General features: G+C 35.9%; 3 protein-coding genes across 15 annotated transcripts; 1 reads left to right on the forward strand and 2 right to left on the reverse strand.

The window, feature by feature from the left end:
* Positions 1-622: 622 nt before the first annotated feature.
* LOC112719971 (pentatricopeptide repeat-containing protein At2g30100, chloroplastic) lies at positions 623-8,745 on the reverse strand. The gene is made up of 3 exons (XM_025770734.3): positions 7,892-8,745; positions 7,361-7,769; positions 623-1,636 (listed from the first exon to the last, which is right to left on the reverse strand). The coding sequence occupies exons 1-3, from the start codon at positions 8,251-8,253 to the stop codon at positions 863-865; spliced, it is 1,545 nt and encodes a 514-aa protein (XP_025626519.1). The 5' UTR covers positions 8,254-8,745; the 3' UTR covers positions 623-862.
* Positions 8,746-18,655: 9,910 nt separating this feature from the next.
* Positions 18,656-24,872, reverse strand: LOC112719973 (uncharacterized). 13 transcript variants are annotated; one of them, XM_072206340.1, is made up of 7 exons: positions 24,520-24,872; positions 23,690-23,779; positions 20,344-22,824; positions 20,043-20,241; positions 19,528-19,648; positions 19,348-19,435; positions 18,656-19,154 (listed from the first exon to the last, which is right to left on the reverse strand). In XM_072206340.1, the coding sequence occupies exon 3, from the start codon at positions 22,664-22,666 to the stop codon at positions 20,579-20,581; it is 2,088 nt and encodes a 695-aa protein (XP_072062441.1). In that variant the 5' UTR covers positions 22,667-22,824; positions 23,690-23,779; positions 24,520-24,872; the 3' UTR covers positions 18,656-19,154; positions 19,348-19,435; positions 19,528-19,648; positions 20,043-20,241; positions 20,344-20,578. The 13 variants fall into 13 exon arrangements, with proteins under 13 accessions (XP_072062441.1, XP_072062433.1, XP_072062443.1 ...); XM_072206332.1 differs by having other exon boundaries at positions 19,251-19,435; XM_072206342.1 differs by having other exon boundaries at positions 20,006-20,241.
* On the forward strand, positions 18,845-19,635 carry LOC112719975 (uncharacterized). Its single transcript, XM_072205827.1, has 2 exons — positions 18,845-19,165; positions 19,273-19,635. Exons 1-2 carry the CDS (start codon positions 18,845-18,847, stop codon positions 19,633-19,635), a joined length of 684 nt encoding a protein of 227 aa, XP_072061928.1.
* Positions 24,873-72,089: the final 47,217 nt, after the last annotated feature.

The following is a 72,089-nucleotide window of genomic DNA, read 5'->3' on the forward strand; positions in this document are numbered from 1 at the left end:
GGAACCCTAGATTTTAATTCCAAATCTTAATTTTTTTTAATTCTCTCTTTACCAAAAATAAAAAAAGAATTAAAAATCTAGCATCCCTGGCTTGTCCACTATACAAATTCAACAAAGCCCATTGGGGCTTGGGCCACAATTGAAAACTCAAAAACACACACACATACACACACTCAAATACACATGCAAGACCAAAAACCATATAACACATGGAACTATGGACACAAGTACACCATAGCAACCCCGAAAGTCTAAGAAACAAGGTATATCATTGTATGTCCAAAACAAAAAAAAAGATATATCATTGAAGAAAAAGAACAATTAAACAGGATAAATTTAAACTCTCTCCACAGGTTCAGTACAATTACACTAACCAACCAGTAACTACCCATAAATTTTAATATAATAAAATACAACAAACTAGTTGTGTGCAAAACACATGCTTGGTAATGACATTTCTGTTGCAATTTAAGTAATAAAAATAATCTTATTTCATATTTCAAAAATAAACAAAAGGACGTGAATATGATATGATTACAATGAACCCTAGCACGCAGAAGTTCAGTATAATTTTACCACCCTATTGAAAATTCTTATCTCTTAACATCATGTACCAAAAACATTAATAATACGAATTATCATTGAATCATCTATTGATTCACAAGAAATTGAAAGAGAATACTTAATATGCACAAACATAAATACATACATACTCATTACAACATTGCTATGCTGCTATATTGGTCCATTTGGCATTATAGGACTATACAAAATTATACAATGCTTTGTTGTATACACAAACAATTCTGCCTCCAAAACAAAAGGGGTTGGAGATTTATAACTGAATGAGCTCATTCTCTCTTTAGAGCATTTTCACAACCCAAAGCTTATATTTTCTTATATACAAATATACAAGGCATGGTCCTATAAGATTTGCATCGGAGAGGGACTTACATAGGTTTAGGTAGGTATCTAGATTCCCATTTTGGTGTATCCTTTTCCTTAGACCTTGAAGCACAGCTACCCTGTCTAAATATTCCGGAAATACTCCCAATTCAAGCATTTTCATGACTGTCTCAGCCGCCTCATTGAAATGGCCGCCTTTAATGTAGCCTCTTAACAACCACGACAGTGTTTTCTTCTTCTGAGGAGAACTTGCGACCTCCAACCGGGTCAGAAGCCTCCCTGTTGCTGTTGCCTCCTTCTGTGAGGCGCAAATGGCGAGAACAATGTCGTAGAGATCTCCGTCGGCCTCCTTGCCTACGAGCTTCATCTCCCATAGTTGCCTCTCTGCCTCGATTCCACGGCCGGCACAAATATACATGGCAAGGAGTCTCTCATGGATCACTCCCTGGAGTGATGAGCTGCCATCTTGAATCACCCAATTGGACAGGCGCACCCCATCAGCTAGAAGATCTGATTGATACTTCTCTGCAAGTTCAACATCTTCTAGGTCCAACTCAGATGCCAAACCAGCACGGACATAACTTTTCAGCTTTCGTAAAGCTTTGGCAAATTCATTCAGCTCCTTAACCACAGCAGTCATTGCAACAAGGTAACTGTACACTTCTGGCTTCAGGCCAGATTCCCTAAAATGAATCACTAATCTAACGGCACCTTTATAGTCACCTTCGACCTAGAAAAGAAAACATAGATTTGTAACTTATTCTTCTAATATACACTTTGAGAGATAGTTATGATATGAAAATGCCAAAAGTATCTGGAAAGAGTGAAAAACATTAAACAATGCTGATATACATTTTGGTTGCTGAAGTCTATAATGAAATCTGATGCATATCAAGCCACATATGTCACGGCTAAATATTAGGAATTATTAGAAAACAAATTCCTTTCAGTTTTTAGTTGATTTGGTGTATCCCGTTTTATTAGCTGTAAATATCTTGCATTACCATAATTAGGAAATCAGGTAGCTAATCGTTAGGTAGAGTACTGTATATATAATTGATATGCTATTCAATAAAACACAAGGCAATTTGGCATGGTATCAGAGCTAGGTTGGCTCTGATAATCATCACACAAAAGAAACCTCCGCCGCTGAAATGGCTGGAGTAGGTGTGACTCCTCCAAAAAGAGAGGATTCAAAAAAGGACGAAGATGGATCCAACAAAGGACCATCGCCTTATGATCTGAGCGTTAGCGACAATCCTGGAAACGTAATCACACAAGTGCAATTACGAGGAGAGAACTACGAAGAATGGGCTCGAGCTGTGAAGGTGTCGCTACGTGCTAGGAGAAAATGGGGGTTTCTAGATGGAACTCACAAGAAGCCACAAGAAGGGGCATCTGAAATGGAGGATTGGTGGACGGTTCAATCCATGCTTGTCTCATGGGTGATGAATACGATTGAGCCACGGCTGCGCTCCACCATCTCATACGCTGAAGATGCAAAGGATCTCTGGGAAGAAATCAAGGAGCGATTTTCCATCGTGAATGGTCCTAGAATTCAACAATTGAAAGCTGAACTTGCCGAGTGCAAACAACAAGGACTGGCTATGGTGGAATACTATGGAAAACTGAAGACTCTTTGGGATGAGTTGGCAAACCATGAACCAGTGCTTAGATGCTCTTGCGGAGGCTGCAAGTGTGACATTGGGTCACGATTAGATAAGAGAAGGGAAGAAGAAAAGGTGCATCAATTTCTAATGGGGTTAGAAGACGTAAGCTATGGCACAGTGCGATCTAATATTCTCGCAACGGATCCTCTACCTTCTCTCAACAGGGTGTATGCAACTTTGGTACAGGAAGAGAGAATGAAGATGATCAGCAGAACCAAGGAAGACAAAGGAAGCTTAATGGGACTGGCAGTACACACTGGGTACAAGCACAAAAGCCGAAATGAAATAAAGCCACTCGTATGTTCTCACTGCGGAAGAACAGGACACGAGATCAAGGGGTGCTTTCAACTGATTGGGTATCCGGAATGGTGGGGAGATCGATCTCGAGACGAAAAGGGAAGCAACACCAAGACCTCGCATAAGCAGGGAGGACGCTTGCGAGGGGGGGCTGTCATACGTGCCAACACAGCACAAGCCACAACAGAAAAATCAAGTAACCATGAAGAAGAAATAGGAGGAAGCGCAGTGACTGGACTTAGCCAAAAACAATGGCAGACGCTGTTAGAGATGCTAAATGGCAACAACGGAAGTAGAACTGAAAGCATGACTGGTAAGGAAGGATATGTTGTGTGGATTATAGATAGTGGAGCCTCTAACCATATGACAGGGAATTCAAGAGATCTAAGGGGTCTAGAGCGTATTGAAGGATGCACGGTGGGGCTACCAAACGGAGAAGAAGTTCTTGCTAATACAAAGGGAACGGTGACTCTTGATGGAGGACTTAAATTGACCAATGTTCTATATGTGCCAAAACTAAGATGCAATTTGATTTCAGTATCACAATTAACAAAGGATGCAAATTGTACTGTACTATTTACTCATGAGCTTTGTGCTATGCAGGACCTCATTTCGAGGATGCTGATTGGAGCGGGTGAACAAAGAGATGGGCTCTACATGTACCGTGGTGTTCGCAAATTCACAGCATGTCAAACCCAAGAGAAGAGTAGTATTGATCTTTGGCACAAGCGAATGGGACATCCTTCCTATAAAGTGGTACAAATGTTGCCGAATTTGAATGGTGGTTGTAAATCTGAAGAGAATAATAAATTATGTGAAGTTTGTGAAAAATCTAAACAAACACGAGATAAATTTCCATCAAGTGATTTTCATGCAACACATCCTTTTGATTTAATACATTGTGATTTATGGGGACCTTATCGTACCCCCTCTTCTTGCGGAGCATCTTATTTTTTAACAATTGTTGATGATTATTCAAGAGCAGTTTGGATCTATTTGTTGTGTGAAAAGCGGGAAGTGTCAAGTGTGATGATTAATTTCTTTGCTCTTATTGAAAGACAGTTTAATAAACAAGTCAAAGAAGTACGCAGTGATAATGGGACCGAGTTCATCTGTATGCGTCCATATTTTTTGCAGCATGGAATTGTTCATCAAACATCTTGCGCTGGGACACCCCAACAAAATGGAAGGGTGGAGAGAAAACATAGACATATCCTTAATGTAGCTCGTGCACTGAGATTTCAAGGATCTTTGCCCATTCGATTCTGGGGAGAATGTGTTTTATCTGCGGGACACTTGATCAACCTAACACCATCATCTGTTCTTAACGGGAAAACTCCTTTTGAAATGATACATGGAAAACCACCTGACTATAATCATCTTAGAGTTTTTGGCTCATTGTGTTATGCGCACAATCAACAAACCAAGGGTGATAAATTTGCCAGCCGAACTCGTACATGCACATTTGTGGGATACCCATTTGGAAAGAAAGGATGGAAACTTTATGATATGGAAAGAAATATTTTCTTTATATCTCGTGATGTCAAATTTGTAGAAACCGAGTTCCCGTTTGCGTGTTTGGCCCAAGAAAATTTGGTTTCCACTTCTTTAGTGCATGAGGAGAAATTTTTGGAGCCCGTTAATAATAAGTCCACACTTGATCACGAGGAGGTCCTTCCTCAGACTAATTCCAATGACGAGTCCATCGTTGTTGTTGGGGGAGGTGAATCTCCACATACAGACCCAACAAGGACAGCTTCACCCCTCATCGAAACCAGCAGCCCCTCACCAACTGTCTCAGATGATGTGCCTCTTTCTACCGACACCACCACGCTCTCTGAACTTCCTCTGGGTCGTGGACACCGAGTAAAGCAACCTTCGATCAAGCTGCGTGATTTTGTCACCAACACCATCATCGTAAACCCGTCCATCTCTTCACCCTCTCCATCACATTCCTCAGGTCCACTCTATCCCTTATCTCAATATATGTCATGCGATAAATTTTCTGTGCAACACCGTACTTTCCTCGCAGCAATAAGCGAAGAACGTGAACCCACAAATTTTCATGAGGCAATAGGTGATGCTCGATGGAGAGAAGCCATGAGCGTTGAAATTAAAGCTCTTCAGGACAATGGTACTTGGCACCTTACACATCTACCACCGCAGAAGAAGGCTTTGGGGTGCAAATGGATTTATCGCATCAAATATCGTTCGGACGGGCAAGTTGAAAGGTTTAAGGCACGCCTCGTCATTCTTGGTAATCATCAAATTGAAGGGCTGGATTATAATGAAACCTTCGCCCCGGTCGCAAAAATGGTAACTATTCGCACTATTTTAGCTGTGGCCGCTGCTAAGGATTGGGAACTCCATCAAATGGATGTTCACAATGCCTTCCTCCATGGGGATCTTGAGGAGGATGTTTATATGAAATTGCCACCGGGGTTTCATGTCCCTACTCCTGGCATGGTGTGCAAACTTCAAAAATCCCTCTACGGACTCCGCCAAGCTCCGCGCTGCTGGTTCTCTAAACTTTCTGTTGCCCTCCTTCAATACGGGTTTCAGCAGTGTGCCTCCGATCACTCATTGTTTGTCTCTCGTCATCACAATATTCAACTTGTGGTGCTCGTTTATGTTGATGACCTTATCGTGGCTGGTAATAATTCTCTTGCTATTCGCCAGTTCAAGGACTACTTAAATCAATGCTTCCACATGAAAGACTTGGGGAAACTAAAATACTTTCTAGGGGTGGAAGTGGCTCGCTCTCCTACTGGCATTTTTCTTAACCAACGCAAATACGCGTTAGATATTATCATGGAGACTGGCATGCTTGGCTCTCGGCCTGTGTCTACACCTATTGAAGAAAATCATCGTCTTGCATTGGCTGAAGGACCTTTGCTCTCTGATGCAGCCCAGTATCGTCGTTTGGTTGGTCGTCTCATTTATTTGTGCTTCACTCGCCCGGAACTCTCATACAGTGTTCACATTCTTTCTCAGTTCATGCACCAGCCTCATGAAGAACACTGGCAGGCTGCCTTACGAGTTGTTCGCTATCTAAAAGGCCGGCCTGGGCAAGGTGTTTTATTGCGCCGGGAAAACGATTTTACCTTGCATGCTTGGTGTGATTCTGATTGGGCGGGTTGCCCTCTTACTCGTCGGTCTCTCACTGGCTGGGTTATTCTCCTTGGCAACTCACCAATTTCATGGAAAACAAAGAAACAACATACAGTGTCACGGTCCTCTGCAGAAGCCGAGTACCGCTCCATGGCTAATACCACTTGTGAACTCAAATGGTTAAAGGAACTACTCTTGAGTCTCGGGATCTCCCACACACAACCCATACCTCTCTCATGCGATAGCCAGGCAGCACTTCATATTGCTAAGAACCCTGTTTTTCATGAGCGTACTAAGCATATTGAGGTTGATTGTCATCTTGTTCGTGATGCTGTCATCCAGGGCCTCATCCTTCCCTCCTATGTCCCAACAAAATCTCAGGTTGCCGATATCTTGACTAAAGCTCTGAGCTCCCATTCATTCGCATCAATGTTGGACAAGTTGGGCATTAGTAACTTACATGCCCCAACTTGAGGGGGGGTAATGAAATCTGATGCATATCAAGCCACATATGTCACGGCTAAATATTAGGAATTATTAGAAAACAAATTCCTTTCAGTTTTTAGTTGATTTGGTGTATCCCGTTTTATTAGCTGTAAATATCTTGCATTACCATAATTAGGAAATCAGGTAGCTAATCGTTAGGTAGAGTACTGTATATATAATTGATATGCTATTCAATAAAACACAAGGCAATTTGGCCGTGACATATGTGGCTTGATATGCATCAGATTTCATTAGTCTAAAATGTTGTTCCTCATAAAAGAAATCCCCCTAACCTTCCCTGATCGTATTTACTAAAATAGGGGCATGAAGTGTCACAGGAAAACAGCATAGATCGAAAATTCAGACCCTATTCTCACAATTATGAAGAAGGAACTTACCAGGAATTTAACATCAAGGTAAAAATACAAATTGACTAAATATAATGGAAAAAACAAGTGAACAACCAAAATCAAGCTATTGCAATTTCCAAACAAACAATTTGGATAATAAAGCTCCAATTCGATGTTCGGATCAGAGATGAGGAGGGTAACGAAAGGTAATGCATTCTTCCTACTTGAAATAATAACAACACTACCCAAGAGTAAAAGATAGAACAAGAAAAAGTGTAATCAATTTGACTCAAAGTAAAGCAACATAAGAAAACCAATAAAATCCTTGCAATGTAAAACGGAAAGAATTCCAACTAAGGAGACACCTTAACTATCTAAAGCATGGGAACCAAACATGAATCATAGTAAAACCAGACATCAATTGCTGATGCTTACTTATCGGTTAAGATTTTCGCAATACTAGATTCAAACAGAAGATTAACTCTCCAAAGATGTAAAACTAGACATGAATCATAGTGAACAATGTCAAGGAATGCTTACCATCATCTTCCAAGCAAGATAACCAGTTGGACCTCCTTTATGTCCTTCAAGATCGTCAGCCTCGGCATAAGGGATGCCACGCCTCAAGACCTCCTCGACGAAAGCTACCGCGCCTTCCTTCTCCCCCATCTCCCAATACAATGAAATTACCTTCTCAATCATGCTGAAACCAGGCCTCAACCCAACACAATCCATGTCCACAAGCAGGTCAACCACATCACTAGCACCATGTTGCTCCTGTATCAGCTTCTTCACCCAACCGCACATGATGGCAACCATGAGCTCCATGGTTTCTTTGTCCACCCTATTCTCCTTCCTCAGCCAATCAAACACTTCCAAGGCACACCAAGAGTCCCTCCCATCCTGTGAGAAGTAAACCAACACAAGCTGCAATTCTCTTGCTGATAACCTATGTTGCACAAATAGGAATACAGGTATTGAGTACAACACAATAAGTAAAATTTGATGCAGATACACATATAATACGCATACATGAACAAAAATGAAGTATTGTATATCATAGATGATAACCTGTCATTCATCTCTTCAAGAACATCAGAGGGTTCCCTTGTCATCCTCTCAAGCTCTTCAATTGCCTCAAAGAACCCTTCACTCATCTCATCTTCCTCATCGTCACTGGTCACAAACTGGTCAAGCTCCACAGATTTGATTGGCCTAAACCCTCTTACTGAGGAGGGTTTTGCAGCAACAAGGGTTGCAAAACTTCGGGGCTTGAAGCTTCTCAGTGAAATTTCATCAAACAGTTTAAGGGCATAGCCAAAGTGAGGTGATGAAGGAAACAACAAAGGGTGTCTTTTCTGTGGTGAAGAAGAAAACACCAAACTCAATTTGAACAACGGAGAAAAAGCAACCCCATTTATACAATTCGCCATTTTTCCCTTTGTTCCAGTGTTTATCTCTCTCTCTACTCCACTTTCTCTCTTCCTTTACTTGAAAAAATTCAATTCAGCGGCAAATAGAAGGCTCCATGAACAATAAGCAGAGGGGAACGATAGGGAAGGGTGAAAGGATTGAAACTTTGCTTCTGGGGTTCTGTAAATTAAAGTTAAAATTCAGCACCAAGAAACCCCAACGATAAAGAAAGAGAAGTATATATATATATATTTTTTTTCTGTTTAGGTAGAGAAAAAGAAATGACAGGTTTTATTTCCCACAATTTCTCAGCAGAAAAACAAGATACTGTTCAGATTTAATCCATCCAAACTATAAAGGTAAGAAAATGACTTCCGAGACATATAAAATTAGAGACAATAATAATTCACACACGAAAAATTAAGCACAAGTTTTATTATAATTTTTTATTTTTATTTAAAAAAAAACATTTGGGGTTGGCCACTCGGTGCGTGTTAATCTTGCCTCCAAAACAAGACAAGGATTAACTGATTATGACTAAGACAATGTAACTTACAAATGAAATTTGGAAATTAAAAAAGGTATTATTTATTAAAGAATGTTAGAGAAATATTAAAATTTATTATTTTTAATTATAATTAATTATTAGTGTTTAAAAATATGTGATAAAATATGTTGTTAAATTATTATACTAAAAAAATTAATTTAATAATTAAAAATAATAAATTTTAATAATTTGCTAATATTTATTTAATTTATTTATATTTATTTTATATGAGGTTAGTACTTAGGATTAGAGATCCTATTTAAGGTGTGAGAGAGTACGTGTAACAACCGCTACTACACAATCCTCACCGTTCAATAACAATGCTAGATAACGATGGACCATTCAATAACTTAACCCTTTATATATGACTCAAATGAGAGAGAATAAAGGGGCCATATTTCACTTTTCTTTTGTTCCAGTGTTGTGCATGTGTGATTATTTAAGTGTTGTGCATGTGTGATTATTTAAAAAGGAATTGAGAGTAGGTAATCTATCTATGACTCATTTTTTTTTGTTATTGGAGGCATGTATGTGATATGCTGCTTTATGGGGTATAATGGTACTAGATCAATTTGTGGGGGCAGTCTTTTCTGATTTGTGTTATAGATAAGTCGGACTATGCAAGCTATGTTTAAAAGAAAATATCATGGGTAAATTAGATGGTTCAATTTGCAGGAGAAAAATTTTGAAATTTGGAAGAAGTAAATCGGACTGTCCGTGTTGTATGAAAATTTTTTTTTAAATAAAACAAAAAGCACTATTATTCTATAGCAAATCGGACCGTCCGTGTAAAGCACGCTGCTTCTCTATATCGCTGTCCTACATCATTACCTTCTCCATAATAAAATTAAAAAGCGTCTATCTATCTATCTATTGGATTTTTTTTATAAATAAATAATTTAAATATTTTATTTATCAATATATATAATTTAGAGCGTATTTACGAATTTTTATTTTATTATATATTTTGTTTCATAATTAATTCGTTTACACTGTAACGAAATATAAGTATCTGTAGAAAAATATAATTTTTTAAAATAATAAAACGGTATTAAAAATATGGAAAAGTATAGGTAGACAAGGAAAATACTAAACATTGTGAACAATGAATATGTCAGATGTTTAATTCAATAGGTATTCAGATGGTTATGTTCATTATTTTTAATTGGATGATTATTTCTTTTTGATTCGATTTACTCATGCACAGTTAACAATAACTGGATGTTCAATTCACTAGGTGTGCAGAGGGTTATCATAATGTTAAAGTTTATAAGATAATTTGGAGGTGGAGTGTTTTTTACTTTATGGAAAAGTATAGGTAGATAATGAGAATACTAAATAATGTGAACAAGGGATATGTCGGATGTTCAATTCAATAAGTATGCAGACGATTATGTTCATTATTTTTAATTGGATGATTATTTCTTTTGATTCAATTTACTATGGTTGGATGTTCAATTCACTAGGTGTGCATATGGTTATTCTAATGTTAAGGTTTAGGAGGTAATTTAGGGGGTGGAGTGCTTTTTTACTTTATTGGGTGAATTTTAAAGTCCATTGTTCACATTGTTTACAAAAGTTATTGTCTACCTAACAAAATCGTAAAAATATAATTTTGATCGATTTAAAAAATAAAATTCGATATATTTTTGTTACTGTTTAAATCTATCTAAATTAATTTATATCTCATCTATATTTTAAATTTTAAATTAATAACTTTCTCACGCTGTTACTCTACAAACGGGAACATTTCAATTAATATGGGAGATAGACGGTTTTAATGGGCGATTTTAACTTAAGTCACGTAATTTGAAACTGCCAATTTAAAAACGTAATTTAAAACTGTCCATTTAAATTGTAGCGATCAAGTCACGTAATTTAAAACTGCTATCACATTATTTTCTAGAAACCATCTCATTTAAATTAGTTGATTTGGGTCTGAATGTGAGGTCCAGATTATGGCAGCATCCGACTTGTTGGTGTCGAGGTGCCGCCTGTCCGAGTTTCTCGTGAGGAGGTGAGGGGTAGTACTTGCAAGAGACTCCGATGCTTAAGTTAGCAAGGGCTTTAGGCAGATTTTTTTGTAGATTAGAACGTGAGTATACTGGAGGGGTGTCACCATATTTATAGTAGAGAGTTGATATCTACCTTTGTTGGAGTAGTTCCATCTTTCATGATGGATAACCGTTCCTTTTATCTTGGGGAGTCCGTTAGGATCTATCTTTTAGGAAGATAGAGATAGCGAGAGAGATTTGGGGAGGCAGTTACTTATTCAGATAATTACAAGCCGGTCCTTTCGCTGCATCCGACCTCTTAAAAAAGTTGGGTATTAGAGATAATCCTTTGGGGTGGGCCTTTTGTCTTTATTGGGCCTGACTCTTATTTATTAGGTTAGGGTATATATGAACAGTGCTCCTGTTTGAGTCCTGATCATTTTATGGGTCGGGTTCAAGCAACTTGTGGCTTCTGGTTTTGACGTCGGGTACGTCCCCTTTTAGAGGTCAGGTTACCCAACATGTTTTCAAAAAATTTAAAAGTTGCCTACTTTAATGAAGAACAAATGTTGCGCAAACAGTTTTCTCCTTGGGATCCGCATACGTTTTAAGGAGGAATAAGGGAGTCGTTTGTCCTTTGTCTTTTATAAAAAGCCTTTCAACTCCTCTTCTTCTCTTTTTCATATCTCTGAGACAGTTCCATTTCTCTTTCCTTTCGTGAAAAATTTTCTCTTCCTTTTCTTGTTTTTGATTGCTTCTTGCTTCAAAGACTTCTCTATCCTGAATTTTTCTGAAGGTTTTGCCTTGCCGATGTGGAGAGGAATGTTTGAGTTTTACTACTGTTTAGGCGTGCCCCTCTTTTTTGCGTAATCTTCATTGAGGTTGGTTTCTTGGTTTCTTTTTATTTTCCTCTTGATGAACTTAAATTTTTGTTTTCCTGAGACCGTTCTAAGTGATGGTGTTGATGTTAGTACACCGTGTTTGTCAATTTCTTGGGTTTGCTTTCATTGTTATTGCATTGCCTTTGTTGAGAAGTCTGTTTTGGCTTTCTTTTGAGTCTGGTGTAGAACATTTTGAGTTTAAAAGAATCTCTTTTTGTGAGACTATAGCTGTTACTCTCTTGATACCTGTTTGTATCTGTATTGCCCCTAATGGGATCACTGCGATGTGACGATATTGCATGGGAGGGACACCTTTTGGTTGTTCTTTAAAGAAATGTGGAAAAAGTGGCTTTCTTTGATTTTGTTGGCTTTGTCCGATTTCTTTTGGACGAGGTCTGACTTCTTTTAGTGACGATATTTTTACTTTCCATATGTAGGTGTAGCCTTTATGTCACGCTCTGTCTTTACAAGTATGTCGACCAAAGTCCCTCCTAATCTCCAAGCTTGGGTAGATACTACTGTCCTTTCTTGTGTCCCTGTGACTGATAGGGAGTATTGTGAGGAATTCGGTAGGCACCAACGCATATGTGAGAACAGGGAAGATGAGAGAAACTATGAGTTAGTGGCGCCTGATCCGGAAGAGAGGGTGTGTTTTCCTCCCCTAGAGGACTTTGAGGGACCTTTCTTTTATGCTTATTATTGTTTCTTTACTAGGTTAGGTGTCCAATTTCCTTTTACTAATTTCGAAATTAATGTGCTGTGATCTTGCAATCTTGCCCTCACTCAGTTACACCCTAACTCTTGGACTTTTCTGAAAATATACCAACTCCTTTGTCGAGAGTTGGGTGTTGGACCTTCTCTGAATGTATTTTTCTATCTCTTCGTTTTAACCAAACCCTATAGCTCTTCGAAAAAGTCGGGATGGATATCCTTCCGAGCTGTCCAAGGTCGGAAGGTTTTCTCCATCTTTGATGATTTTTTTTTTCATGACTTTAAGAATCACTTTTTTAAGGCCCGGGTTGTTGAGAGAGTCCTGAGTGAAAATCAAGAGCCTCATTTCTCTTTGTATTGGCAAGATACTCTGGTTACCATTAGGCAGAAGGTACACGAGTTAGACGACATTGAGAGGAGTGTAGTAGACTTTTTTCAGGATGCTTGGGGCCGAGCTCCTTACTTGGATACAAAGAGAGTTTTAGGAGATCCTAGCCTTCTGAAATTCGAGCTGGGTAGCTCTCTCTTCCTTTTACTTTTTGAACTTTGGTCATTTTTATTGTTGTTATTAACTTAGTTCATTTCATTTTGCAGAGAGTATGGCCCGAAGTCTGTTGCTTTGAGGACACTTAGGAATACGAAGAAGAATGTTGTAGCTCGGAGCCTTCAGCAAAAAGAACACAGAACTTCCTCTGCCCGATCTTCACCAAAGAAGTCGGAATTGGGCCCTTCTGATTTGAGAAAAATTATTCCGACCTCTGTCTCCTGGGTTATACCCTATGATTCTTCTCCTCAATATCCTTCCTCGACTGAACCTCCTTCAAAGAAACAGAAGGTAGCCGAGGAGGATAGCATATACACAAAAAACTTTCATGCTTTGGCTTAGGGTGAAAAGAATATTCTTTCCCATCATCACCTGAGTATGGACGACCTCGCCCTCCAAAACCACCTCCAGACATTGACCCGTGGCGGGCTTCGCATGGTCGGTGTGTGCGCTTCTCTGGCTAGGGTGCTTAGGAGCACTCCTATCCAAGCCACGGCCAATGCTCTTGTGGCCGCCCGAGCTAATGTAGAGAGGTTAAGTGAAATTAAGAAGGAGCTGAAGGAGGAGAGGGAGACCTTAAGGGCCGACCTGGAGAGAGCCCGGAAAAGGACGAGTAAGTCGGAGGCTGCTGCTACTTAGCCGAAGAGAAGGCGAAGAGATTTGAGGAGAGCTATACTCGCGCCTATGGGGAGAAGCTTGAGTTGAAGGAGTAGCTGGACAAGATGAAAGAGAGATATGTCGAGCTGGAAGAGTCCGTGGCCGAAGGGTGGACGAGATGTTTGAGAATCTAGAGGCTCAGGTCAAGGTCCTTGCTCCCGACCTTGATCTTTCTCTTTTTAGTACTGATAATATTGTGGTTGACGGTAAGATCGTTCCAGCTCCTGATGAGGATGGGAGACCTCCTCTTAACCTAAAGACCTCGGTCCTATTGGTTGGTCAAACCTCGGCATCCGAGGTCCAGCATGAGGTTGTTATTGTGGAGGCCTCTTCTTTGGCTCCTGCTGCTATTTCGGCCGTGCCGATTTTCATGCATCCTGCAACCCCTTCGGTCGAGGGAAATGATGTTGCTATGGGCGAGGATCTTAATCCTCTTTTCGGCGAGATGTCTTGAGTTCTTTGGTTTCTATTTTTGATATTTGGAATGGCCCGACCTGTGGGTCTTTATGACGTTTAATTTTTGTAATAGATGGTAATTTTCTTGAACACTTTTACCTTTTATTTTAGTTGTTTCCACAATTTTTTCATGAAGCAATGTTCAAATTTGTTCTTTTTATATCACAGAGAACCTTTCTGTTTTTGAAACGAAGTTATGTTCTTGTAGTTGAATATAGTTTGCTTTGACTTTTAAGCCTTAGCAACATTTGTTAAGTTACGAGTTTCCTTTCATAGTTCCGACTTCGAGTAGTCAACCTTTATTAAGTTACTTTTACAGCTCGTTTTTTATCCGTCCTTCTTGAGATCGCTTTGTACGAGTTGTTTACATAACTTCTTACATTAACTTGTACCTCGTCGCTTCATCTTACCGACCATTTGAGGTCGGGCAATGATTTTCACAGTTTGTTGAGCTTAAATTAATGCGTTTTAAATAGGAAACTTTTTTTAAGAAAGAAATAGGAATTTTTTATTAATAGTTAGAAAATTCCTTTACAAATCTGCGTATCAGGGACTTGGGTACCCCTAGTCCTCGTGCTGGTGCCTCATTAAAAAACCCTTATAGTCGGAAAAAGGAGTACACCAATACATGAGGTTTGCTACTTAGCTGTAGTACTTCTTTAGGTTACAAGCATGCCAAGACCTCGAGAGCTCCCGCCCTTGGAAGTCGGACACTTTGTAGTAAGCTTTGGGGTTAAGTACAATTTTGGTCCCTAAGGTAGGGGCCGAAAATTTTTTTCGTCCCCAACCTATTTTTACTTTTGAAATCGTCCCTAAGGTTTAACTTAGTTTTAAAATCGTCCTTTTTACCAAAATTTTATTTTTTATTACCAAATTATTCCTAACTAAAAAAATATTAAATAAAAAAAAAGAAAAAAGAAAACGGGTTAAAGCGAATCATGCTTTGGGGGGATTCAGGGAAGAAGAGGGGGAAGGGAAGGGAAGGGGAAGGGAATCCGCCGTCGTCGCTGCTCCTCGCCGCCGCCACTGTTCCTCGTCTTTCGGTCCTCACCGCTGGATCTCGCCGCTGCTCCTCTTTCTCGCTCGACGTTGACGCCAACAGATCCGCGAGGGTGGACGTTGCGCACCGCTCACCGTTTCTGCTCCTCCTCCTCGCTTGGTCGCCGGTCGTCGCTGCTCCTCGCCGGCCGTTTCTACTCCTCGCCGTTTCTGTTAATTATATTGTTGAATTTGTTTGATTTGTGGATTTTTTGATTTTGTTAATTACATTGCTTCTGCTTCTAGTTGCTTCTGTTTCTGCTTCTAATTCCGTTGTTTCTGCTTCTGGTTGCTTTTTTTAATGTTTATTACATTGTTTTATTGTTGTTGTTGCTGATGTTTTGATGAAGAAGAAGAAAAAAGAAGAAGAGATGATGTTGGAATGGAGAAGAAGAAAAAGAAGAATAGAAAATGAGAATTTTGGAGAAGAAAGAGAAGTATATTTTGGTTCGAACAACGATTTTAAAATTAAATTAAATTTTAGGAACGAATTTGTAAATAAAAAAAGGGGTTGGGGACAAAAAAAATTTCATTCTCTACCTTAGGAACCAAAATCGTACTTAACCCTAACCTTTGCCTAGAACCTCAACTATTTTGTAAGGTCCCTTCTAATTAGCAGTCAACTTTTCTTCTCCTGATTTTTGTACTCCGATGTCATTTTGGATCAGAATGAAGTCGTTGGTGACGAAGCTTCTCTTAATCACCTTTAGGTTACAATTGGGTTCTGCTCTTCCACGTGTCATTCCCAGCTTCTACTTCTACTTATTCCCTTTCACCTCCCTTTGCTGAACTGCCGATCAAAGCTTCATTCATTTCTTCACCCCAAAAAAAAAAATTATTCATTCATTTAATGCATACAGTATATACATATATTAGTTAGTAGTATTAGTTAATATTCTTTGTCAACAAGCTATAACTCAATGGCATAATCTTTTCATCTTTATCTAGAGATCTCGAATTCGAGTCTCACTCTTAATTTTAGAAAAAAAACATCTTTTTTAAAAGTAAAAATATTTAAAAAATTAAAAAAAAACATTTTTTTTAAAAAAAATTACAATTTACATGTTTTTTTAAAAGATTTTTTCTTAAAAAATATTTTTCACATAATAAATGAACAAAAAAAATAATTTTATTTTATTTGACTCAAATATAATTGATAAATAAAAAAATCTTTTTATATGAAATATTCAAACATAAAATCACTTTTACTTTTATAAAAGATCATTTAAAAAAAATCTTTTCTAAAAGTGGCTTCCAAATAAACTCAATTTTTTTCTTAGTTTTAATATAGTACTAATAATAATAATAATATTAAAAATACTAAAAATAATATTTAATAATATTAATAATATAATATTTTTACCGATTACCATTTATTCATTTTTTTTATTTTTCAATTCTATCTCAATTAAGATTCATTTAAATCTCATACTCTGCCCTATCATAGGGTTTAGGGTTTTATGGCTTATTAATTGGTGTATATAAATTATATTATTTTTTCCATTACTACATACAATTTTTATTAATTAATGTATGTATATCTTAGTGATTATTATCAATTATTTATAATTTAGTGTTTAGGATTTATTAATCGGTATATATAAATTACATTATTTTTGTCTGTTACTACATACAATTTTTATTAACAATAAAGCTCTACATTCAAGCAAAATATTTAATTAAGTCTAACCAAATTGTTATAACAACTTTTTAAATGACGCGTCTCCTTTTCCTTTTTCGTTTCCTTCTCCTTCTCTGTTTCCTTCTCCTTCTCTTCCTCTTTCTTCTTCTTCCAAATTCGCGTACGCAGGTTCTTCTTCTTCCCTTCTTCCTCTTCTCCTCCTCCTCCTTCTTCTTCCAAATTCACACATAGGTCTTCTTCAATGTTACATCTTTTTCTTTTTCTTTTCCTTTTTCGTTATCGTCATCACCAATAACACCAACATTTTGCAAACATCTTTATTAGTTCTGATTTTTTTTTATACCATCATTAAATAATTTCAGTTCATTTCTTAATTTATTTCGGTTCATTTGTGTGTTAATTGAGGCACACTTGATGCTGCTGATAAGTATTAACTAAATTTTTTATTCCTTAAATAATTTCGGTTCATTTCTTAGTTTAATTGAAATTCATTTGGATCCAAAAATAAATTCGATGTGTTTTTGTTTGTTCAAATCTGAACTAATTTCAGTTCATTTGTATGCTAATTGAGATTCAGTTGATGCTGCTGATAAATATTGACCAAATTTTTTATTCCTTAAGTAATTTCGATTTATTTCTTAGTTTAATTGAGGTTCATTTGGATCCAGAAATGAATTTAATGTGTTTTTGTTGATGATTAAGCTTTTTTTACTGCTTGTTCAAATATGAACTAATTGAATGGAATAGAGTGGAGTCTAATGCAATTGAATAAAGTGATAATGAATAATTTCATTCTTCTTTGCTAAAAAATTTGGTTAATACTTATCAGCAACATCAAGTGAACCTCAATTAACACACATCGAATTCATTTCTAGATCCAAATGAACCTTAATAAACTAAGAAATGAACCGAAGTTACTTAAGAAATAAACAAATTTGGTTAATTCTTATCAGCAGCATTAGATGAACCTCAATTAACACAAATGAATTGTAATAAACTAAAAAATGAACCAAAATTATTTAATGATGGCACCAAGAGAAAATCAAAACCAATAAAGATGTTGGCAAAATGTTGGTGTTGGTGATGACAATAACGAAAGAGAAAAAGAAGAAGCTGCGTGCGCGAATTTAAAAGAAGGAGGAGAAGTAAACAGAGAAGGAGAAGGAGAAGACGAAGATGGATATGTTTTGCATTATTTAAACGCGCGTGTTTAGACGTTAGTGTGATTAAAGTTGTTTTTGTTGAATTTAGATCAACTTAGTTGGACTTAATTGACAAAAATCCTTGGTTCTGTAGTTAAATTGTTTTATTAATGTATCTTAGCGATTATTACCAATTATTTATGATTTAGTGTTTATAATTTAGGGTTCAGAATTTATAAATCGGTATATATAAATTATATTATCTATATGAAATAATCAATACTTAAAGAAAAAACAAAAGTTACCATCATTACATATGATAATGCTGCAAATGCTTGCTTCCAAATGAGTAGAAGATAATCTAACCCACAAGTTGTCACTGCCATCGTTGCAACACAAAATATCCCAAGAAACCGAATCCTAAGCTTTTTCTTAAATATCCCAAGAAACCGAATCCTAAGCTTTTTGCTATTGAAGAAGAAAAGAAGAAGAATGATAGTGGAAGTGTAGAAGGCGAACGAATTTCTATATTTGATCACAAACTGTTTTTGATTCATATTTGCACTCATATGGCGTAATTTTGCCCAACAATGGACGCCAAACCAAAATGACATCGTTTTGGTTACCTCCAGCATGGTAAAGAATAGCGACATCAACACTCCATGAGGTGAGTTAGAATAAAAAATGACCCAAAAATGACTATGATATCCAAAACTGAATAGGTTAGAAAATAGAATCCCCATGCACAACCAAAATGAAATTTCGTCGACCAAAATAGAATTTCCCAAGATCATACCAAACTAAAAGGCATTTAGAGCATAAAACAGAGTATCCTATTCCTTTTTATATTGGACAAAAACATCACCATCATTATTTAAATGGATAATGTACAGAGAACAAAAGGTTCAAAAGACGTTGCACCCCATTTCTCCCCCTTTCATTTAATTTTCTCTATTTCAACCTTGAGTTATGAATACATACTTTCACGGTAACAAAAGGATGATTGCCCTCAAAGCCATTCATCCTTCTTTCAGTCCTACCAATAGCAAGTATGATATCCACTGCACAGGGCTCCTCCAAAACAAAAGAAGTTCCATCTTCGGCCGCTGCAAGTCTAACGAGTCTGATTCCCAACCTGGTGATACTCGCCAACAAGAGTTGCCAGCACAAATTGCCATGCTTGAAGCTCAAAAGATCCGCCTAATGGATTATGTAGACAAGCGGTCCGCATATTTGACCCAATTTAGCAAAGAAGCCATAGTTGAGTTTGAGAAAATTGGAGAAGAGGCCCTCAAAGGATTAGATGAAGCTGATGCCAGAGTATGATATTTAGTTAAACCACATAAATCATGTGTAGCATGAAAGAAAATCCATAAGAAAAGAACTTCAGTAACTATCCGCTTACACTATTCTTTTGTGGTTAGCAGATAACAGCAAACATAGAGCGCAAAATGCTAGAATTCGAAGAATCTACAGAACTTAACAGACAAGAGATTTCAAACCGTGAAAACGAGCTCAAGGAATTTGAAGTTCAAATGGAGGACGACAGAAATGAAGGCTTGTTCTTCAAGAACCTCAGAAAGAAGACCCCTGTTGATATTGCACAAGCCAAGGTGGAAGCACAAAAGATCAAAGATTTAATTAGAGAAAAAGCTGGTGGAAAAGCCAGGCGGTATGTTTACCTTTTCTTCATTGGCTTGTTGGGCATCGGAATAGTCAAGGCTATTGCTGTTTCATCTCCACTGATTGGAGAAAGGTTGCAGTTCTTTTCGCTATTCTTGTGGCTTTAACTTCTCAGTTCATCTATGAACAAAACATGTCATCGGAAACTGGGAGAACGAGAAAGACTAACAATGAGGAAAATAACTGAAGTTCAATTTTACTGTGATTCACCGCAAGGGTAATACCATTGATGCATTGTGTGTGATGCAATAAACCCAAGTGAGGGCTTACAACTTGGGACTGATAACATCACACGGCTTTGATTTGGCATCAACAGTAGCTGATTTCGGTGATACAACTATAATCACCAAACCCAGAGTAACAGAGTTACCATGTGATGCTCATGAAGTTCTTTACATATATATATATATATATATATCATCATAGCTTTTGGAACTGTACATTTAGAATCATTAATCAATAAATGAAAAGCCATACAGGGTATTTCCTTATTCACATCGTAATAAGCTGGTACCAGTAATGAAGTATAGTAGTCTTTGCCTGAACCTCTTGATGCCACCAGAAAGAAATAAACCAATTCATGTAAAACCCGAGGAACTCAGATATCCCACAAACCAAGCACTTGATACTTTCAGTTCAGAGTTCAGAGTTCAGACAACTCCACCATAGGTCCCACTTGTTTACAAGCTGAATTGCATCTAAACTATAACTTCCTGGACCCAAAACACCAGACGTATATGTAAATTTTTGCCAGTAGGAAACCAAAATTATGCTTGTATTTAAAAAAAAATAAAAAAGAAAAGAAGAAAAATTACCTATAGCTGATGCACTCAACAAGTGAAAGAAAAAAGTGCGAGCTGACAAAATAACTTAAAGTTTGACTGTCCTGTACTGTAATGCAAATCTTACATAGTCTCAAATCCGAATGGAAGAGAATGGGTGCCTTAATTGGTCAATGTAAAACTCCATCAATGTCTGTTCATGTAGGCATAGCCAACCACTCGGAATGGAAGAAAGCTTGATTACTATTGTTGTATTTGATATCCAAAATTAGGTTGAAGCCTCATAAAAAATCACTGCTCTAACTAGTATATCCCAAGTAATGGCAGTTGGGAAAATACCGCACTCCAAAGCATGATCCAACAACCTAATTGCCTCCGTCAATCTACCCCAAGAGCAGTGTCCCTTAAGAGTGATGTTATATGAAATGATGTCTGGCTGAAGGCCATCTTCAAAGATGTTCGTCCAAATGTTTGATGCTTTTTCACAGTCCCCAACTTTGTAAAAACCTTCCATGATGGTATTGTGGGTCACAAGATTAATGCAATTCTTCTGTCTCATCATTGAATAGAGCTGCATAGCATGCTCCATTTTTTCAGAAGAACAAAGTCTATGGATAACAATGTTGTACATTCTGATATCCGGCTTAAATCCCGAGTCAAGAAACAGATTCCACAACCTAAGGGCTGTGTCGATCATCTTGCTCTGACAAAGACCATCTATCAAGGTGCTGTATGTGATAATATCTGGTTTCCACCCTTTCTCCAACATTTCCTTAATGTAATCATATGTCTCAATAAATCTTTCTGCTTTACATAATCCATTTAAAAGAATATTGTAGGACACAACAGTTGGTGAGCAACCTTTGATGCTCATTTCGCGAAAGAATTGAATAGCATTGTCAAGTTCAGAATGTTTGATAAACCCATCAATTATTGCGTTGCAGACATGAGGATTCAATTTACAGCCATTTTTATCCATAACATTAACAACTTCAGCTGCTTCATCAAGTCTTCCTTCTTTGCACAACGCATTTATCATTGAGGAGTAAGCAAAGGCATCAACATCACCTCCCTTTTGCACAGCCTCTTCTAACAACCTTAAAGCCTTATTCAGGTACCCATTCTTACACAAACCATGAACTATTATTCCGTAACTTTTAGAATCCGTGCCACAAGCTGTTTCAAGCAAAGCATCCCATTGCAACAATGCTTCTTCCACCTTCCCGTTTTCAAGTAAACCATTGAGAAATATGTTATAACTTACTACATTGCGACAACCATACTTCTTCATCTCCTCCCACAACTGGAAACTTTCTTCAATCTTCCCAGCTTTGCACAGTCCATTAAGCATGGCATTACATGTAACGGCATCTGGCTGAATCCCTCTCCGAACCATATCCTTGTAAACCCTCTTGGCACCATCCAAGTTCCTTCCCTCACTCAACCCATGAATCAAGGAACTATAGGTAAACAAATCATGCTTCCTCTCATTCTTCTTCATCCTCTCCCATATCTCCAAACACTCATCGAACCTCCCGCACTTACACAACCCGCTGATCATAATATTGTAGCTTGTAACATTTGGATACACATCCGAATCCCCACTCAGCAGCCTCTCCCAGGTCATCTTTGCCCTCAATGAATCCCCCTTCTTAAAGAACCCATCAATGACCATGTTATAACACATCACATCAGCTGCCACGCCTCGTTGCGGCATTTCATCGAACACCTCCAACGCATTACACAAGTCCCCGCATTTCACCATCCCATTGATCAAAGTCCCATAAGTAAACTTATCAGGCCTCAGACCCTTCTCCCACAACCAACCCAACAACCTTTTGGCCTTATCAAACTGCTTCTTCTTACACAAAACCTTCATCAAAACATTGTAAGTCTCTAAGTTCGGCTCAACGCCAACAGTCTCATAATAAGCAAAGAACCTGTCAGCGCGATCCCATTGATTGGACAGAACGAATGCATTGAGGAGAGTATTGAAAGACCTTACTCCAGGGGTGCACCCAAAGAGAGTCTCCATGTTCTGGAAGAGGTGGAGGGCCTCGTCGGGCTTTGAGTTCTTGGCGTAGGCCTTGATGGCAGTAAGAGGAACGTCTTCGGTGCACTTGCAGTTGTGGGAACGAATGGCGTCGATGACACGGGGGAGGTGGGGGAGGAGGAGGAGGGAGGGGTCGGCAGCGGCGATGCGGCGGAGGACGTGGTGGAAGACGGCAGGGGAGTGGGTATAGCCAGGGCGGAGGATAGCGGAGTGGAAGAGGGTTAGGGCAGCGCGTGGGTCCTTCTCGAACTTGAGGAGCTGAAGAAGGCGGCGGGGTGATAGGGATTTGGGGAGCTCCACCATGGCACGGAGAGAGTGTGTTTGTGTGACAAAACCAGGAGTTTAGAACCGTGAGAGAATTACGCAAGGTTCTGAGAACCGGATCGGTCATCGAACCGCTCTAGTCACTGGTCTACTAGTTCACTGGTCTAACCGGTCCAACCGTAGTTCAACCGAAAAAACTGTTTTAGAATAAAATAATAAATAAATTATAGAGCAGCTCTCATCAACACAATAAAAAACAATCAATAAATCATCAACACAATAAAATTTATAGAACATGTTTATTACTATAATATAAAATTACAGAACATGTTTGTTTAATAGTTAATACATTGATAGTATTAAATATTTTCCAAGCATCCAATCAAATGTGTTTTCAGATGATGGTGAAAATTCATACATTAAGTCGTGTAAACCATCTTTAGAAAGATAGCATAGGGAAATTAAATCTTATAAGATTAATATCAAACAAAAAAATGCAGTACATATAATCACTGATGATCAGCATGACTTTGAAACATGTCATGCATTCACCTTTTTTCTTCATAGATATAAGTAACAATTACAAAGGATAGAAAACAAATAAACTAAAAAACAAATAAACTAACCAAGTCAGAAACATTGGCCCTAAAATTTGAAGCAAAGGCCTCGGGAATACATTGACATTGAGGAAGAATTACAATATACATAATTCCTGCCATAAGCTTCCACAAGGGGAAAGTATTTGTATAAATTCAAAAACAGCAGCTCTTATCAACACAATAAAAAATATCAGCAGCACAACAAAACCAAAATCAAATAAATCATCAACAAAAATTCAAAAACAACAAAAATAATCAACAAAAACCCTGAAATCAATAAATCATCAACAAAAATTCAAAAAGAGCAGAGCCAGAAATTCAAAAACATCAGGATAGCATAGCCATTTTTTATCAATAATTTCAACAAAAACAAAACCCCTGTAATCTTATCCATGATTTCACTTTCAGAAATAAGAACAGAGAATAAAAAGAAAAACGTATTGTTCTGAGCACTGCCACTAACCTTCGACAGGGGTTGAGCGCGACGGAGAGCAGGACGACGACGAGCAGCATGAAGGCGGCGAGACGACGGCGAGATTGGTTAAACAGTTAACTAGTGTCAAGAAGTTCAAGATTGGTTAAACAAAGTTACTTAGTTATTAGGTAGATATTTTTGGTTAGCTTACTAAGAAGTTCAAGATTGGTTAAACAAACTTCTCTTTTTCAGTTTTTAAGCTCTGTTCGTATTTTCTTCTTCTATCAATCACAGTCTAAACACAATTTTTTCTACATCAGCCTGAAATGTATTAAGAAATTATGATTTATGACACAAACAATATGTCTAATTACCTTAACTTAATCTTCCTTTTCCCATGGAATAAAGAATTCATGAAAAATTAATCAGACTGTTATGAATCAACACAACAACAATAGCAACAGCAAAATATATATTTAAAAGAATTCATCAAGACAATCACAATCTAAGCCCAATTAAATTACAACATAGGAAAACACAACACAGCAAAACCAGCAGCACATCACTAATCATAATCAATCATCAAAAGACATTCAATAATCAATTATCACAAGACCTTCAATAATCAATAATCAGCAAAATAATCATTCAATAAAAAATAAAGAACACACAAAACAGCAACACAACAGAACCAGAGTTCATTCAATAAAAAATCACAACACACAAAAACAGCAACACAGCAGAACCAGAGCTCATCAGTAATCAAATAATCATTCAATAAAAAATTAAAATACAAAACATTCAAATAATCAGTAATCAAATAATCATTGAACAGGGCATAAATAAAAAAACGCAGAAGAAGTGAGCAGTGAACTAACCTTCGAACTTTGGGGTTCTGGGCAGAGTGCGTTGCTGCGACGGACGACGCCGACCACACGACGGCGAGCAGATGAAGACGACGGATGGGCCGAGCTCGCGGAAGGAGAGAGCAGGGGTTGGACACTTCAAGAACAGGACGAAGAGAGAAGGGATGCGGGCGACGGACGGTGGCAGTGGCTGACGGACCGACGACGGCAGTAGCTCGACGGACGGACGGCGGCAGTGGCTCGAAGAGGGGCTAGGGTTGGAGAAGGGGAGTGATTCAGATTTCAGAATTCTGCTTGAGTAAGAGGGAGTGAGAGTGAGGCATGACTTCACTCGAAGGTTCACGCATTGACCAGGGCTGAAACCGGGTTTGTCCTAATTTTGATTCTAAATATATATTAGGTCTATATTTTAGATTTTAATTCGATTTTAGATTTGATAAAATTTAAGTATATTTTTGCCACAATTATATTGAGTTTAGATCGGATAAAAATCGAATCTTTAAAATTTTAACAATAATTTATAAAAAAATTTATTTATGATATACTTATTTAGAAAGAAAAAAATATTATAAAAAAATTGATATCCATATTTAAATTTAAATTTTTTTTATAAATTCTAATTTGATACTTCTTTGATCTATTTTTTAAGTGTAATTAAAAATAAAACAATAAACTTATAATTAATATAACATAATATTAAAATAATTTTAAAATATATATATCTTTTTTAGTTTCCTTAGGTTACATTTTTTTACAGAGGAGACATAGACAGAGACATTGTGTCGAGAGACATTAAATCAGTGTATTTTGTGTCCATCTTAATAGGAAGGACATGGAGACACTAACAAGGGACACAACTTATTTTTCATATTTTCTTTTATTATTCTTGTTATTTTTCATAATTATATTTTTCGTTTCAAATTTTTTGAATGAAAAAAAAAAGAATAAATTATATTTTCATAATTTGTTCTAGTTTATCACCAAACAGAATACAAGAATACAAAATTTTGTGTCTCTATCTTTTATGTCTTGTTCTCAGCGTCTTGTCTTGTCCTGTTCTCATAAACAAATGCAGCCTTAGGGTGCATACGGGTCGGGTGAAGCCGGATTCACCTTGATCCGGACCCAACCCGAAATAATGACCGGGTCTATTTTTAGACCCTTATTCGGCCCTAGACCCGATGAAATCACATCAAATTAGCCCCTAAAATGTTCAGGGTCGGGCCAGGCCATGTACACCCCTAACATTCAGTAAGCACGACGCTGTTTCCTTCAAATCGGCCGGTTTCCAGTCAGTTCACGATTTTTTATTGGTTTTTCAATTGACGATTTCATGTGTCCAATCGAACTGTTATTATTGCCGATTTGCGGTTCAATCAGTCCGGTCTAATTTTTAGAACAAATTATGAAGCCTATAGAAAATTCCAACGTCCCGTTACAAAAGTAGGGAAGAAATTCTCGCATTGGTCAATCAGATTCACGTAATTTTCCAATTTAGATTTTAAGATTTTAATTTTATTATAGTGGTCATCTATATTCAATTTTGGACATTATAGTAATTTTTAGGGTAATTTTCGATGCTAACTCACCTCATGGAGTCCTTATTTGGCTATTCTTTACCATGTTGGAGATAACCGAAACAACGTCATTTTTGGTTTGGCGTTCATTGTTAGGCAAAACTATGATGTATAAGTGCAAATATGATAAAAAACAGTTTGTGATCAAATATAGAATTCGTTCGCCTTCTATACTTTCACTATCTATCTTTTTCTTCTTTTCTTCTTCAATAGCAAAAAGCTAGGATTCAGTATCTTGGGATTGTTTGTATTGCAAAGATAGCAGTTACGTTGAACTGGTGGGTTAGATCATCTTCTCCTCACCTAGAAGCAAGCATTTGTAACATTATCATTAATGACCTTCCATATTCTCTCAAATTCGTCAACCTCTAGATTGCTCATCAAGCATAAACAAAATTTCTTAAGAAAGGCCGAACCGTCCAACCTTAGCAGTAGCATTCCTTAACAAATGCCAGCTGCACAACCTATAATGTGCACCGGGAAAAACTATTCCAACCGTACTCTTTATTACAAGATCCCCATCCGTCATGACGGACTTCGGCGGTTTTCCTTTCATTGCCTCCAGAAATGGCCTCAACAACCACACGTAGCTATCTTCGCTTTCATTGTTCAGAATCACGTAATTGAATACCACCGTTCTCATATGATGGTCCACCCCTAAGAATATTACCAATGGGCATTTGTATTTGTTCCGACCATACATTGCATCAAATCCCAACACATTCCCGAATACACTGCAGTCATAACGACTTGTGCCATCGCACCAAAAAAGATTTTGAAGTCTCTTCTCACCATCCAACGAGTACTTCCAGAACATTCCATAATCAATACTCTTTAAACCTGAAAAAAACGTCAACTCGACCTCAGCATCTGTCTCACCAGCCCACATTTGCTTTTCTATTGCATTATAGATATCCTTTATCTCGAACCCAATAGTCTCGAAACCCCCTGACTGGTTGGAAAAAGCGTGGAATATCGTTGGCACTCGCAAGCCAGCTTTCCTCATCGAATTGATTTGGTACAAATCACCTTCCTTGACTGTCTGTGTGACCGCATTAGACCCCTAAACCTCACATCCAGCATGACATGATTTTGGTTATCACAAAATTGTTCAACATACCTTCACCCACTAGTACCGTCAACATGCACCTTTATTTGAGCTTCACACCCGCACCGTGTGATTGGTTGCGGATCCATTTTCCTGTCTCCCCCACTGCATATGTTTCCCCTCTCACTCTTCTTACCTCGAGCACACAAATATCTTCCAAATGATTTCTCCATTCGACCCCTGTTTTGTTCTTTGCCCCACCTTCGACCTCCTCATCGAGAATCCCTTAATGCGACCGTATTCGTTGTAGTAGTCATAAGCGGCTTGCAAATTTATGAACTCAATCATAAGGATGTCTTTCGCTGTCAGGGCTGCAAAATCAATTGCGTTAAACGACCCAATCCCATCAACAATCATCGCTAATTCTTCTACTTCTATCTCCGCATCTCCTTTTGACAAACTCATCGCTTCTGTTTCCTCCATAGGAATGGTGTCACTGCTCATGCCATCTTCCCTAACCTAACACACAATATAGGCCATGGGTTAGACCAAGCAATAGGGCACAACAATATAATCCGAACAATACCAAATTATTAACTTCATAATTGAACAGAATACACACCCTTGTGGCGCATGGAGATGACACCTTGTAGCTTCGTTCCGCAAAGCCAGTCAGCTGAAACAGTTCAGACATCACAATAACTGAAACTTGGGACTACCAATCAATCCCACCCAAAATGCAAAACCTAAGGAAGCCTAACCCAAAATGCCCCCATGGACAACAAATGAAACTTCTTATTAATCTATTATGTAATATCATAGTGATGTCAAACACAATAATCTCGATACATATTTTAATAACTTCCAATTCATGTGTATAACACATGATGATAACGCCAACATGAGAAACTTAAAACTGTTGTCATCATAGTAAGATAAACTAGAGACATCGTGCCATGTCGACAAGGATTGTAAATGGGTCCAAATCTACTCTTCCCTTATTTCATTAGTTCACTCATTCATCTGAAAGAAAGGTTTCAAAGCTAAACAAATTTTATTAATGGAGAGGAAATTTTTCGTAAAATTAATCTTTTTTCCTTTTAATTTTAATCTCCATAAATTCATAACAGCAATTACCTACATTACATGCATAACAAATCAAACATTTAAACTCTATATATTCCTACCCACATTGCACACCATAAATATTGCAACATGAAATTTGTCGTCACTTCGGAACCACCACGAAGGAACGATCCCCCAGCTAAAACCGATTTCGGGAGCATACCTCTGCCATGGTTTCGGAGACATTATCAGACCGTAAATAAGGTTATCGACACTATGTATCTGTGTCGTTAGTTGCCACATGTCCTCCATTGCCTCACTTCTAGTGAACCTCCACTCAGCCAGGGCCCAGCGGCGTTCAATCCCTCGCTCTGCTTCGTCGTGCAGTGCTGTCTACTACTAAGTTGTCCAAACGAAGCTTCTCTGTAACCCCAACTGAATTTAACCCTACCTATTAATGACCTTCTATCTACAATTGATGAAATTAAGTTGACTTGAAGTCATCAGAAGCACTATCATTATCACAAGCACTAAACATTCAACATGCTTAATCATTCGAACCTAATCTAAGGTCTTCTAACCTAAGTTTTCACAGAACATTATATATGAAATATGAGAAATCTAAACCATACCTTGGCCGATTTTTACGTATTATCCCAAGCAACCCTCTTAGGCAAAAAGGCAAAGATTCAACACCACAATTTTGCTCTAACACCCACCAAGTTTCCAATCAAGCTTCCAATAGCTCCACATCATATACATACATATACACCTAATACATGATTCATACACCCAAATACCAAATTCAATACCCAACATATAAAATCAAGGAATTAGATAGGATTCTTCAAATTCTCACCTTACCAAAGCGTCACACAACAAGAGTGAACGTTTTTCTCAAGCTAATCGGGTCCTATAACATCAATGAACAAAGAAGCAAAATCTCACTACTACTTACATAATTCTCGAAAATAAAGAGGGTAGAGAAACTGGATTGGGAGTGAAGCTTACCAATGAAATTGTTCTGATAGATTCATAGAGCTCGATGCGGTGAGCGCGTGGCCGCAAACAGTGCGGCGATCGGAGCTCCGGATAAAAAATTATTGAGATTTGATTATCTGAGTGAGGGTTAGGGTTGTTGCTTGTTCTTCCCCCTTCTTTGAAGCATTCTGCGTTCTTTGCATGCAGAAGAGAGAGAAGTGAGCTGAAGCTCACTTAAATGAGTGGATTGGTTGGGCTCACGGGTCCGGTTCAATCGGTTCGGCCCATTTTGGACCAAATTCTTTGAAATTAGTGTCAAAATTCTTGTTTTAATGAGCTCTATCCTAATTTAATATAATATTCATATTTATAATTTTCTTTATTAAAATTTAATTTATTGACTAATTATTCACTAATTTGCGGGGTTTACACACCCTATCACACAAAACCTTATGTTATATTCGTAAATCAGAGGTGATGAGACATTACGACACCCAAAGAAAAATACGCACACAACCCCAAGAATGCTCTATTGTAAATTTATGTTTTAGGTATATCATTAAACATTATACATTAACTACACGAATTTTTAGAAACAAGTTTTTTTTTGTTTCTATTTTTAGATGATCTTTACAATTATTGTTCTAAAATTTAGTTCCAATTGAGATTTTTCAAATCACTCAAATTTAAGTTTGATAACTAAACCAAGCCAAATTATCAAAACAAAAAAATTGAAGCCCGCCTATTTAAGTTTGACAAACTAAACATAAAAAAATGCAATATATCATAAACAAATTGAAGCTAATTTAAGTTTTTGTTAGCCTCAAACAAAATATAAAAAGTTCGTCATGTTCCAAAACATGAGCTGGGTAACTTGAAACATCAATAGTCACTTGGCTCTAACATCACAATGTCATAATTTGGAGTTGACCCTTGCCCATTATTTGTCAATTTTTCCATCACTGCTTGGTTCTCATTTCTTATTCCTCTGTTATTAGTCATAAAAACTTGGGTCTGATTAGTTTCCCTTGTTCTTGAAATCGCCACTACTCTATTTGGAATTATTTGAAACCAAAGATACTATAGTTAAGGACTAATAAGGGTAAAACTGTATAGCTAAAAAATATAATGCTGCAAAATATATTAATAAGGGATAAGTACTTTTTTCGTCCCTAATATTTAGAGTGAAAATTAAAATCATCCCTAAGGTCTTTTTATTATTAAAATAGGAGTAACAAATTTGTTTCTTAATAATTATTAAGAAGATACCCATGGATTATTATTGCACACAAAAGGCAAGTTTAAACTACCAATGTTGGGACTAAGTTGACGAGTGAAGTAACCACTTGATTGACTCAAGTTGTCGATGGTGATTTTTTTCTCGTTGGTTGCATGATATTTGTCATTCTTACTTTTAGATGTAAAACTTATTATTGAATCACCAGCTATGTATATCTTAAGTATATAAATTAAAATAAAAATACGATTTGTATATCAAAATCAGTCATTATGTATTTGTCTATTTTCAACTCATTTTCAATATATATTATATATTCTAACATATATTTTATATTAGTGACTGATTTTAATTTACATCTAACATTGTTAAAATTAAAAAATAGAAGTTATTCTATTTTTCTCTTTCTTTATTAATTAAGGATTGTTTGTAATATTAATATCTTTTCACTACTCTATCATAATATATAAGCATTAATGAGCAAAAATAATAGATAAATTGTATATTTACTATTTAATTTATTTTTAATATGTATTTTGTATTTTAACATATATTTTATATTTTAACAAGTGAGAGAACATAAGATGAAAATACACTACATCCAACTCAAAAATTTAAGGTGTCAAGTTAACGAGTCTCTCATATTATAAACCCCTCACTCTTCCTTGTTTTCTTTGATGTGGGACTAACTTCATACATTGCTCACACTTGCAATATTAACAATACACATTGAAAATAAATTAAACCATACATGTATTTATACATAAATATATTTGTAGCTGATTTTAGTATACGAATAATATTTTTTATTATTTATATAATGAAAATGGTAAGAATTTGGTTTTCAATTTTTTCTAAAATATCTTTCATCATATAAAATTTATAATTAATATATATAATATTTGATTAATAAACAAAGAGCAAATAATATTTAAATCCAACCAAACAAGAAAAAGTATCATATGCATTTGAAGTTCAATATTTCTAACCTTGATTTGATATTGAGCAAAGAAAATGTGGCAGGTCAAAAGGATTCAAGTTTGCTTTGTACATAAGATGAACATTAGTGCCAATATTGCTTAGCAACCTTATTTGTTTTTCCATTGCTTGCTCTGCTTGTGCTTGATTAACTTCATCATTTCTACTTTATTCGTCTCCACTTCAACTGAAAATTCAACTTTTAAATCAATAATGCCAAAAAAAGAATAGATAAATAGAATTGTGGATATGCAAATTAATGGAGTCTCATAGATAGTATATTTTTTAAAGAACTCTTTTTAAAAGGATAATCCATAAAAGCCGGATGTTATTATATAATTTGTAATTTTTTTTATATAATCCATTTATTTCAAATATTAGGCTCTTAGCTTATTCAACTAAAAAAATAAAAAATAAAAAAAATCTAAAATGATTACATTCTTGCAATGTATTCTCCCTTTCACAAATAAACATTTGTAGTTTTAGTTTATTTTGCTCCAGCAACAATGAAGGATGTTCATCTTTTGAGGGCATCAATTTTTTGAACAAGATTAGCTATCTCATCCAGCATATCAAAATCTCAAAATCCAAAATTATCATAATAAAGCAAAAAAGCACATCCAAATCACATTTATTTAAGAGAAGTATTTTTTAAAAAATAGAGCAAAAATTACTTATATATATATAATAACAATAATAAGGGTAAAGTATACTTTTTGTTCCTACGGTTTACAATTTTTTTTAAAAAATACTCCTAATGTTTAATTTTATTCAATTTTGTCCCCTAACATTTTTGATTTATTCAATTTTGTCCTTAATATTCTCGATTTATTTCAAAATTATCCCTAAACGTTTTCAATTTTGTCCCTACCATTTCAGATTGAATTAAGATCCAGGGATAATTTTGATACAAACTAAAAACGTTAGGGCAAAATTGAATACAATTAAACATTAGGAGTATTTTTGAAGAAAATCACAAACATTAGGAATAAAAAACATACTTTACCCCAACAATAATAACCTCACATTTTGCCTCTAAAGCTTTTAGTTTTCCTTCCAAAATTACCGCAAAGTTCTTTCTTAATTCGGGATTTCTGTTCTAAAACTCGATTTGAGATCAATCTGCACATAGTAGAAAATGAATAAAAAAGTTCAGCAAGAAATAAAAGAATCTAGTTTTCTTTCGCATGTATGGCATGATATTTTTTTCAAAAATCTTAGGGTTGTTTGTAAGACCCAAAACCTTTGAAAAAGGGGCTATCATTAGCTAATTTCAAATTCAGTGTTTCTGTAGCTTTAATTTCAGAAATTTCTTTATTAAAGAAAATTAAAGCAAGTTTTGATTTATTGAATTTGAGATAAGTTATGATTATTATCCAATTTGATAATTATTGGATTATTTGCTATAATTATATTATAAAGTTGATAGTTGTGAAATAATAAGGATTTTTATATGATTTGGATTAAATAATTAATATTTTAAATATTAATACTGTTACTTTGGAAAATAAAGGGTTTAATTATATTATTTCTAATTATTTTGATTTGGGCATTTTATGGAAAATAATTTGTACAATTGATGATCAAATAGTATTTTTCTATATGTAATTAGTATGGGATTTAATTTGGGTTTCAATTACTATATTACCCCATAATTTTATTAAAAAATTACCTAAACTACCCCTAACCCTAAAAACCCTAACCCAGTTAACCTTTCCCTCTAACCCTACAGCCACAAAACCCTCCCTCAACAACCAGCAGCAGCAACGCTGCAATGGAAAAGGAAAACGGAGGCAAAATCAGGGATAGGGGAAGAAGGGGGAAGCAGGGAAGGGAGATCCGAGAGGGGAGGAGGGCGACGCAGCCGCCGAGCCCGTCACTGTGCCGATTCGTCCCGCGAGGAGCTCGTGCCGTCGCCGATCATCCTTGCGCAGCATCAGAGGCAGAACCGCGACCTGAAGAGAGCGCGAGCCATAACCACCGATGGAGAAGGAGGAGCGAGCGCGGAGAAGGTGAAGTCGCCGCTGTCGCCGGCACCTCCAGCCCGCTTCACCGCCGAACGCGCCGTGACCTCTGCCGTCGCCAGTCTGGTTTGCTCTGCTGTCGTGCCGTTGAGGAGAAGGCCGTCCAGACACACCGAACAGGAGAGACAGAGAGATCTGAGGCTGAGCTGGGGTTCAACCACCATGCCCAGCCGTGCTTGCGTCGCCGGCGCCGCCTCGGTTGGAACTGTCGCCGTCAAAAAGGGGTTCAGGACGCCGGAGGTGTCACTGCGGGAGAAGAAAGCTGCATCTCTGTGATTCTGACCCCTAGGGATGGTTCTGTGACTTCCGGGACCACCGCTGGAGCTCCGGGCTGAGCTTCTGCCACTTGAGACACTGCTGCCGTCGCCGAAAAAGTATGCCGGTAAGGGTTTCGAACTTGGTTTTCGTTTCTTGTGGGATTATGGGAGTTTTATTGTCGCGGCATGTTGGTTTCAGTCACTATCGCCGGAGTCCGGTCGCCGCTGCTGCTTGAGGTGGCTGCCGGGGCTACCGCCAAACCGGTTCAGAGGCCGTTGCTATTTTTGTTTTCGTATTACAGTAAGTATTTTACGTTTCGAAAACCTCCGCGTTAATGTCCTGTTATGTATATTAAGGTCTTTGCGGTATTAATGTGTTAGGAGTTAGAATCCGGTTTGCTTATGCCGCTTGTAGCTGTTTCTGCTTTTGAGAGAGCAAGCAGAGCCAAGGTTTTGATTGCCGGTGATTTCGGGCCGAGCAAAAAGGAGTCAGTTAACGAGTTTGGGATGTATTTTCAACGTGTTGAGGTAGGGGCGCTTTCCAAAAACTATATTTTGTGTATTGGAATTATTACATATGGATACTAGTGCGAGATATTGTGTATTTGGTGATTGTATCTGCCTTATGTATTATTTGATTGACTCGAATGACTATGGGTGTTGGTTTGGTTGAATTGTTGTGCGGCTTTGTGAAATGTAATGTCTGAAGTTGATTCTTTAAAGATTTGAGATATGAGTTTAATCCGTTGAGGATTGGTTTGAATTGATTCAATTATTTTGATGATGTGAAAGATAGAATACTTTTGAAATTCAGCCTAGGTTGCTTAAATTGATTTGGTTTTGATAAATGATTTAATGTTGAACCGATTCTTTAAAGCTTTGAAAAGGAGTTGATTCAGTTGATATTGGTGTGATTTTGAAACGGTTTTCTTGAGATATGCCAATAAGGCGACTGTTGGATTTAGCTTGATTTTGAATTGATTTTGGATTCTGGACTGTTGAAAAGGATTGTGGAACGGTTTAGTGGGGACCCGAACCGGGTGGCAAAGTCCAAGTTTTAGGGGAGGTGCTGCCGAAATTTCTATAAAATCCGAGTCTTTATTGAATGTTGTCTGGAAAAATGATGAGTTAAAGACTTCTACTATTTTACTTGAATTATCAAGAAAAGAATGATTCATGCTTTTGAAATGAATTATTAAACAGGAAATTGTGATTCAGTCTTGCTTCTTAAGAAAGGCATTGTATCTCTTTCAGAAAAAGGTTATTTAGATGAGACTTGTGTTTTAAAGCTGTTTGGATGTGAAAAGGGTTTATGCCTTTGAATTTGACTTGGGGGTTTTAATTAAAGAAGTTTCAATGACTTTGAAAGAACCTGAGTGTCTATTGACAAGTTTCATTTTGAAATGTTTTGAGAAAGGTTTTGAGTACTCTTTGAATTCTGAATTCTTGCAAGACTAAAACAATTTTTAACAGTTGAAACGTTTTAGAATTTGTCATGGGGGTTAAAGCTGGTTTTGCCTAAGTAAAGGAAACGGCTTTGAAGGAAGTAAATGATTACGTGACTCGGTTTGGCTTAGATCTTATTTTATTACTCAAATCGGAAAGCCAAGGTTTTAATGATTTTAAATGAATTTGGCGAAATGAGTTATGCTATTCTCCCCTAAGGACTTGGGACTCTGCCGAGGAACTTTTGTTACAAAAATTCCATTGTTGGATGGGTGATTTTGAATGATTCAAAAGGAATCTTTAACTTTCCATGGTTTTGGAAGTTTTGGAAAGAGGAAGCCGAGAGTGGCTTATTTCAAAAAGGAAATTTTCCTTGAGTAAAATTGGCTTATGAGCCTGAGATAATTTGAGAAATGAGATCTTTAAAGCCAAGGCTGAAAAGAGTTGAAACTTGATTTCAAAGTGAAATGAATTGAGAAAATGATTTATGGCTTAAATGCCGATTTCATGAATTTGATGATTTTGAATGTGGAAGTGCTGTTTTATTATGAGCCGGAATGGCTATGTATGATTATGAATATTGACTGGTTCTGGATTGAACCGTGAGCCGGAATGGCTGTGTGTGATTATCAATATTGGCTGGTTCTGGATTGAACCGTAAGCCGGATGGCTGAGATGGATGTTGATCCATGGATGAGAATGAATACATGTATATGCTGAATTATTGATAATTGTGATTTTTGCACTTCCACTATTGGAGATGAGGGTTTCCCTGGGTAGTAGCAATGGCTAGCCACCATGTGCTCCAGGTTGAGACTTGAAGCTCTGTTAACCCAATGTCGTAAGTGTGGCCGGGCACTGTGAAATGCCCGGATGAGCTCGCCCCCATAAATATTCACCAGTGATGGTGATGGATAAATATTCACTAGTGAGGGTGATGGATATGGATCATGATTATGATCAAGTTTATGATGAGTATAACTCGAGTTGGGGATGCACGACAGAGGGACAGTCCAATGGTTAGCTACCAGGACTTGTCGGGTTGGCTCTATAACCGACAGATGATATCATCAGCCACTAGGGACAGGCATGCATCATATGCATTTGTGTGACATTGGTTGGGTGTGCATATTATACTTGGTTTGCCTATGTGATTAATTGCTAACTGTTCTACTTGTAATAACTGTTTGTTTGTGCTTGAACTTCCTATCTGTGTTTGCATCTGGAACTCTGTTGGATTGTGGTGATTGGTTGTTGGTTGGATTGTTTGGGCCTAGGGCCGTGGTTGGAAAGAGATGAACTGACGGTTGATTTCGGTTTTGTGTTTCTGGTTTGGAATAAAATTATGAAAGGCTATTTTGGTTCTGCATAGATAAACCGTTTTGAAAGGCTTTTGAGTTTTGAGAATTGAACGGTTCTTCTTTCCGAAAAGATTTCCGACTTTACTTTCATTGTAAACCGTTGTTTTTGAAAAGAGGCATAAGACGGTTATGAATCACTGGTGCGGTTATCTTCATGTATCCTATTACAGTAATTCCCAAAAACCCTCTACTGAGAACCCTTTCGAGGATGATGTTCTCACCCCCTTACATTTTCCCCCTTTCAGGATATGGGCGCAGAAGTTACGAAGAGCTTATTTAATTGTTGTTGTGATGCTCTGTATCGTTTTAGTTATGGTTTATTGTACCCTCGCCTTTATCTTGATATATTCTGTAAGAGGGATAGGAAATTGTATTGGATTATGCTTGTAATAATATTTATATATATGTATGTATGTATATATATATATATATATATATATATATATATATATATATATATATATATATATATATATATATATATATATATATATATACTCTTTATGAGTTTCTGTAAGTTGTATGGATGTACGTTGTATATCAAAAGTATTTTTGGGAGTGGTATTGCGGTTTAAAATTTCAAACAGGCTCATATTTTAATATTAATTAGTATAAGTGTCGTCGTAATATCCGAGCTATCAGAGTTGCGCAGCCGGAAGTGTTGTCTTTGGTAGTCAGGGTGTTACATTGTTTGCTTTTTTTTTTTTTTAGTTTTCAAAAATATTTTATGTTTGAAGGATTTTCTGACCAAATAGTGAAAATATTGAAGAATCAAGTTTTTTAATTTTCAAATTTTGCAAAGAAAACTCAAAATAATAATAATGCTTTCTTTTGTTTTTAAAATTATTTTAGAAAATTTAAATTTTAAATTGATCTAAAAGGTACCCAAAAAAAATCTAAATAACTATATATTTGCAATTAGCATATACTTTTTGAGTCTCTCTTTAGCATTCTCTTCTTGTTGAACAACAAAAATTGGATTCACACCAACACCACTTGTGTTGTGAGTTGAATTCACAACATCATCAGAATTGGAAAGTTGGATTTGGATGCCCAACTATTGCTACTTGAACCTACAAAGCCAAGGCCTTTGTTCCAATAAGGATGCCATGGTTATGGAAATGACTCAAATATCCTTGGTCTCATAGGCTTTGATGATGGATTTTCAGATGGCATGCATACTTCATCAATCTTTCTCTTAGAAGACTTTTCCATTTTAACCTAAAAAAAAACAAGAGAGGGTTTTATAGCTTAAATTTATAGAAGTAACACAAAATTCTATAAGAGAAAAGAAATGAGAGATAAATATCTATTGAGGTACTACACATACTATTAATCAAGGTTCTGAAAACCGAACCGGTCAATGAACCGGTAAAGTGACTGGTTTAACGATTCAACGGTTCAATCGAGGTTCAACCGGGGTTCAATCGGTTTAATTAAATATAAAATAAAATTTTTATAATCAGCAACCATCACAAACACAAACACAAACTTGCACAAATTAAATACAATCAACAACTAAATATGAATTATTAACAAAAATTTATACAATTTCTAATCACATCAGCAAACCAACATACATGCAATTTTTAGAACACAATCAACATTTAACAATTACATCCAGAAATTCAAAAGACAAACTCAGAAATTGAAAGATACATGCAATTTCAGAACACAATCAACATTTAACAATTACATCCATAAATTTAGAAGACAAACTCAGAAGTTAGAATCCATTACAATTGGACAATAAAATCAGAAATCAACAAAAAATTAACAAAAAATCATCAACAATCAACAAAATTATTTCAGAAAAATTAACTCAAAGCTAGAAAAATTAATTCAGTTAGAAGGACAGTGGACTTCAACAACTGTCGGAGGATGAAGGTGAAAGCAAGGGTTGCTACTGTGAGTAAGCAACCGCGGGAGAGATGCAGAGAGCTTGAAGAGAGAGATGCGATGGCGAGAAGAGCTCCGAGCGCGGCGACGGCGAGAAGAGGGCCGATCTGTAGAGACCACTTTTGGGGGTGATGGCACGATGACAGAGACACAAGTTCAGAGCGGCTGACAACGACGAAGACAGAGGAGGGATTGATGACCAGGGCAGAGATGGCGATGCAAACAGTAGCTCTGAGCAGATCTGGCGAGGGAGGAGCCAAGCTGACAGCGAGGAAGGAACGTCGTCGGAGATGAAGATCAAGCAGACGACGAGAATAGGGCAAGGAGAAGATGAACATTGAGCGACGACAGCACCCTCCCGCTGAGGAGAAGAGTTCGGCGTTGAAGAGTGGATGGTGGCTGGGTGCTGCTGTGGAAAAAGGGTTAGGGTTGGGTTCACCTTTGAGTCAGAGAAACAGAGGGAGGATGGTCGCTGCGGCCTCCAAAGGGGTTTAGGGCTTCTCCAGAGATCAAATTTCAAAGAGGAAGAGAAGGGTGGGATGATGGTATGGGATAGTGGCTAGGGTTTCCATCTTCAGGGGTGTATTTTTCATATATATATATAACACCGAAAATGGCGACGTTTTAAGTCTAGTCCTGAACCGGAAATCCTTAAAAAACCCGGCCGGTTCCGGCGGTTCACTGGTTAACCGCCGGTTCGGCCGGTTTTCTGACCGGTTTTTTGCCAATCGGTTTTTATAGTCAACCAAACCGACTATATGACCGGTTCTCGATTAACCCAGTTGAACCGGTCAGTCCGGTTTGGTTTTCAGAACACTGCTATTAATTGACAATGCTATTACTGTCTATGCATCTATATATATAGCAGGGACAAACGTGCTCAATAGAAGTAATAGTATCAAATTTATATGAGTAACACAAAATTCTTTTAAGAGAAAAGAAATGGAAGCTAACCATCTATTGAGGGATTACGCGTACTACTGATTGACAATGCTATCACTGTTTATGCAGCTATATATATAGCGGCGACAAACATACTTTATAGAAGTAATAATATTAAATTTACATAAGTAACACAAAATTCTATAAGGGAATAAAAATGGATGCTACCTATCTATTGAGGTATTATGCGTACTACTAATTGACAATGCTATCACTGTATATGCAGCTATATGTATAACAGTGATAAATGCGCTTTATAAAAGTAATAGTAATTTATATAAGTAACACAATTTTCTATAAGAGAAAAGAAATGGAAGCTAAATATCTATTGAGATATTACGCATACTACTTATTGACAATGCTATCATTGTCTATGTAGCTATATATATATAGCGGCGGCAAACGTGCTTTATAGAAGCAATAGTATTAATTTTATATAAGTAACACAAAATTCTATTAGAGAAAAGAAATGGAAGCTAACTATCTATTTAGGTATTACGCATACTACTAATTGACAATGCTATCACTATCTATGCAGTTATATATATAGTGGCGACAAACACGCTTTATAGAAGTAATAGTATTAAATTTACATAAGTAACACAAAATTATATAAGAGAAAATAAATACAAGCTAAATATCTATTGAGGTATTACGCATACAACTGGTTGATAATGTTATCACTGTCTATGTAGCTATATATAGCAGAGACAAACGTGCTTTATGAAGTAATAGTATTAAATTTATATAAGTAACACGAAATTCTATAAGAGAAAAAAATGGATGCTAGCTATCTAGTGAGGTATTACACGTACTATTGATTGACAATGTTATCACTGTCTATGTTGCTATAACGTGCTTTATAGAAATACTAGTATTAAATATGTGTGATGTACAACCTTCAATTCTAATTTGACATGGTAAATTGAATATAATGCTTTGAAAGAATAAATTTCTTGAATTTAGTATAATATTTTCATTGTCATTACGTAGTAAATATAGTGAATATATTGTTTTAAATTTCTTAAATGTAAAATGTAAATTCAATGCACTAGTGATTCGCAATAATGATATCGGTGTGTGATATATTTAAGGGTGATGTTTGCTTGTCTCTTCATAATTAGGAATGACAAAAAAAAGCCCGTAATAGGGGGTACCCATAGAGAATATCCATGACGGAAGAACTAATAGGGACCCACGAAATTCCCACGAAGACGGAGATCCGTTCCTGTGAATAAATGGAGATGGAATTGAGGTATCTGCCCCACGGGGACCCGTAAAATTTCTGCGAGAGAGAATTTACCTAAATGCCTGTATATATAATCCTAATTCATCCCTAATTTTTGTTGAAAAAATTTCTATTTCATCTTATTTTAATGAGTAAAGTATCGTTTTTGTCCCTCACGTTCAGGGTAAGTCCTATTTGTGTCCCTAATGTTTAAATCGTCTTATTTGTATCCCTAATGTTTATAAAAGTGATTCAATGTTATCCTGCCGTCAATTATACTAATAGATTAGATTGTATTTTTCAATTATTCTCATTTGGATGTATTCATTCTCAATTAGGTCTCACTTGTATATGTTCGCTTTTAATATTGTACCCAAAATCTGTGTTTATGTTCAATTATGTCTCTAAAAAAATGAATTATGTAAATATTGTAGTTATTAGTTTTAACTTTTAATGAGTTATTATCCTAAGTGGATCATCAATTCTGACCCAAATATTTGTATTCTAACTTCAAGAAGAGATTTTCAGAACTCTAACTAAAGCACATGATGTGTAATTGACGGCATGATAACATTGGATCACTTCTACAAACGTTAGGGATACAAAGAGGACGATTTAAACGTTAGGAATACAAATAGGACTTACTCTAAACGTTGGGGACAAAAACGATACTTTACTCTATTTTAATTTGTATGTTAGAGTTTTTATATATATATATATATATATATATATATATATATATATATATTATTTTGAATTTGTATTTGGATTGCATTTTAATTTAATGCATTTGGTTGGATTGTATTGAATTTTGTTATGATTGTATTAACTTTTTTTTATAAAAAATTAAAGCTTAATATTCATAGTTACCTATTGGTATCTGCTTCCTCCATGGAGAGAAATAAATGAGAATATGTGTTGGAAATAGGACGAGAACGAGAAGCATTTTATTAGACGAGGATGTGGTGATGGAGAGATCTCCATTTCATAGAGGCATGTTCTCATCCCAATTTATAATGGAAACAACTTTAGTAATAAACTCACTCTTTTACAAAAATATTATATTGCAATTATATTTAAGTTCTGGTGATTAGAGAAAGAAAAATGTTTCATATACTAATGAGCTACTTATACTAATTAATGTACATAACATGTTTTGTATTTTTTGCACTATACTAGTGAAATTTAGGACATTTTGTATTTTAATAATATAAGTTGTTAATAATGTTGACTAGCATACACATTGTATTATTGTTGAAACAAATATTAAACATCAATATTTTTTTAAATTTTTTGCAATTTAGTAACACGAATGTTTAAATTTAGGATCTTATGTACAATATACATTAATCAAGTCTCTTGTTATAGCAAACCATTCGTCATGGCTATGTTGTACTGAAAATATAAAAATATTTTATATAGTTATTTAATTATATATTATTATATTAGCAAAAAACTAATTTTTAAATAAAATAACTAAAATATCATCTAAACATATGAATTTAATTAAATGATCGTATAAATTTTTTTATATTTTTAATACATCAAAATTAAACAATATCAATAAAATATGAAATTAATAATTTATTGTAAATTTATATTTTAGGTATATCATTAAACATTATACATTAACTATGGATTTTTAGAAACAAGTTTTTTTCCTCTTTCTGCTTTTTAGATTATCCTTATAATTACTGTTCCAAAATTTAATTCCAATTGCGATTTTCAGATCACTCAAATTTAAGTTTGATAACTAAACCAAGCCAAAGTATCAAAACAAAAAAAAATTGAAGCCAACCTATTTAAGTTTAAAAAACTAAACATAAAAAAATATAATCTATCAAACAAATTGAAGCTAATTTGAGTTCGATCTTGTTAGCCTCTAACAAAATATAAAAGTTTTTCATGTTGCAAAATGTAAGCTGAGTAACTTGAAACATCAATAGTCACTTGGCTCTAACTTCACAATGTCATAATTTGGAGTTGATCCTTGTCCATTTTCAGCCAAATTTTCCATTCCTGCCTGGTTCTCATTTCTTACTCCTTTGTTATTAGCCATCAAAACTTGTGTCCGATTCTCTGGTTGTAGGTCTACATTAATTTTCCTTGTTCTTGAGGTCGCCACTACTCCATTTGGAACTGTTTGAAACCAAATATACTATAGTTAAGGACTAGTAAGGATAAAACTACATAGCAAAACAAATATGACGGTGCAAAATATATTAATAAGGGATAAGTATCTTTTTTGCCTTTATGATTTGGGGTGAAAATCAAAATAATTCCTAAGGTCTTTATTAAAATAGGATTGATAAATTCATTTCTTAATAATTATTAAGAAGATACTAATGAATTCTTGCATATACAAGGCGAGTTCAAACTACCAACATTTGATTAAGTTGACGAGTGAAGTAATCACTCGATCGACTCAAGTTAGTAGATGTTTTTTTCCCATTAGTTTTATGATATTCTAAAATATATTTTATATTAGTGATTGATTTTAGTGCACATCTAACATGGTTATAATTAAAAATATTAAAAGTTATTCTATTTTTCTCTTTCTTCATTAATTAAGAATTATTTGTAATATTAATAACTTTTGACTATTCTATCATAATAATTAAGCATTAATGAGCAAAAATAATAGATACATTGATATTTATTATTTAATTTATTTTTAATATGTATTTTGTATTTCAACATATATTTTGTATAAGTGATTAATTTAATAGCTAATTTTTTGTGTACATCTAATATAATTTTATTTATTATATAATAATTTATATAATGAAAATGGTAAGAATTTGGTTTACAATCTTTTTTAAATATCTTGCATCATATAAAATTTAAAATTAATATATATAAAATTTAATTAATAACAAAGAAATAATAATATTTCAATCCAACCAAACAAAAGAAAGTAGCATATGCATTTGAAGTTCAATGTTTCTAACCTTGATTTGAGTTTGAGCAAAGAAAATGTGGCAGGTCAAAAGGATTCATGTTTGCTTTGTACATAAGCTGAACATTAGTGCCAATATTACTCAGCAACCTTATTTGTTTTTCCATTGCTTGTTCTGTTTGAAGCTCGGTTAACTTCATCATTTCTACTCTATTCTTCTCCACCTCCACTAAAAATCCAAATTTAAATTAATAATGCCAAAGAAAAGCAAATGGAATAGATAAATAGAATTGTGGATATACAAATTAATGGAGCCTGATAAATAGTATATTTTTTTAAAGAACTCTTTTTAAAAGGATAATCCATGAGCCAAATGTTATTATATAATTTGTAATTGTTTTTTATATAATCCATTTATTTCAAATATTAGTCTCTTATTCAACTAATAAAAAAAAATATAGAATGATTACATTCTTGCAGTGTGTTTCCCCTTTCACTAATAGCCATTTGCAGTTTTAGTTTATTCTGCTCCAGCAACAATGAAGGATGTTCATATTTGAGGGCATCAATTTTTTGAACAAAATCAGCTATCTCATCCTGCATATCAAAATCTCAAAATCCAAATTGTCATAATAGAGGGAAAAAACACATCCAAATCACTTTTATTTAAAAGAGAAGTACTTTTTAAAAAATAGAGCAAAAATTACTTAATTATAACAACTTGTTTAAAAAAATTATGTGAAGGATATATATATAATAACAACAATAATAACCTCATGTTTTACCTCTAAAACTTTTAGTTTTCCTTCCAAAATCACTACATAGAGTTCTTTCTTGATTCTGGATTTCTGTGCTAAAACTCGACTTGAGATCGATCTGCACATAGTAAAAATGAAAAAAAGTTTAATAAGGAATGAAAGAATCTAATTTTTTATGCATGTATGGTACTTGATATTTTTTCTGAAATCTTCGAGTTGTTTGCTTTTTGTTTTTGTTTTTCAAAAATATTTTATGTTTGAAGGATTTTGTGAGAAAATAGTGAAAATATTGAAGAATCAATTTTTTAATTATCAAGTTTTGTAAAGAAAACTGAAAATATTAAATATATTGCTATCTTTTATTTTTTAAATTATTTTATAATTATAAATTGATCTAAAAGGTATCCAAAAGAAAAATCTAGACAACTATATTTGTAATTAGCATATACTTTTTGAGACTCTCATCAGCATTCTCTTCTTGTTGAACAACAAGAATTGAATTCACACCAACATCACTTGTGTTGTGAGTTGAATTCACAATATTATCAAAATTGCAAAGTTGGAGAGTTGGGTTATTGGGTGCCCTGCTACTACTGCTTGAACCTGCAAAGCCAGGGCTTTTGTTCCAATAAGGATGCCATGGTTGGGGAAATGATTCAACTATCTTTGGTCTCAAAGGCTTTGATGATGGATTTTCAGGAGGCGTGCATACTTCATCAATCTTTCTCTTAGAGGACTTTTTCATTTTAACCTAAAACAAAAGAAAAAACAAAAGAGGATCTTATCGCTTAAATTTATATAATTAACACAAAATTCTATAAGAGAAATAAAATGAAAGCTAACCATCTATTGAAGTATTACGTGTATTATTGATTGACAATGTTTCATTATCTATGCAGCTATATATATAGCAGTGACAAACACTCTTTATAGAAATAAGAAATGGAAGCTAACCATCTATTGAAGTATTACGTGTACTACTAATTGACAATGATGTCACTGTCTATGCAGCTATAAATATAGCAGTGACAAACACACTTTATAGAAAGGTTTAATTACTCTGTTGGTTCCTATAGTTTCGCAAAAATTTTAATTAGGTCCCTATACTTTTTTTTAATTGAGTCATTGCACTAATTTTTTTTAATTGGGTTCTTACACTTTTTTTTCTTTTATTTGGGTCCTTGCACCATTTTTTTAATTGGGTCCCTATACAATAAAACCAATTATTGTCAAGAGGAACCTAATTGAAAAAAAAAAGTTGGTTCAGGGACCCAATTAAGAGAAAAAAAAATATAGGGACCTAATTGAAAATTTCGCGAAACTATAAGAACCAACAGAGTAATTAAACCTTGTAGAAATACTAGTATTAAATCTGTGTGATGTACGACCTTCAATTCTAATTTGACATGGTAAATTGAGTATAATTCTGTAAGAATAAATTTATAGAATTTAGTATAACATTGTCATTATCATTACATAATAAATATAGTGAATATATTGTTTTAAATTTATTAAATATAAAATATAAATTCAGTGCACTACTAATTGGCAATAATGCTATCGGTGTGTGATATATATACAGGGGTGATGTTTACTTGTCTCTTCATAATTTGGGATAACAAAAAACCCACACTTGCAGATACTTGCAGAGATTACCTGTGATGGGAGGACTAACAGGGATCTGTAATATTCCCACAGAAACGGGGACCTGTCCCCGTGAAAAATGGGGACAGAATTGAGGCATTTGCCCGACAGAGACTCACAAAATTTTCGCGAGAGTAAATTTACCTAAATGCATATATATATATATATAATTCATCCTTAGTATTTGTTGAAAACTTTGCTATTTCATTTTATTTTAATTTGTATGTTGAAAATTTTATATCTGTATTGATTATGTTGAATTTGTATTTGGATTGTGTTTTAATTTGATACATTTTGTTGAATTTTATATCTGTATTGTACTAAATTTTTATACGATTGTGTTAAATTTTTAAAAAAATTTAAAGTTTAATATCCATAGATACCTGCTGGTATCTGCCTCCTTTATAGAGGAAAATAAATGGGAATCTCTGACGAAAATAGGACAAGAACGAGGAGCGTTTTAAATTTTTAATAGACGGGGATGGGGTGATGGAGCAATCCCCACTTCATAAAGACCTATTATCATCTCTACTTATAATGGAAACACATTTGGTAATAAATTCACTTTTTGGCAAAAATATTAATACATTTTTAATAATTATGATTTAAATCGTATTTGCAATTATATTGCAGTTATGGTGACTAGGGAAAGAAAAATGTTGACCTAATTTCAAATACTAATGAGCTACTTATACTAATTAATATATGTAACATCTTTTGTATTTATTGCACCATATTAATGAAATTTAGGGTATTTTATATTTGAATAAAATATCATTTTTGTCTCCAACATTTGAGGTAAGTCTCAAAGTTGTCCCTAACATTTAAATCGTCCTATTTAAGTTCCTAACGTTTCAAAATTGACTCAATATTGTCCTGCCGTAAGGGATCTGTTAAAAGAATTGACAGCGGGACAAAATTGAAACGATTTTAAAACGTTAAGGACTTAAATAGGACGAATATGTTCAGGACAAAAACGATACATAAAAATAAATTTTAATTTTATCCTTCAATAATATTATTTTTTAACAGTACATAGTTATTCAATTATTTTTTAATCACATATAAGTAACTTATACTTAATCACGTTACTTTTTAGAAAATTTATTTTTTTTATAATTTTACTCTTAAAGATGTTTACTCATTATGAAATATTTGTAGAATGACTAGTACATAAACTTGTGAAAAAAATTATACATATACAATAAAGTAATGTGATTCTAGTAATTTTGCAAATATTTCATGAAGAGTAAAATTTTTAAGAGCAAAATTATAAAAAAAATAAATTTATTTAGAATAAAAGTAATGTAAATAAGTGTAATTTTCTTAGATGTGACTAAAAAATAATTGAATAATTATGTACCGTAAAAAATTGATATTATTGAAGGATAAAATTGAAATTTAATTCTATGTATCGTTTTTGTCCTTAACATTTTCGTCCTATTTAAGTCGCTAACATTTCAAAATCGTCTCAATTTTGCCCCGCCGTCAACTCTGTTAACAAATCCCTAGCGATAGGACAACATTGAGTCAATTTTAAAACGTTAGGGACTTAAATAGGACGATTTAAACGTTAATGACAACTTTGGGACTTACCCTAAATGTTGGAGACAAAAACGATATTTTACTCTTTATATTTTAATAATATAAGTGGTTAACAATGTTGACTGCTATTCTAGCGTACATATTGTATTATTGTTGAAAAAAACTATGAAAAATTAATAGTTTTCAATATATTCTAAAGTAGTTGCACAAAATAGTATTGGGGTTGTAATTGCAATTAAAATTTTGGCACATTAGTAACATGAATGTTTTAATTTAAGATCTTATATACATTAATCAAGTTTCTTGTTAGCAAACCATTCTTAATTGCTATGTTGTACTGACAATAAAAAACATTTTAAATAATTAAATTTTAAATAAAATACTTAAAATATCATCTAAACATGAATTTAATTGAACGATTTTATAATTTTTTATATTTTTAATAGATTAAAATTAAATAATATCAATAAAATATGAAATTTATAATTTATTGTAAATTTATATTTTAGGTATATCATTAAACATTGGGCACGAGAACTGAAAGGGACGAAAGAGTCACTTTATAATACGGGACAGGAACTGCTATTATAGAGAAATCTTACCCAGAGACTGAAATAGGATCTTCAAGTTCTGATTCCATCATCACCTGCTTGCCTTGGAACTGATGTAAAGGCGCCAGCTGACCAGAGGAGAGTGATTTAAAAAGGGCATAAGCTAGGACACCTGTGAACTCGGAGAGCTTTTAAGCATACCTTGCCTGGAATCTGCCCTAGGCTAACCACTTTCTTCTCTTATGAATTTTTTTTATAGATGATATGCTATTTTTGCAACAAGAAGCGCCCCAAGCGGAACCGTTACGACAAGTTCGCTTAGGGTGTTTTTAGTGCAGGAGTACAACAATCGGCCTATAGACTACCTTACCTGCCTACTTCTTAAGCGCTTTAAGGTTAAGGCAAATGCTTATCTAAATAATTCTAATTAGCCTCATCGTCGTTGGTCCTTCGTTTTTTTCTCTTTCTGTTTTTAGATTATTTTTACAATTACTGTTGTAAAATTTAATTCCAATTGAGATTTTCAAATCACTCAAATTTAAGTTTGATAACTAAATCAAGCCAAAGTATCAAAACAAAAAAAAATTGAAGCCAGCCCATTTAAGTTTGACAAACTAAACATAAAAAAATGTAATATATCATAAACAAATTGAAGCTAATTTTATGGGTGTCCATGGATCGGATCGTATCCGCATATCCGCGGTAAATATCTGCATCCGATCCGAAAATTGCGGATACGATCCGATCCGCAAATTGATCGGATCGGATCGGATCCGCACCCTTTGCGGATCGGATCGCGGATATCTGTTTTACATCCGCGTATCCGATCCGCGGATCCACAGATCCGCACTATAATAATTAAAAAATAAATAAATAAATATATGTTTGGTATTATATTTACTTGTTTGTATGTTTTAGTTAGTAATTATTATTCATATATTGTATTATTTTATTTTTGTTATTTAGAGAGAGTTTGATTAAAAATATTTTAGGAATAAATAAGTTTAAAAGTATGAAAGAAATATTTTTATCAAATTCTTTTATATGTAAATATGATTAAAAAGAGAAGGTTTAATTATGCGGATATATCCGATATCCGATATCCGATCCGATCCGCAAATGTGCGGATCGGATCGGATCGGATCCGGCACTAAAAAGTGCGGATATCATATCTGATCCGATCCGATGGAAATTGTGCGGATCGGATCGAATTTTTAGCCATATCCGATCCGATCCGATCCGCGGACACTCTTGGCTAATTTGAGTTCTTGTTAGCCTCAAACAAAATATAAACGTTTGTCATGTTTCAAAATATGAGCTGAGTAGCTTGAAACATCAATAGTCACTTGGCTCTAACTTTAGAATGTCAAAATTTGGAGTTGACCCTTGCCAATTATTGGTCAAATTTTCCATCCCTGCTTGGTTCTCATTTCTTATTCTTCTATTATTAGGGCTTCAAAACTTGGGTCTGATTAGTTTCCCTTGTTCTTGAGGTCGCCAAATTCTATTTGGAATTGTTTGAAACCAAAGATACTATAGTTAAGGACTAATAAGGGTAAAACTGTATAGTTAAAAAAATATAATGCTGCAAAATATATTAATAAAGGTTAAGTATTTTTTTCGTCTCTAATATTTGTGGTGAAAATCAAAATCATCCCTAAGGTCTTTTTATTATTAAAGTAGGAGTGACAAATTCATTTCTTAATAATTTTTAAGAAGATACCCATAGATTATTGCATATATAAGGCAAGTTCAAACTACCAATGTTGGACTAAGTTGACGAGTGAAGTAACCACTCGATTGACTCAAGTTAGTCGTTGGTGTTTTTTTCCCATTGGTTGCATGATATTTGTCATTCTTGCTATTAGATGTAAAACTTATTATTGAATCATCAGTTATGTATATCTTAAATATATAAATTAAATTAAAAATACTATTTGTATATCAAAATTATTCATGATGTATTTTTGTATTTTTAACTCATTTTCAATATATATTGTATATTCTAACATATATTTTATATTAGTGACTGATTTTAATGTACATCTAATATGGTTAAAATAAAAAATATTATAAGTTATTCTATTTTTCTCTTTCTTCATTAATTAAGGATTGTTTGAAATATTAATATCTTTTGACTACTCTATCATAATAATTAAGCATTAATGAGCAAAAATAATAGATACGTTGTATATTTTTTATTTAATTTATTTTTAATATGTATTTTGTATTTTAACATATATTTTATATAGGTGATTAATTTTGTAGCTAATTTTTTTATTACATCTAATATCGATTATGCTACGTATACACTAAAGTCACCTACCAATATAAAATATGTAACACCCTACCACACCGAACTTTACGCTATAGTCGTAAATCAAAGGTGGCGAGGCACTATACATATACATATATATTCAAAGGATATTTTAACTAGGAGTCTTGAAAGAAAAGATAGGTAAAAACAAGAATCGCGTCGCGCTTGAAAAACGATAGAGGTAGAAAGCTTGATACAAAAAACCAAAGAAACGTAAATATAGATATAGAATTCCAAACAATTTATATAACAAACTCTAGTCTCGACTTGTGAAGCAAAGGCCCGGTAGAAATATATATATATATATATATATATATATATATATATATATATATATATATATATATATATATATATATATATATATATATATATATATATAGCCCCAAAATAGTTAACAACTATAAACATAAATTTTGTTTTCTCCAAAAATCAACCTCTAAGAGGAATATACAAATTTTTTAGAGAAAAGGACAAATAAGTCCCTGACTTTTTGCCCCGCGGATATTTTCGTCCCTGACCATTGAAAAATACTTTTAAATCCCTGACCTTCACAAAACTTGGATGGATCAGTCCCTCCGTCCAAATGCCTCCGTTAGGGACTGATCCGTCCAAATGCCTCCGTCAGGGACTGATCCGTCCAAGTTTTGTGAAGGTCAAGGACCTAAAATTATTTTTCAATGGTCAGGGACGAAAATATCCGCGGGACAAAAAGTCAGGGACCTATTTGTCCTTTTCTCAATTTTTTATAAAACAAAAGTGGAGAATATGAACATAAACTAAGTACAAAATACAACTCCCAAAATTGATCTTCGCTTCCAGAAGAGCATCTTGCATGCTCAGCGAGGTGCATCACGTCCTGTATATGAAAAACAGAAATTCTCGAAACGGGTGAGAACCCTTCCGGTTCCCAGCAGGGTTCCCAACAGGGTAAAAATTTCAAATAGAGACAATGTAAAATCACATGAACCTTCTAGGCAATCCTAAAACTCCAACAGACAAGATCCAAGCCTAGGATTCTCTCTAAATCCCAACAGGGTAATATACTAACTTTCAGCTACATGATAAACCTCTAATCTCAGGCCTTTGTTTACTTCATTCTAGGCATCATTTTTTCCAATATCACAGTTGATCAGTGTTCAGTATCTAATTCAGTAGTAGCAAGCACAAGTAAAGCAATACAAGTCAAGCACAATTAGGCAAATAATACAAATAACAACTAGTCAGAATAAGCAATTAGGCAAACCAAAGACAATTAAGCAATTCCAAACAATGGCAAACAAATGCAGTATGATGCATGTCTGTCCTACTGACCATGGGCTCATATGTCGGTTAAACTGCCAGAACCCGACACATCCAGTAGCTAACCTGAACATTGTCTCTTTGTTTTACTTCCACAATCTTGGGATATAGTGCCCGTCACATTCTTAGGATATAGTTCCCGCCATACTCTTGGAATATAATGTCCGCCACACTCTACGCAAATAGAGAGAGAACCATGAATAAGCGGGATAACACCATCGTCCTTGCTAAACCCAATTCAATATGCAAGCAGGATAACACCACCGTCCTTGCTAAACACAATTCAATATGCAATCGGAATAACACTATTGTCCTTGCCACTCTAGCCATTCGAGCCATAATCATTCGTTGTTAATGTCTTTTAGCAATTCCATAAGTTATTTAACTCATTAACCCAAGTCTTTCATTAATTTGTCAATTTCATTAACACGTGAGCTGGATGAAATCTCTGTCCTTATCGCAGGCGGGATAAAATCACCATCCCCGCATAATGGTTTACACACTGAGCAAGCGGGATTACACCAACGTCCTTGCCAGGCAAAAAACCAAGCATAGTGGTTCATGCACTACGTAAGCGAGATTACACCATCGTCCATGCCAGACAAGAGACCTTCATCATATCCTAAACCAGTTTACAATTCCATCCAATTTCGAAAGATTCAACCTAATTAACATAACCCCTTTCATGTATTAGCTACTTCAATCTCATTATTCCGTGAGCGGGATAAGACCATCGTCTTCACCGAGTGGCACAAAGCCACCATCCTCGCTTAACCCAGAGCAAGTGGGACAGACCCAACCCTTGCATCTTACACAGGCAAGTAATCATTAATCATTAAGTTTAATCACGTTCACAAATTATTAGATTTATTAACCCCAATTATTTACTAGTTAATCAACTCTAATTACTCATGAGCGGGATAATGTAACATTCCGTTAGCCTAAACCTTACCTTTAGCCATAAAGCAAAGGATAACAAAGTGCCACACCAGTTCTAAAGCTTATAATATATATAATATATGTCCAAGAATTTATATAACTAGAAGCCCAATGTAGGAATAAAGCTCAAAGTCGCGTAAAGCAGAATTACAAAACGCAAAGCATTCACATCACGATAACTAAACACGTAGGCATGGACAGAATAAGACATAATATATATAAAACCTTGTAGATAGCTCCAGAATACACAAGGTAATAATTAAATTAACAAGATATATAGATATGTGTAAATATGATATACCAAAAAGATGAATAGTCACAGCCTGCGAAGTTTAGGCCGGCTAATCAAACTGAAATACAAAAGAGTTTTAGAAGTTTAAAACAGCTTATACAACTTATCTCTCAAATCAAGCATCTAAGACGATAAAGTTATGTAAATACAAAGGATGAGAGAGTAACTACATCGAACATATCAAACTACAAAAGATGATAAAAGATCCATCGCTCCGTTACTATCTCGTAACTCACCGAGGTAGGTTACGACCTGCATCTGAAAAACAACAACAACATATGGTATGAGAATTGGAGGTTCTCAGTATGATAACAGTGCCCAATATATATAAGATGTAAGGTTCCGGGACACCAAAGGCAATTTTAGGACTTCACACCAAACAGATATTCAAGCTTAACAAAAATAAATAACGTAAACCAAACACCACAAAAAGAGTTATCTAAACTTAGGGGATTTCTAACTAATACCAATCACACCGCTGTATCCCACAGCCTTGACTAACCTAACCTCCGTGCAATCCCATTGCCACCGCCTTTCGATCCTCCTCAACGCCAGTAAAACACATTTAATGCAAACAAGTAAAGCACAAATAGTATACATATATAGCAAGTAAACAAATAGCAAGTAGACATGTGATTCATTTAGGCATATTGAAGATAAGCAAAGCAAACAAACACATAAAAGATGCATATGATAAATGCCTGTTCTATTAGCTCGTGATATCACTTGTCGGTCTATAAATACCAACCTGACACATCCTCCTTAATGTAGCCTTTCTGCCACGCCAGGGATATAGGCCCTACACACTCATGTAGCAGAGAAGGAAACAACAACAACTCTCTCACCATAAATCATTCCAAGGATATAGTGCATGGCACACTCTTGCAGCAGAAAAACTGCCATGCCAGGGATATAGGCCCTGCACACTCTTGCATAATCCAATAATTTCATCATTCCTTTCCAAGTTCTCAACTCATCATAACCATCACCAGTTTCTAATTTCTCAAATTATTATCAACTATCGCGACCTCTTAAGTTCTCTGAGTCATCACTAATATAATACTCCGCCCGCTCACTCACCAACTTCAGAAACCTAAGTCTCCATCTTCTAAACTCATATAGAAATTCATCTATTTAAGTCTCTAACTCATCATTAATAGTATTAGGACCTAAGCACTAGATAGTATTCTTAAACGGCAATTAAAGAATGTTTGGAAAGCTAGAGAACCTTTGAAAATGAAGAAAAATAAATTTTCAGCAAAACAGGGGTCTCGCGTACGCATGCAGTTAAAAATGGGTGGTCGCGTATGCAACCACCTGCTCGCGTATGCAAGTGTCCCAACCCGAATGGGTTACTTGCGTCGCGTGCTAAAGTTCGTGTATGCAAGGGCCGAAACTCTAATAGCTCGCGTACGCATGCAATGCCCGCGTACGCGATGTAACACCCTAACTACCAAAGCTCGCACTTCCGGCTGCGCGACTCTGATAGCTTGGACATTACGACGACACTTATATTATTTAATACTAAAATATGAGCCTGTTTAAAACTTTAAACCGCAATACCGCTCCCAAAGATACTTTCGTTCGATAACGTACATCCATAAATACCATTCAACTTACAACAACTCATAAAGAGTACATCCATATATATACATAAATATATATAAATAATATTACAAACATAATCCAATACAATTCCTATCCCTCTTACAGATTATATCAAGATAAAGGCGAGGGTGCAGTAAATCATAACTAAAACAATACAGAGCATCACAACAACAATTAAATAAGCTCTTCGTAACTTCTGCGCCCATATCCTGAAAGGGGAAAATGTAGGGGGGTGAGAACATCATCCTCGAAAGGGTTCTCAGTAGAGGGTTTTTGGGAATTACTGTAATAGGATACATGAAGATAAACCGTACCAGTGATTAATAACCATCTTATGCCTCTTTTCAAAAACAACCGTTTACAATAAAAGAGAAATCTGAAATCCTTTTTCTGAAAGAAGAAACTGTTCATTTAAAACAATATTCAAAAGCATTTCAGAAGGTTTATCTATGCTGAACCAAATTAGCCTTTCACGCATTTTCAAACCATAACCACAATACCGAAACCAACCATCGGTCCATCTCAATTCAACCACGGCCCTAGGCCCAAACAATCCAACCAACAACCAATCACCACAATCCAACAGAGTCCCAGATGCAAACATAGGAAGGAAGTTCAAGCACAAACAAACAGTTATTACAAGTAGAACAGTTAGCAATTAATCACATAGGCAAACCAAGTATAATATGCACACCCAACCAATGTCACACAAATGCATATGATGCATGCCTGTCCCTAGTGGCTGATGATATCATCTGTCGGTTATATAGCCAACCCGACACGTCCTGGCAGCTAACCATGGACAGAAACACCCATCGCGGAGCAAGTAGGTTTGAGCTACAACCCCCTTGCTACTGCCCGCTCAACCCAGAGCCAGTGAAATAACCACTACTGCGGCTACTACCCAGGCGGGTGTTTAAAAGCTCAACCTGGAGCGAGTGGAATCACCACTACTACCGCTACTACCCAGGCGTCACAATCTCTGACCTGGAGCAAGTGGGACGAACCACAACCCTTGCTACTACCCAGGTATCTCAAGCATATATTCATTCAGTCCCAACCATGGATCAACATCCATCTCAGCCATCCGGCTCAAATTCATAATTCATAATCAGCCATACTGCCCATAACTCATTCAGCAATCCGCCATAAATCAATATTATACACAACCATTCCGGCTCATAACAAAATGGCACCTCCACCATTCAACATCATCAAATTCATAAAACCGGCATTTAAGCCACAAATCACTTTTTCTCAAATCGCTTCACTTTGAAATCAAGTTTCAACTCTTTTCAGCCTTGGCTTTAGAAATCTCGTTTCTCAAATCATCTCAGGCTCATAAGCCAAATTTACTCAAAGTGAGTTCCCTTTTTAAAACAAAGCCACTCTCGGCATTCTCTTTCCAAAACTTCCAAAACCATGGCAAGTTAAGGATTTATTTCAAAGTATTCAAAATCACCCATACAACAATGGAATTTCATAACAAAAGTTTCTCAGCAGAGTCCCAAGTCTTTAGGGGAGAATAACATAACTCATTTCGCCAAATTCATTTAAAATCATTAAAACATTGGCTTTCTGATTTGAGTAAGCAAATAGGATCTAAGCCAAACCGAGTCATGTAATCATTTACTTCTTTCAAAGCCATTTCCTTTACTTAGGCAAAACCAACTTCAACCCCATGATAAATTCTAGAACGTTTCAACTATTCAAAATTGTTTTAGTCTTGTAAGAATTCAGAATTCAAAGAGTACTTAAAACCTTTCTCAAAACATTTCAAAATGAAACTTGTCAATAGACATTCAGGTTCTTTCAAAGTCATTGAAACTTCTTTAGTTGAAACCCCCAAGTCAAATTCAAAGGCATAAACCCTTTTCACATCCAAACAGCTTTAAAACACAAGTTTCATCTAAATAACCTTCTCCTAAAAGAGATACAATGCCTTTCTTAAGAAGTAAGACTAAATCACAATTTCCTCTTTATTAATTCATTTCGAAAGCATGAATCATCCTTTTCTCGATAATTCAAATAAAATAGTAGAAGTCTTTTACTCATCATTTTCCAGACAACATTTCAATAAAGACTCGGATTTTATAAAAATTTCGGCAGCACCTCCCCTAAAACTTGGACTTTTGCCACCCGGTTCGGGTCCCAACTAAACCATTTCTCATTCCTTTTCAACAGCTCAAAACCAGAAGTCAATTCAAAGCAAGCTAAATCCAACAGTCGCCTCAATGGCATACCTCAAGGAAACCATTTCAAAAATCAACTCAATATCAACCGATTTAACTCATTTATAAAGCTTTAAAGAATCGGTTCAGCAATAAATCATTTATCAAAACCAGAGCAATTAAAGCAACCCAGGCTGGATTTCAAGAGCATTCTATCTTTCACATCATCAAAATAATTGACTCAATTCAAACCAATCCTCAACGGATTACACTCATTTCAAATATTTAAAGAATCAACTTCAAACATTACATTTCACAAGCCACACAACAATTCAGCCAAACCAACATCCATAATCATTCGAATCAATCAAATAATACATAAGGCAGATACAATCACTAATTACACCATATCTCACATCAGTATCCATATGTAATAATTCCAATAATAAACTGTAGTTTTCGGAAAGCGCCCCTACCTCAAAACGCAAATTCCATAACTCAAACGCGTCACCGAGTCCTTTCCGCATCGACCCGAAATCAACAACAACCGCAACCTCGGCTCCAAGCCACTCCCGCGGTAACCACGGCAACACTAATCGCGGCATATAACAATAGAAACTCAATCTTATAGCAATTGATGCCGCAAGACCTTAGTGTATGAAGCCAGAATAGTAACTAGAGAGCTTTCAAATCGAAAATGCTTACCGAATGAAGAAGGAGCGGCTGAACCGAAACAGCGGCGGTCTCCGAACCAGTTCGGCGACAACCCGGCAGTCAGCCCTAAGCAGCAACGACGATCTGAACCACACGCAGCAACAATGAAGTTCCAGGAAACTCAACCGAAGGGAAACTCAACTTAAAAGCCTTACCGGCAGTGGAGCTCGGTGGCGGCAGCGGCGTTTCCGGCGGTTGAGGCTCGGCCAGGAGCTCCGGCAGCGGTGGATCTGAACCCCGAGGCAGAGGCGGACAGCAACTCCGGTGGTCTTCTCTGGCGATAACACCAGCCACTCCGGGGACGGCGGCAGTGATACCCCAAAAGCACCGGCGCGGCTCACGCTGCTCCATAGCACAACGGCGCCTGGCCCTTCCCCCACCGCGAGCTCCCTGCCCCACGCTCTCCTTCGTGGCAGCTCTGGCGATGGTGGCAGTAACACCATTCTCTGTTCGGGAACCCTAAGGACGACGGCCCGCGACCACACCCTTCCTCGCGTAGCTCTCTGCCTCAACGTTTTTCTCTCCCTCTCCTCTTTGCGAATAGTGGCGGCGCGACGACACGGCTCCTCCTGCGCGGCGATCTAGCGACGCGACGGCGATGGTGAAGCTTGACGCGTCAGCGCAGTTTTCCTCCCTCCCCTTGTCCTTTTCTCCTGGCGTGATGCAGACGGCGCAGTGGTAACGGGCTGAACGGTGGCAGCGGCGCATGGCTCACCCTCTCTTCTGAGCACAGCTCCGCCCCCTCTCCCTTGGATCCGTTTTTTCTTCGTTCCTTTTTCCCATTACTGTTGCGACTAATTTGAGGAAAGGGAAGGGTTCATGTCTCGGCTGTTGGGTCTGAGAAGAGAGCTAATTGGAGTGGGGTTTTCGGCGGCTGAAGGTTAGGGAAAAAGGGGGGTAAAAGTGTTGTGTGGAAAATTAGGGTTAGGGGCATTTTACTAATTTCATATAAGAGTAGGGATAATATAGTAATTGAAACCCAAATTAAATCCAACACTAGATGTATATAGAAAATACTATTTGCTTATCAATTTTTACAAATTACTTTCAATAAAATACTCAATTCAAATAATTAGAAATAATATAATTAATTTCCTCATTTTCCAAAATAGCAGTATTAATATTTAAAATATTACTTATCTAATCCAAATCATGTAAAACCCCTATTATTTCATGACTGCCAAATTTATAATCTAAACATAGAAAATAACCCAATAATTATAAAATTGGATAAAGATCATAACTCGTCTCAAATTCAATAAATCAAAACTTGCCTTAATTATCTTTAATAAAATAATTTCCGAAATTAAGGCTATAAATAACTATATGATTTGAGACTTGATCATAATAAGACTTTTCAAAAGTTCTGGGTCTTACATCCTACCCACCTTATAAAAATTTTTGCCCTCGAAAATTGATACGAAATGAAAGAAATTCCATAACAGTTCACCCTTGAACACATTTAAGGAAGAAGCAAAAATATCTCAAAATACAATCATATATACGATTTTCAAATACTTTGATTATCATAAGCATAAGGATGCAAAGGTAGGAGTGTAACTGCCAGGCAAACGTTACAAGATAGGCTCAATGCAAAAGATAACATGGGTCAATCATGTGATAGTAGGGCAAGGCATCAAAGGCTAGAAAACAGGATGGAGTTAAAACGATGTGCTCAATATCCGCACACTAATCTTATATCAACCTCAAGGTTTCAACTTTCCAACTCCATCAACCACTTTACAATTCCATACTCGATCACAAGTCTGACAATCACAAACCTGTTCGCAAGGAACAAAACACCCACAACTCATACGTTTCACACCTACCGCTTCAACTTCCGTATACACATATCACGTCTTAAAGAACTAACGCATCGCGTTACTACATCTACAAGTCGCACGTGATATCAAAATAATTCTCGAGTCTACTCAGAAGAATACGAGATCTTAGAAAGGAGAGACAAATGTCAAAGACAATACTCATAGATTTAAAAGAATATATCCAATTCCAGATAAACAAGGATGCTCAAGCAATGAAGTTTGCTAGAAATAAATCAATTGACAACTTCAAAGATAACCCTTGGGTCAAAGAAGTTCAATAGGATCAACAAGATCAATAGGAAGAAAACCAGCGCATCAGTTTGAAACAAACTCAAGCTGAGTCGAAGAAGCATAAGGTTTACAGAAAAGAATATCTCAGACCCAAGACCAAGCTCACACAACTCAAGAGCATAATTAAAATATTTTCGAATACATTGTTCTTAAAAGAATCGAAAACTTGTAAAAATATCACTTCGCAGTTTAAAAGAAAAGTTAAGCAACGAGCCTCCTTCAAGAGAAAAATAAAAGCATAAACGTGGCTTTGCTTTAATTTAATTTCAGGTTGAAGTAGATTATGTAGGGTTCCAAAAACAAATGCACACAACTTTGGCTAAGAGCTAAAATATTTCCTCAAATATTTTAGAAAGATAATTAGATGCACAACTTGACCAAAAGCAGTTCATAAAAACTCGGAAGTAATCAAATGCTTGTTCAAAATTCTCAAAATTTCATATTCAAACAAGCGTGTATAGCATTTATAGCAAGGTCGAACGAGTAAGTTAAACTCTATTTAGAAAAGAAAATCCGAGGTAAAAATTTGCTTACAGTTTGGTGAAGGAAATAAGTGGTGCGTGACAAACGAACCGATTTCCACTAAACAAGGAAGCTTTCCAAACCTCATTTAAAATAGCGCATGCCAACTTTAAATTAACCTCGTCAAAATTGAACAATAGTTTCAATCTCAATCAAGCAACAGAAAATAATTTCCGTTTAGTATTTCTTTAAAGAGAATTCAAACTTCTTTAAGAAGTTCAAAACAAGACTCCAAAAGTGTTCTTGAAATCACCATCTCAGAAGAACATTCAAGAAGTTTAAGATGTACTAAATAGGAGTCAAGCCATACTAGAAAGGATCTTAAATCAAAGTAGTTCAAACAAGATTCACTAGGCATGAGTCATCAAACAAGCTTTAAATTGATCCAAAAGAATACAAAAGTCATAGAAAAAGACAACTCAATCATTTGTAATTTCTCAATGATAAGTCTTTGACTAAAAACTCTTGTAGAGATAATGGGAGAATAAACAATGCATTAACTTGAAACGAATCAAACTGACTCATATACGAATGAGATTCACAAAAAGGAAAAACCAAGATCAATGGCAATATTCACAAGATGTAAAAGATCAGTTAAAAACAAGGTCAAACATGACATTCATGGAGATGGAAGATTTAATAGGGAATTTAGTCCGTTCATAGGAAGAAAGCTATGAGTCCAACACTTTCAAAAGAACAACAATGGCATAAACCATGTAGTATGCTAAATCAAACTCCAATCAAAATGAATTAAGTGAAGTTTACCAAACGAAACTCAACCTAAGTAAAAGCGAAAAATTCTTTCTTTCCGGGATCTTGAAGAATAACCAAATACATAATCAAATGAAGATATCCATTGGAACTATAGTAAAGTTACTAGAAAGTCAAATTGTAATTTAAAATAAATGCAGTTCCGTAAACCAGTAAAAGTACAGGTGAGGTATTAGAAATAAATAGTTGTTAAACTGTATAAGAAATCTTCAAGGTTCTACGTATAGATAAGTATGTATCTATTCAGCAACAACAATTTTTATAAAAATCTCAAAATTGGCTGTGATCACTGTCAAATAAGAGGAAAACTGAATCAACAAGTTCTCTAAGAATGAACTCAAAACCCGAAGTTAAAAGTCACAACACATTAAGACTACTTCAAGGCTATATCAAAGAATACTTGAATCAAGAAGAACTCAAACAGAGGAAGATAGATACAACAAGGATTCCAAACAAGCATATGCAATTAAGATCAAACAAGAATGCATATGAATAGAGGAATAAAGTTGAAAAATCAGACTACTTTTCAAAAGGATTAACAACCAAGAACTTCAAGTTAGGATACGAAAGAAGGTCGACTCGAACAGAATTCAAGACACACAACTGAATAGCCTCGAGAAATAGTTTCTAACGTTCCCAAAACCCGCGATTCGCTTTACTCAAAACTCGTATATCATCTATGATAACCCATCAGTGCTTTCATATACATAATTCACTAGTATTAAGCCGGCCAAACTTAATATCAGAAATTATGCAACGCAAGACTAACAACGTTAATCGATAGACTGTCATGTGCATAAAGCTCTAATTCTCGTCTTTCGACAAGACCTAATACATGACAAACACTCAGAGTATGCAATTGAAGCATAGTCAGTCCATTCCTCAGGCTCTACAGGAAGAACTGCTCTGATACCATAATGTAACACCCTAACTACCAAAGCTCGCACTTCCGGCTGCGCGACTCTGATAGCTCGGACATTACGACGACACTTATATTATTTAATACTAAAATATGAGCCTGTTTAAAACTTTAAACCGCAATACCGCTCCCAAAGATACTTTCGTTCGATAACGTACATCCATAAATACCATTCAACTTACAACAACTCATAAAGAGTACATCCATATATATACATAAATATATATATAAATAATATTACAAACATAATCCAATACAATTCCTATCCCTCTTACAGATTATATCAAGATAAAGGCGAGGGTGCAGTAAATCATAACTAAAACAATACAGAGCATCACAACAACAATTAAATAAGCTCTTCGTAACTTCTGCGCCCATATCCTGAAAGGGGAAAAATGTAGGGGGGTGAGAACATCATCCTCGAAAGGGTTCTCAGTAGAGGGTTTTTGGGAATTACTGTAATAGGATACATGAAGATAAACCGTACCAGTGATTAATAACCATCTTATGCCTCTTTTCAAAAACAACCGTTTACAATAAAAGAGAAATCTGAAATCCTTTTTCTGAAAGAAGAAACTGTTCATTTAAAACAATATTCAAAAGCATTTCAGAAGGTTTATCTATGCTGAACCAAATTAGCCTTTCACGCATTTTCAAACCATAACCACAATACTGAAACCAACCATCGGTCCATCTCAATTCAACCACGGCCCTAGGCCCAAACAATCCAACCAACAACCAATCACCACAATCCAACAGAGTCCCAGATGCAAACACAGGAAGGAAGTTCAAGCACAAACAAACAGTTATTACAAGTAGAACAGTTAGCAATTAATCACATAGGCAAACCAAGTATAATATGCACACCCAACCAATGTCACACAAATGCATATGATGCATGCCTGTCCCTAGTGGCAGATGATATCATCTGTCGGTTATATAGCCAACCCGACACGTCCTGGTAGCTAAGCATGGACAGAAACACCCATCGCGGAGCAAGTAGGTTTGAGCTACAACCCCCTTGCTACTGCCCGCTCAACCCAGAGCCAGTGGAATAACCACTACTGCGGCTACTACCCAGGCGGGTGTTTAAAAGCTCAACCTGGAGCGAGTGGAATCACCACTACTACCGCTACTACCCAGGCGTCACAATCTCTGACCTGGAGCAAGTGGGACGAACCACAACCCTTGCTACTACCCAGGTATCTCAAGCATATATTCATTTAGTCCCAACCATGGATCAACATCCATCTCAGCCATCCGGCTCAAATTCATAATTCATAATCAGCCATACTGCCCATAACTCATTCGGCAATCCGCCATAAATCAATATTATACACAGCCATTCCGGCTCATAACAAAATGGCACCTCCACCATTCAACATCATCAAATTCATAAAACCGGCATTTAAGCCACAAATCACTTTTTCTCAAATCGCTTCACTTTGAAATCAAATTTCAACTATTTTCAGCCTTGGCTTTAGAAATCTCGTTTCTCAAATCATCTCAGGCTCATAAGCCAAATTTACTCAAAGTGAGTTCCCTTTTTAAAACAAAGCCACTCTCGGCATTCTCTTTCCAAAACTTCCAAAACCATGGCATGTTAAGGATTTATTTCAAAGTATTCAAAATCACCCATACAACAATGGGATTTCATAACAAAAGTTTCTCAGCAGAGTCCCAAGTCTTTAGGGGAGAATAACATAACTCATTTCGCCAAATTCATTTAAAATCATTAAAACATTGGCTTTCTGATTTGAGTAAGCAAATAGGATCTAAGCCAAACCGAGTCATGTAATCATTTACTTCTTTCAAAGCCGTTTCCTTTACTTAGGCAAAACCAACTTCAACCCCATGATAAATTCTAGAACGTTTCAACTGTTCAAAATTGTTTTAGTCTTGCAAGAATTCAGAATTCAAAGAGTACTTAAAACCTTTCTCAAAACATTTCAAAATGAAACTTGTCAATAGACATTCAGGTTCTTTCAAAGTCATTGAAACTTCTTTAATTGAAACCCCCAAGTCAAATTCAAAGGCATAAACCCTTTTCACATCCAAACAGCTTTAAAACACAAGTTTCATCTAAATAACCTTCTCCTAAAAGAGATACAATGCCTTTCTTAAGAAGTAAGACTAAATCACAATTTCCTCTTTATTAATTCATTTCGAAAGCATGAATCATCCTTTTCTCGATAATTCAAATAAAATAGTAGAAGTCTTTTACTCATCATTTTCTAGACAACATTTCAATAAAGACTCGGATTTTATAAAAATTTCGGCAGCACCTCCCCTAAAACTTGGACTTTTGCCACCCGGTTCGGGTCCCAACTAAACCGTTTCTCATTCCTTTTCAACTGCTCAAAACCAGAAGTCAATTCAAAGCAAGCTAAATCCAACAGTCGCCTCAATGGCATACCTCAAGGAAACCATTTCAAAAATCAACTCAATATCAACCGATTTAACTCATTTATAAAGCTTTAAAGAATCGGTTCAGCAATAAATCATTTATCAAAACCAGAGCAATTAAAGCAACCCAGGCTGGATTTCAAGAGCATTCTATCTTTCACATCATCAAAATAATTGACTCAATTCAAACCAATCCTCAACGGATTAAACTCATTTCAAATATTTAAAGAATCAACTTCAAACATTACATTTCACAAGCCACACAACAATTCAGCCAAACCAACATCCATAATCATTCGAATCAATCAAATAATACATAAGGCAGATACAATCACTAATTACACCATATCTCACATCAGTATCCATATGTAATAATTCCAATAATAAACTGTAGTTTTCGGAAAGCGCCCCTACCTCAAAACGCAAATTCCATAACTCAAACGCGTCACCGAGTCCTTTCCGCATCGACCCGAAATCAACAACAACCGCAACCTCGGCTCCAAGCCACTCCCGCGGTAACCACGGCAACACTAATCGCGACATATAACAATAGAAACTCAATCTTATAGCAATTGATGCCGCAAGACCTTAGTGTATGAAGCCAGAATAGTAACTAGAGAGCTTTCAAATCGAAAACGCTTACCGAATGAAGAAGGAGCGGCTGAACCGAAACAGCGGCGGTCTCCGAACCAGTTCGGCGACAACCCGGCAGTCAGCCCCAAGCAGCAACGACGATCTGAACCACACGCAGCAACGATGAAGTTCCAGGAAACTCAACTGAAGGGAAACTCAACTTAAAAGCCTTACCGGCAGTGGAGCTCGGTGGCGGCAGCGGCGTTCCCGGCGGTTGAGGCTCGGCCAGGAGCTCTGGCAGCGGTGGATCTGAACCCCGAGGCAGAGGCGGACAGCAACTCCGGTGGTCTTCTCTGACGATAACACCAGCCACTCCGGGGACGGCGGCGGTGATACCCCAAAAGCACCGGCGCGGCTCACACTGCTCCATAGCACAACGGCGCCTGGCCCTTCCCCCACCGCGAGCTCCCTGCCCCTCGCTCTCCTTCGTGGCAGCTCTGGCGACGGTGGCAGTAACACCATTCTCTGTTCGGGAACCCTAAGGACGACGGCCCGCGACCACACCCTTCCTCGCGTAGCTCTCTGCCTCAACGTTTCTCTCTCCCTTTCCTCTTTGCGAATAGTGGCGGCGCGACGACACGGCTCCTCCTGCGCGGCGATCTAGCGACGCGACGGCGATGGTGAAGCTTGACGCGTCAGCGCGGTTTTCCTCCCTCCCCTTGTCCTTTTCTCCTGGCATGATGCAGACGGCGCAGTGGTAACGGGCTGAACGGTGGCAGCGGCGCATGGCTCACCCTCTCTTCTGAGCACAGCTCCGCCCCCTTTCCCTTGGATCCATTTTTTCTTCGTTCCTTTTTCCCATTACTACTGCGACTAATTTGAGGAAAGGGAAGGGTTCATGTCTCGGCTGTTGGGTCTGAGAAGAGAGCAAATTGGAGTGGGGTTTTCGGCGGCTGAAGGTTAGGGAAAAAGGGGGGTAAAAGTGTTGTGTGGAAAATTAGGGTTAGGGGCATTTTACTAATTTCATATAAGAGTAGGGATAATATAGTAATTGAAACCCAAATTAAATCCAACACTAGATGTATATAGAAAATACTATTTGCTCATCAATTCTTACAAATTACTTTCAATAAAATACTCAATTCAAATAATTAGAAATAATATAATTAATTTCCTCATTTTCCAAAATAGCAGTATTAATATTTAAAATATTACTTATCTAATCCAAATCATGTAAAACCCCTATTATTTCATGACTGCCAAATTTATAATCTAAACATAGAAAATAACCCAATAATTATAAAATTGGATAAAGATCATAACTCGTCTCAAATTCAATAAATCAAAACTTGCCTTAATTATCTTTAATAAAATGATTTCCGAAATTAAGGCTATAAATAACTATATGATTTGAGACTTGATCATAATAAGACTTTTCAAAAGTTCTGGGTCTTACATCCTACCCACCTTATAAAAATTTTTGCCCTCGAAAATTGATACGAAATGAAAGAAATTCCATAACAGTTCACCCTTGAACACATTTAAGGAAGAAGCAAAAATATCTCAAAATACAATCATATATACGATTTTCAAATACTTTGATTATCATAAGCATAAGAATGCAAAGGTAGGAGTGTAACTGCCAGGAAAACGTTACAAGATAGGCTCAATGCAAAAGATAACATGGGTCAATCATGTGATAGTAGGGCAAGGCATCAAAGGCTAGAAAACAGGATGGAGTTAAAACGATGTGCTCAATATCCGCACACTAATCTTATATCAACCTCAAGGTTTCAACTTTCCAACTCTATCAACCACTTTACAATTCCATACTCGATCACAAGTCTGACAATCACAAACCTGTTCGCAAGGAACAAAACGCCCACAACTCATACGTTGCACACCTACCGCTTCAACTTCCGTATACACATATCACGTCTTAAAGAACTAAAGCATCGCGTTACTACATCTACAAGTCGCACGTGATATCAAAACAATTCTCGAGTCTACTTAGAAGAATACGAGATCTTAGAAAGGAGAGACAAATGTCAAAGACAATACTCATAGATTTAAAAGAATATATCCAATTCCAGATAAACAAGGATGCTCAAGCAATGAAGTTTGCTAGAAATAAATCAATTGACAACTTCAATGATAACCCTTGGGTCAAAGAAGTTCAATAGGATCAACAAGATCAATAGGAAGAAAACCAGCGCATCAGTTTGAAACAAACTCAAGCTGAGTCGAAGAAGCATAAGGTTTACAGAAAAGAATATCTCAGACCCAAGACCAAGCTCACACAACTCAAGAGCATAATTAAAATATTTTCGAATACATTGTTCTTAAAAGAATCGAAAACTTGTAAAAATATCACTTCGCAGTTTAAAAGAAAAGTTAAGCAACGAGCCTCCTTCAAGAGAAAAATAAAAGCATAAACGTGACTTTGCTTTAATTCAATTTCAGGTTGAAGTAGATTATGTAGGGTTCCAAAAACAAATGCACACAGCTTTGGCTAAGAGCTAAAATATTTCCTCAAATATTTTAGAAAGATAATTAGATGCACAACTTGACCAAAAGCATTAGGGGCAAAACTAACAATATTCTAATGCTAGATCACCCCTAAATAAACAAAACCATGAAAATTTCAATCTAACAAAGCCATAACTCAAATTTGTGAAAGAACAAAAAACTATAGCTTGGGATTCAAGTTACTTACCACTTTGATTAGATAGAAATGAAGAGCTCGACGAGAACTTCGCGTGGCCACAAAAGGCTTGTCAATCGGAGCACCGTAGCTCAAGTTATCGCTCCTGAAAGATGGTGATGAATAGTAACATTACCCTCTTCTCCTCTCTTCTCCGTCACCGCCATCTCTCACTCTCTATGTATAAAATAAGCTAAAATGCTCATTAACTAGCTGTATATATGTTGAGCTTGGGCCCAACTTGGGCCTGGTCCAATCCGTTAGTATTTTTAGCCTGTTTGGCCCACTTTGGGCCAAAACCTTTAAGATTAGTGCCCTGTTTTCATTTCTAGATTATTTTTGTCCTTTTAAAACAATAAATTCAATTTTCAAAATCTTATTTTTCTCAATACGTGGTACTGGTCAGACTAGAGTTGGTACCGCCGGCTTAAGTGCCGGTACGCATTTTTACAAAAATTTTCCGCAAAAGATACATTTTTCCACTTAGAAAAATTCATTGAATTCAAATTTCACCTTTATATTTAAGAAAAAAACATTTCTATATTTTTGAAACCTATTTCGGAAAATTAAAATTATTATTTTATTAAAGCGGTTATTCTGGTTCTTACATTCTCCTCTCCTAATTAGGAATTTTTTCCCCAAAATTCGAATCGCGTGATGTATCCTCCACGAAGCGTTCTACTACCCACGTTGTCAACCTAAACAAGTTGCCAAAGCATTTTGTACACCATAGTTCTACCGTGTCGATGTTCCCTCTTACCTTCCGCTGCGTCATTCTGATTATTTGTCACTAAGAACCCAGATTTCTCCACTACATCGAACCGAAAATTTTCTTTAAACCAAATACCGCTTTTGTAACATTTTGTAAAGCTTTCAAAACAATTTCAATCAAAACTTTTCAATGTCAAGGCTTTTTTAAAAGACTCAAAAATCATTTATTCTTAAATCAATTACTTTAAATCATGATTTTTCTTAAATTCATTAAAATCCTTAAATCATAGCTTTTCAATTTGAATCCCTTTCGATGAGTTAAATTACAACCCATATTCACAAATCAACAAAATCATAGAAGTTCTGACCTAGTTTCAAAATCCAAGCATTTAAACTAAAAGTTCCAAACTAACTTTCAAAATCATTCTAAGTTTTAAAACTTTTTCAACATGATTCAAGGTCATACCGGTTAGAAATTGAAAATCCTAATTAAAAATTGCAAAGGCATTTATTTTTAGTCTGTGGCTGCATCAGTCGGCACTTTCCCTACCACCAGCGTTGAACTTCACCCATCAACTGATATGCCGCAAACTCCACAAACTGGTTTTCCAGAACATGTTGAGCTCGTAACGCATAGGCTAGGTTAGTTATCCTCACTATCTCTCCGTGAACGTAATTGACCTCATCTGTAAGTTGTCATTCGGGTTTCCTTTCCACACCAAATATTCGATATTGAGGTGATCAGTCTGAATATCTCAAGCCTAGTGCTTCAATTATCCCCAAAGGCACTCACAAACAAGCATGCTATGCATATCAAGCAGATAAACTAAATAGCATGAAAGCAAAATGACCCAGACTGTGCAACGAAGCACAATGGGTCCATCCCTCAGGCTCACGAGGATGAATTACTCTGATACCATAAATGTAACACCCTGTTAGCCTAAGCCTTACCTCTAGCCGTAACGCAAAGGATAACAAAGTCCCATGACAGTTCTAAAGCTTATAATATATATAATATATGTCCAAGAATTTATATAATTAGAAGCCTGATGAAGGAATAAAGCTCAAAGTCGCGTAAAGCGGAATCACGAAACGCGAAGCATTCACATCACGATAACTAAATGTGTAGGCACGGACAGAACAAGACATAATATATATATAAAACCTTGTAGATAGCTCTAGGATACACAAGGTAATAATTAAATTGACAAGATATATAGATATGTGTAAATATGATATACCAAAAAGATGAATAGTCACAGCCTATGGAGTTTAGGCTGGCTAGTCAAACTAAAATACAAAAGAGTTTTAGAAGTTTAAAACAGCTTATACAACTTATCTCTCAAATCAAGCCCCTAAGGCGATAAAGTTATATAAATACAAAGGATGAGAGAGTAACTACATCGAACATATCAAACTACAAAAGGTGATAAAAGATCCTCCGCTCTGTTACCATCTTGCAACTCACCGAGGTGGGTTACGACCTGCATCTGAAAAACAACAACAACATATGACATGAGAACCGGAGGTTCTCAGTATGGTAACAGTGTCCAATATATAAGATGTAAGGTTCTGGAACACCAAAGACAATTCTAGAACTTCACACCAAACAGATATTCAAGCTTAACAAAAATAAATAATGTAAACCAAACACCATAAACAGGGTTATCTAAACTTAGGGGATTTCTAACTAATACCAATCACTCCGCTGTATCCTACAGCTTTCGCCAACCTAACCTCCGTGCAATCCCATCGCCACCGCCTCCCGATCCTCCTCAATGCCAGTAAAACATATTTAATGCAAACAAGTAAATCACAAATAGTATACATATACAACAAGTAAACAAATAGCAAGTAGACATGTGATTCATTTAGGCATACTGAAGATAAGCAAAGCAAACAAACACATAGAAGATGCATATGATGAATGCCTGTCCTATTGGCTCATGATATCACTTGTTAGTCTATAAATGCCAACCCAACACATCCTCCCGGATGTAGCCTTCTGCCACGCCAGGGATATAGGCCTTGCACACTCATGCAGCAGAGAATCTATCACACCAGGGATATAGGCCATGCACACTCATATAGTAGAGAAGGAAACAACAACAATGGTCTCACCATAAATTATTCCAAGGATATAGTGCCTGGCACACTCTTGTAGCAGAAAAACTACCACACCAGGGATATAGGCCTTGCACACTCTTGCATAATCCAATAATTTCATCATTCCTTTCCAAGTTCTCAACTCATCATAACCATCACCGGTTTTCAATTTCTCAAATTATTATCAACTATCGTCATCTCTTAAGTTCTCTGAGTCATCACCAATATAATACTCCGCCCGCTCATCCACAACTTCAGAATTCTAAGTCTCCGTCTTCTAAACTCATATAGAAATTCATCTATTTAAGTCTCTAACTCATCTTTAATAGTATTAGGACCTAAGCACTAGATAGTATTCTTAAACAACATTTAAAGAATGTTGGAAAGCTAGAGAACCTTTGAAAAAAAAAAAAAATTCAGCATTAGGGGCAAAACCCAACAATATTCCAGTGCTAGATCATTCCTAAATAAACAAAACCATGAAAATCTCAATCTAACAAAGCCACAACTCGAATTTTTCAAAGAACAAAAAACTAGAGTTTGGGATTCGAGTTGCTTACTGCTTTGTTTAGATAGAAATAAAGAGATCAACAAGAGCTTCGCATGGTCGCAAACGTCTTGTCAATTGGAGCACCGTAGCTCAAGTTATATCTCCCGGAAGATGGTGATGAATAGTAATATTACCCTCTTCTCCTCTCTTCTCCATCACCGTCCCTCTCTCACTCTCTACATATAAAATGAGCTGAAATGCTCATTAACTAGCTTTATATATTTTGGCTTGTGCCCAACTTGGGCCCGGTCCAACCCATTAGCGTTTTTAGCCCGTTTGTCCCACTTTGGGTCAAAACCTTTAAGATTAGCGCCCGGTTTTTAATTCTAGATTATTTTTGTCCTTTTAAAATAATAAATTCAATTTTCAAAATCTTATTTTTCTCAATACGCGGTACCGGTCTGACTAGAGCCGGTACTATCGGCTTAAGTGCCAGTACGCATTTTTACAAAAATTTTCCGCAAAAGATACATTTTTCCAATCAGAAAAATTTATTGAATTCAAATTTCACCTTTATATTTTTTAAAAAAATATTTCTATATTTTTTAACCTATTTTGAGAAATTAAAATTATTATTTTATTAAAGCGATTATTCCGGTTCTTACAGATACCACCGTCCTCACCGCGAGTGGGACGAACCACCATCCCCGCAACCATGTCATTCGGTTAAACCAAACGTTTATCCGGGAATATTTCAATTCAATCCGTTTAGTATACTCACACTCATCGAGGGCCTTGAAACTAGTTAGGAGACCTTAAACAGGGGTTACAAAGGTGAAAAAACATATTGGATAGGCAAAACAGTTAAAAATCACCTTTTTTACAAAATAGGACAGTCGTGCATATGTAGGCCTCGTGCGTACACATGAGTTCCCTTTTTCGCGTATATGCGGAACGTGCATGAAAAACGTTCAGTTCTAGAAATGAAGGTGGTGCGTACGCACAACTCTGTTTTTGTGCGCACGCATGAAATGCGCACGAAATCATTTCACTTTTGTAATGCCCCTCATGTGTACGCATGGGTCGTGCTGCAGAATTCAGTTTTTTAACCAAAACATCAAACGCGCATAACTTTTTCGTAGAAATCATTTTCCATCCGTTCTTCAAACGTCATAAACTCCACATATCCACTTTTTATTTTAGACAAGTTTCACATGATTTGAGGGTCTGAAAAACAAGTTATGACCCGTCGAAGTTGGTTAAAATTCTAGTTTTACCAATTTTGAACCATCACTCAATTTCACCAAAATCTCAATCCAATTCAAACCAAACCATGCCAAAATCATCCCTAAACAATCTAAACATACATCTATCCATTTTTCTACCCTTCTAACCACTCAATGCTTAATAAATCAATTTCCAACCCATCAATCAATCCACAATTTTATTCATGTACTAATCAATTCATCATTATTCAAATCAA

This window comes from Arachis hypogaea, chromosome 11 (genome assembly GCF_003086295.3).
Source record: "Arachis hypogaea cultivar Tifrunner chromosome 11, arahy.Tifrunner.gnm2.J5K5, whole genome shotgun sequence".
NCBI classification, from domain to species: domain Eukaryota; kingdom Viridiplantae; phylum Streptophyta; class Magnoliopsida; order Fabales; family Fabaceae; genus Arachis; species Arachis hypogaea.

What these genes read in the sequence shown, in the direction of transcription:
- LOC112719971 (XM_025770734.3), bottom strand. Translation starts at nt 8,253, where the DNA reads ATGGCGAATTGTATAAATGGGGTTGCTTTTTCTCCGTTGTTCAAATTG. An exon ending in CTTGAAGAGATGAATGACAG is followed by an intron (nt 7,770 to 7,891) that starts GTTATCATCTAT and finishes TGTGCAACATAG; the next exon opens with GTTATCAGCAAGAGAATTGC. An exon ending in ATCTTGCTTGGAAGATGATG is followed by an intron (nt 1,637 to 7,360) that starts GTAAGCATTCCT and finishes TTTCTTTTCTAG; the next exon opens with GTCGAAGGTGACTATAAAGG.
- LOC112719973 (XM_072206335.1), bottom strand. Translation starts at nt 22,666, where the DNA reads ATGGTGGAGCTCCCCAAATCCCTATCACCCCGCCGCCTTCTTCAGCTC.
- LOC112719975 (XM_072205827.1), top strand. Translation starts at nt 18,845, where the DNA reads ATGATTGCCCTCAAAGCCATTCATCCTTCTTTCAGTCCTACCAATAGC. An exon ending in TAGATGAAGCTGATGCCAGA is followed by an intron (nt 19,166 to 19,272) that starts GTATGATATTTA and finishes TGTGGTTAGCAG; the next exon opens with ATAACAGCAAACATAGAGCG.